General features: G+C 45.2%; 3 non-coding genes across 3 annotated transcripts; 1 reads left to right on the plus strand and 2 right to left on the minus strand.

Moving 5' to 3' along the window:
* Positions 1 to 38,141: 38,141 nt before the first annotated feature.
* On the minus strand, positions 38,142 to 38,215 carry trnat-ugu (transfer RNA threonine (anticodon UGU)). The gene has a single exon. It is a non-coding gene; the product is annotated as a tRNA-Thr (tRNA).
* Positions 38,216 to 44,754: 6,539 nt separating this feature from the next.
* Positions 44,755 to 44,836, minus strand: trnan-guu (transfer RNA asparagine (anticodon GUU)). The gene has a single exon. It is a non-coding gene; the product is annotated as a tRNA-Asn (tRNA).
* A 21,429-nt stretch (positions 44,837 to 66,265) lies between these two features.
* On the plus strand, positions 66,266 to 66,339 carry trnat-agu (transfer RNA threonine (anticodon AGU)). The gene has a single exon. It is a non-coding gene; the product is annotated as a tRNA-Thr (tRNA).
* The last annotated feature ends 5,750 nt before the right edge of the window (positions 66,340 to 72,089 follow it).

Raw genomic sequence — 72,089 nt, forward strand, 5'->3', positions numbered from 1 at the left:
TTCAATTTGTCTCACCACATAACTAGCAACATTTGCAGATATTTCACAGCTGTATGATTGGATGCTGCTAACGTTGTTACACTCAGTACACATGGTACCTTAATGTTGCAATAAATATTATAATATCTATTCAGGTAACTGTCATCCCACAGCTGCAAAATTTCACTGGTTCAACATTCTCATCAAATACTAAAGCATTCCACAAAGCAAGCCTCACAAATTCAACACCAGTTTCTCTTTTGGAGTCTCTCTGGTGTAATCTGATCTCTGATAGATTACTGGTGATCATCCTCCACATGAGCAGTCGTCCTAATCCCATGTGCCTGTCCTGTTCCCACCTCCCTTTCCTGTATACACAACAGAATTCCATACTGCTGACATATGCTGGTAAACACTTTCCTTGTTCTATGAAACTGTGATTACAGTGGAAATCCGCAAGAGAGGAATCTATTGTTGGCACCTTTAACTCTGCAGCCAGTGACCAGAAGAATTCTCACTCCTGAACGAGGACTGTTTCAATTTCCTTTTGGAAGATCACATCATCACATGAAGGAAGTGAAGTGTTTTTGTATCACAGTGACCACAGAGGAGTTTTAAAACAAACTATTAAATTATGAATTCATATTTTATTTTGAATGCTACATTGGAGGTTAATTTCACAGACAGTCCTGCAGTTTATGATTTGTGTGAAATCAGTGAGATTGTGAGTTGGGTCGACCCCTCCCTATCAGAGTCACCAGGACAAAGGGAGTGTTTAGTCATCGACATCTTGCTCAGTTCAGCATTTTGGTGGCTGGCTCTTGAACTCACACTGTCTCCTGACAGTGACAGGAGTAAACATGTCATCGCTGAGGATTTCAAGTGCTATTTAAAGATTAATCACCTTTTACTGTTCACTTACTGCTGGAGGTTTGAAGAGGACATTTGAAACACGTTGGGAGACTTTCTGGGAAACTTTGTCAAGACTTCACCAACACTCTGTCAGCATTTACTCTGGAAATACTCTGAGGATTTCACCTATAAAGAGTAAGTGCTGTGTTACTCCACCTTATTGGAAACTTTATAGGAATCAGCAGGAGAAAGGGAGCGTTTGGTCATTGACATCTTGCTCGGTCTGCAAGAGGAATGGGAGGAGGACACGAGGCCAGGCTGAGCAGCACCAGCTGCGGCAGGAGAGAAGGACAGGAGAGACAGGAGAGGGAGGTGGACTCCTTCTCCTCTGTAAGTACAGGACATTCCTCCTCCTTTGGACCTCCTCCATCAAGACCTCCACTACTGTATCTGTGAACCTGTGCCTTCGTTCCCTCAGTCCCTGAGTGATCCTGAAACATGCTGCTGTGTGTCAGACAGCACACTTCACACCTTCAGTGGAAATGTGTGTGTGGAATCCACTTATACTGCACCAAGAGCATTGCTTCGAATCAGCACTCGAGTGATGAACTGCAGCTTTCTGTTTTCATGCCTCCAGGCAATTTCAAATTATGGTCATCAGAATGTTGTGTGAAAACCAGATTTCAAACAGGCGAGTCTTATTATCACAGCACCCGTATCCCAAAATCACCAGCTGGAATTTCCTTCTGAAAACCGCCCACTTCTGGGAGCTGGTCTGGCAAGTGAAGTGGGACACGGTCCCTCAGCAAAACTCCACATCAGAAGTGACCACTGGGATTTCTGCCATGATTTCCCTCTCTGAGCCTCTGTAACTCTGATCATTTTGTGACAGTGCACCCACCAGAATCAAATGACTGGGGCGACGGGGGAGAAATGGCTAGATGTGAACACACAGTGGGCTGTTTCTGGATCACGGATTTACCAGGAGTTATGGCAATGATGATGAAACTGCAGTTTCTGAGCAGTCAAGGCTACGTTGTCAGAATGCCAGCTATGGAAGCAGTAACTGTTGTCACTGTAGAAGTGACCAGAGCTCTTCTACCCTCCTCCTAATGTCTGGTTGGCAGCTACATTGATCTCCCGGACGGCCAGTGCCCAGGGTCTTCCTCACCTTATGTGTTGCCTCCCTCATTGTGTTGTCGGTGTGAGTTCTGGACTCCTCCAATTGTCCCGTCATCTGCACCAGGAGAGAAGAGACTGTCTCCACAGCCTGTGTGTGAGACCAATGCTCATCAATCATTGATATTTACCAGCCGAGGCCTCGGAGATCTTGCTCTTGGAATCCTCAGCTGAGACCTCCTGCTTCTGTCACCCCCGGGGGAGAGACAGATTTCTCCTCAATGTTATCCCCAGTTCCTCCTGCTCACTGCTGCTCTGTGTCAGGAATACTGCCTCCCTGAATGGGTTTGAAGATTCACCAATAGTTACAATAACACAACAGAATATTTATTTAATTACAATACATACATTTACAAATGTGTAGGTCATGTTGAAAGAATGATCAGTTTGTTGTTCTGAAGAGGAGGAGGTGGAGGAGGATCGGGGTCTGTGTCTTTAGGTTTCATTCTGGTGGGGGACAGCAGCAGTTCATTACACAGCTCGTCCACCAGGTCAGCCACCGGGCGGGTCAGACACGTTCCAGCTGCTGCAGGAGTAAAGTTGAAAAGGTCACTGCGTGTTCTCGGAGCTGAAGAATAACTCACAATCCATGGTATAGGAATTGATCTTTCTCTGATCAATGGTTTTGTTTCTGAGAGTGAATCACAGCAGAGAGAATTCACAGCTAAATTTCAAACATCTATAAGTAGGGATTTGTGTGTCAATAGTGTGGAGACACTAAAGATCCCTTTGAATCAGACAATTATAGAGACGGAGCTGAATACATGGAAAGAAATGGAGGATGGGAACAGATGATGAACCTCTGCAAATTCAACAAGGGGGTTGTTCTGCTGCCAGAGCAATGGTGGAATATGCTGGTCCCAGTCTGCCTGGTATTGTGGAGCAGCTGGCTTCTCACATCCTTAATATCCAACACTGTCAGGCAGTCACTGTGACTGTCTTCCTTGGAGAACTGATAAAAGCTCCACAGGTTTCGAAGCATCTTAAACTAACTGCTGTGATAGGTATCTGAGGAAGTCCATGTAACTCCCATTGGGCTCCTCTAGATATCAATGAGGAAGCCTCAGCAGATCCAGTAAGTGGCAAGATCATCCACAGTGTTGACCTACAAGATCTGATGATCTCCTCACTCTTTCCATCCAAGTGCAACAATAAGTGAACCAGTTTGGAATGGACCTGTTGGTAGAAGAAAGATCTTCACCCTCAGATTCCACTTGGTCAAGTTTCCCAACACATTGGAACATTTCCACCAGTACTTTCTCACACCTTCCCTCAAAGAGTGACTGAATTCTGCTGAGGATTGTATCGACAAAGGGTGGATTAGTGTTTGCTCTCAACTGAATCATGTTCTTCGACAGGTATGACAGCACCTCAAGCGTTAGCATCTCTTTGTTCTGCTTATTCCTCAACAGGATAATGATTGAGTCCAGCACCCTCCAAAACCATCCAGCATCTCCAAAGGTCATGTTCTCCAGGCCCCTGACACACTGCAATGAGAGAAGCAAACAGCAAATACCTCAACAATCTGCTCACCAGAGTGATTGTGAGTGGTTGCGAAGAGGATGGAAGGACAGCAAGTGACAATATTAGCTTGCCCAGCGGAGACAGAAATTGATGAAACCTGGTGGTGTTTGGAGGATCCCCCAGCTCCAAAACTTGAACAGAGACAGGGAATGAGGCCACCGTTCCCTTTCTCACCCCCTTTATCATCTCCGACTTCGGAGCACCAAACCTACATGGTTCAAGTGGTGACTGAGGTAATTGCAGCAGCCCCGACAGTGTCTCTAGTTGAAATTAGCTAACTCAGCCAAGAGTGGGAATCAAACCTGAGATCCTCTGGTTCATATGGTTGAATGTCAGGTGAACAGCAGTGCCTTTACCACTAGACCATTGGGGAACTCGAGAAACTGTGTTTCTAAATTAAAACGTGCAATTTGTTTTCAGCAGCTTAAAAAACACAGATCTAGTATATTTTCACAATTCCCTGTCTGGTTTTTACACAAATGCACTGAGTTCCCATTGAGCCTTGAGGATAGAGTGTAATTAGTCGACAAAAGCAGACAGGTCAAATGGCTCCTGATTGGGACAATCCTATTAATGTCATTTGAGAATTATAATAACTTAAATCTCTGGGAAGGAGAGGAACTTATTACACTGGGTTTTAACAAATCTACAATATATGTGATTATGTTTGTAAACGGTTTCAAAGCAGCTGTTTACAGAAGTTAAAGGAACTCGGTTATGAATTATAGTCATCTTTTTGATGAGGCATTATTAGAGGTCATGCAAGATTAACGCTGGTGTTTTGTAGAACCACGGTTTCTCTGGCCTCAAAATTCCTCGCGTTCTACCACAATGTTGCTCATCAACACACTTAGCCTTTAGATCCTTAACTATTTACAACCATCTCCCACACCTGCAAAAAATTCTATTCCCTGTGCTTGAATGGATCAGATTGTCAGACGGCTCTAATCTTGATTACCTCATGTTTTTTCATGCTTGTAGAGAAAGGGAACACATTTACAAAAGGTCAGGGATGAGTTTAGTTTGACCTGTGGGTTCTGGATTTCTTCGGTAAGTTGTTTGGTCTGTTTAGTAGTGCAGTCTTCGGAAGACAAGCCTGCTTTTGCTGCAGAGCCTCTGCTGGAAGCACAGCAGCTCAGTGAAGTGCTTGAAGACTCAATATCATCTGTCAAGCTGCTGTCTTCTAGATCTGGGGAGTAAAAAACACAATCACATGAGTAAAAAGTTACTGTGCTGAGAATGTTTCAGGTTATTGAAGTGTTGTGGCTCAGTCTGGGTTCAACAAACTCCATAAGAGAAACAAGCAGTTTGCAAGAACCGGTTTCTCAATTGTATAAAAACCGTCATTCTTCAACTCAACCGAAAGCGAAACAAATGTTACATTCTGTTGAAAAAAATTATTCCCTTATTGCTCGGGCTGTCAACACAGGCCAAACCCATGCATACGAGGGAGTCAGTGTGACTGCATGGTGTCACAAGTGTTTCCACCCGGACCATTGAGGCCAGACTCCTTTTCTTAAAGATGGTCTTTTTGCATCTTCCCCATGCCCTGCACAATAATTCACTCCTCGCCAAGTGCACAAGTGACCTTACACACTACAAAGTAGCAGCACTAGAACAGAACCGTGTGGGGCACTGCTCCCCACTTTCATCCCCTCGGAGAAACTGCCCTTAACTCCTACTCTCTCCTCCCTCAGAACCAGTTTTTAATCCCATTTCATCCCATTCCCCTAATTCCAAAAGTGTTAATCTTCTCCAATGGTCTCCTCTCTACTAACTTTTCCAAGGCATTCCGAATGTCCCTGTACACACGGCCACCATTATCTGTCACTTCAAAGGAACTCTATTGGGTTTTGTCGAGCACGATTTTCCTTTATGAAACCAGTGTTTCTACTTCTAATAATTTTCTCACTTGGATATTTAGTAATTTTATCTTTAAAGATTCTAAACATTGACCTAGAAAATAAGAAATAGGAGCGGGTGTAGATTGTACGGACCCTCGAGCCTCTCCACCATCCAATAAGATCATGGTTGATCTTCTACCTCAATCCATTTCCCACCCTATCCCCATTTCCCTTGTTTCCATTCGTGTCCAACACTCTACCAATTTCAGTCTTGAACATACTCACTCAACTAACATCGATGTTAAATTAACTGGGCTGCAATTATTCCGCTTAGTTCTGTCACCCTTTTCGAAGATGGATATTACATTACCTCTGAATGAACATAATAAAAGTGTCAGTGCAAAGTTGAAACCCCTTCACACTGATCGAAAATGCAGTTTAAATACACCCAAAATGTAAGAGGGAACTTCAGGATTTTGACCACAAAGACTTAATAATGGATCCAGTTGATGTGAGGATTAGTGAAATAGATTCAGAAACACATTTGTGAATAAGATCTAGGGTTTTACAAAGAGGTGATGTAAAATACATACAGGTTTGACAAATCTATTTTGAAGATCTGTTAGCTGTACCTTGAGCTCGCAGTTCTGTGTCCTCACCATGCTTATCATAACCCTGTCACTGCATGAGAGGGAGTCTCATGTAGGTGAGTTATCTCTTTTCCATTGATTGTTTTGCCCATGCGAGACACTTCACTCAGACTACGAAGCAAACAGATAACCTATCCCCAGACATATAGCAATTTAGCCTTACAGGTTATAAACATTGGGATTCTGAGGAATGCCATCTGGCCTATTCAAGCTCATTGATGCAGAAAGAACTGCATCCCTCACTCCCACACTCTCCAACTGTTCCTTCAGGGTTGACAAGCTTTTTTATCTACACTGCCCTATCGGGAAGTCTTTTCCACATGGCGATCACTATTTGTGTACGGAACTTCCTGACATCAGTCCTAATTTTGCTTTCTACCAGTTGAACCTGTGTGTCTTAGTTTGCTAAAATAACTGGCACTAGCTTTCATGTCCTAGGCTGACACTCCAATTTCACTTTCACTGAGGAGCCTCCTGGTCTGTCGATGGAGAATATTACTGCTGGGCACTTACGGGTTCAAACCCACATCATGTTGTTTTGTTGCAGCATGAACTATTGCATTATATATAACTTTACAAATAGCATTTCAATTATTTTATCCAATCATTGTTTTTTTTTCTACTTTTTCTCCTCCTCTGGTTGTTGAGTCCTCACCGGGATTATGATCCATGGGTTCGGTCAGCTTTCCAGAACATTCTTCATGTGTGAGCTGAGAGAGCCATTGTTGACAGGCTACTTGACTGTGGAGCACATCACAAGTTGAGCTTAATCTCTCCCTTGCCTCAGGTCCATACCTGTGTAATCGACATCAAGTCACTGAATTGCTATTAGGAGGAGGAATCCTGGCTACGTTTTCCCATTCTTAAACTAAGGACACTGAGACTAAATGTGGTACGTCAGCTCAGCACAAATCTGGGCAAATCTACCTTGGGGTTTCCGAGTTTCCATCATTCCATTGCCACGCCACATACACCCATTAAACCTTTAGGGGAGGTGGAACAACAAACAGCGGCAAAGAATGTTGATCCAGTTTCTCCAGTTGAATGTGTCCAGTGCATTTCTTTCTTTGTTTTAAAGAACATTTTTTCCTCAAGCCCCAAGAGAGTGGGAAAAGGAACTGGATTGCTCTCTCACAACATTCTGTGCAGTTCAGTTCAGTCAAAACTCTGAATGGATGTGTTCTTTGAGATTTATGTCTTCTGGGAAAGCCATTCCTCCTCCCCCTGCCCTAAATGAAGAGGGAGCCCCTCTTATCTGTGCAGGGATAGGCACTGACATGTTGATGTTGCACCATGGACATTTGACAAAATTATTGACTCAGCCACGGACATGGGGGCAATTAATCTGTATATAAATTGTATCGCCAATCTGATGCCTTCAAAACACAGTCTGATTTAAAACATATTTTCTCCCTATAAATAAAGTAGCATACAAACATCAATGGAAAGCAGCAAAATGCATTAGCTAGCAAGCAAGCAACATAGTATGTAATGCCAATGCGAATTACTTTTATTGACAGAATAGAGCTAGCTACACCATGTCACGAGGCAGTAGATGGACCTTATCGATGACTTCTGTGGATTCACACTGTGTCAGGACTGCAAATTCATTCAATAAACCATGAAACCCAAGGAGATGATTGTTATTGTGGTTATTGAGGTGAAGCAATAGAAAAATCAGCAGGAAAATGGACCATTTCTCATACTACTGATGTTCTTGTGTTCTTGTGTCTGGACAGAGTAGATAGGGAGAAACTGTTCCCATTGCTGGAAGGATCTACAACCAGAGGACACCGATTTAAGATGATTGACTAAAGAATCAATGGCAACATGAGGAAAAACTATTTTAAGCAGCGAGTGGTTAGGATCTGGAAGGCACTGCCTGAGAGTGCGGCGGAGGCAGGTTCAATCGAGGCCTTCAAAAGAGAATTGGATAATTATCTGAGGAGAAAAATTTGCAGGGCAATGGAGAAAAGGCAGGGGATTGAGACGAGGTGAGTTGCTGTTGCAGAGAGCTAGCATTGACACGATGGGCTGAATGGCCTCCTTCTGTACTGTAACCAGTCACTGATTCTTTGAGTTTATCACCTTAAAGCCCTGTTACATTTGCTCTTCCTTTCATCCATGTTAAACGCGAACATTTTTGATTTCTTGTGTTAAATACTGCTTACATGCTTATTTGCACGAATCTATTATTTATTCAGGTTGAATTGTCTTATTCAAAAAAAATTATCTGTTTATGTATTTCTGTTTTATTTATTAATAACACCTAAGTACATTTATACACAATGATACACACAAATATATTCCAAAACCACGCACACAGACTCATATTTATTCATAATGAGCCCATTGATGCACCCTTGGCTCCATTAAAATAGTGGTTATATTTACTGCACTAGTAATCCAGAGGCCTGGACTAATAATCTGGTGACAGTGATTTCAAATCCCAGCAATAATCTGGTGACAGTGATTTCAAATCCCATCACTAATCTGGTGACAGTGATTTCAAATCCCAGCAATAATCTGCTGACAGTGATTTCAAATGAACAACTACAAGAAAAACTGCAAATCCACACGGGCTGCAGCTGTTCAGGAAGCCGGTTCAGCACCAGCATCTCAAGGGCAAGTCAGGATGGGCAGTAAATGGTGGCCTTGTAAACGATGTCCACATCCAATGAATGATTAATAAAACTCACCATTTACAGGAGCACAGTTTCAATCATAGATATGTATAATATCTTACAGATTAGAAACATAATGAAAATACATTTACAACTGACACCGTCATAACTTCAGCTCTCATTTTGTATATAAATGTGACACCCACATTCACACACTGACAGTTTATATTGTCACAAGGTACTATTTGCAGCTCTGGGAAAAGTCTACACACCAGACCTTTACAAAGCCAAATGCTGCAGTTGTAGAAAATGTGAAATTAGGATGGGAAATGTTCATCGAGTCATAGAATAGTGAACAAAGACCATTTGGCCCATCATGCCAGTGCTGTATCTTTGGCTGTGTTCTCCAATTAGTCCAACTGCTCTGCTTCTTCCTAAAAACATCTCAAGGTGATCCTCCCCTGTTCTGGCAATATATCCACGTTACATTCATTTTACAGAAACTTTGCACGTAAGTCAGCCAATGACCAGAAGAGGGCAGCATGAACCGCCATTGTAGCTGAACGTATTGGGCTGAATTTTACCAGTCTCTCGATGTCATGGGTCACGGCAGGAGGGGGCCATAAAATTCTGCGGGAAGAGGCCCGCCTCGACCCCCGACTTCGGGAAAGGCCCACCACATATTACCAGCAGTGGGGGGACCTCGGTGCAGCCTCCACCCACCCCCAGCCGCGTGGCAGTGGGACCAAGTGTGAGATTCTGAAACCAGTTTTCAGGCTTCAAAATATGTTCAATAGGGAAGAAGAACAGTCAGAAGTCGTGGTCTATTTTGGAACCAATGACATGAGTAAGAAAAGGGTTGAGATCCTACAATCAGAGTTTTAGGAGCTGGGAAGGAAGTTAAAGAGCAAGACCACAAAGGTTATAATATTTGGATTACTCCCATGTGTATTAGTGAGTATAGGAATAGTAGGATAATACAGGTTAATGCATGGCTGGAGAAATGGTGGATGAGGCAGGGCTACAGCTTCCAGGAACATTGTCGCCACGTCTGGTGTTGATGTGACCTGCACAAGATGGACAGGACAAATGTCCTCGCTGTCACTTTAACTAATGCTTTGTGAAAGGATTTATACTAATTTGGCTGGGGGAGGGGCATAAGGATGAAGCATTAAAGAATAGATACAAGGTGCACCGAGGACTGAGAGAAACAAACAGCATTAGAATAAAGAATAGTTCAGAAACACAAGCCTCAAACAAGAGACAAATGCAAGGCAGACTGAGATAGGTTTAGAGTGCATGTTTGTAAATACTTGCAGCATGGTAAATAGGATTGGTGAGCTGCAGGTACAAGCAGTCACATGGGATTGTGATCCAGTGGCAATAACGGAGACATGGATCAAACAAGGGGAGGAATGGGAACTTAATATTCCTCACTGCGATGTATTCAAGAAAGATAGAGAAGAAAAATAGGCAGAGGATTGTGTGGGTGCAGCTGTATTGATCAAAGATACTGTTACAGCACTAGGAAGAGAAAATGTACTTGAGGGTTGAAAGGTAGAATCTATTTGTTTAGAATAATGCATCAACAGAGGAGTTATTCCACTGCTCAGTGTATATCCAGGCCACTAAATAGTAGGAAGTGGATAGAGGAGCAAATTTGCAGGCAAATTGTCGAAAGATGCAAGAACCTCTGAGTAATGCTAATGGGGATTTCAATTATCCGAATACAGGCTGGGAAAATAACTGTGTGAAGGGCAAAGAGGGAGAAGAATTCCTGGAATGTGTGTAAGAGAACTTTCTGAATCAGTATATTTCCATCCAATGGGGAAGGAGATGGTACTGGACCTAGATTTGGAGAATGAAGTCAGGTGAATGAAGCATGTTTCAGTCGGAGAGGATTGTGTGCAAGAGTCATTAAAATATCATTCGTTTTCGAGTAGCTGTGAAAAAGGACTGTCTGTGTGGGTATAAGAACATAAGAAGTAGGAACAGCAGTAGGCCATTCAGCCCCTTGATCCTACTCCGCCATTCAATAAAATCATGGCTGATCTGATCGTGGTCTTAACTTCACTTTTCTGCCCCCTCATAACCCTTGGCTCCCTTGTCAATCAAAAATCTGTCTAACTCAGCCTTGAATATATTTATTGACCCAGCCTCCAAAACTCGCTGGGAAAGAGAATTCCAAATGCTAATGACCTTCTGAGAGAAGAAATTCCTCCTCATCACCATCTTCAATTGGAATCACCTTAATTTGAAACTGTGTGCCCTATTTCTACATTCCCCCATGAGAGGAAACATCCTCTCAGCATCTAACCTGTCAAGCCCCCTCAGGATCTGATATGTTTCAATAAGATCACCTCTCATTCTTCTAAACTCCAATGAGTACAGGCCCAACCTGCTCAACCTTTCCTCATAAGACAAACCCCTCATCCGAGGAATCAGCCTAGTGAAACTTTTCTGAACTTTTTCTCCTCCCAAAAATATGTTTTATTCATAAAAATCTGTAAAAAAAAATGCATGACAAAACAGTTCAAAACAGCACCAAGTTGACATTCCAGAGATGTAGAGGAAAGGATAGCGAAGATGATTCTCGACAGGGGCGAGAGTAACAGGGTAGTTGTTATGGGGGACTTTAACTTTCCAAATATTGACTGGAAATACTATAGTTCGAGTACTTTAGATGGGTCAGTTTTTGTCCAGTGTGTGCAGGAGGGTTTTCTGACACAGTATGCAGACAGGCCAACAAGGGGCGATGCCACATTGGATTTGGTACTGGGTAATGAACCCGGCCAGGTGTTAGATTTAGATGTAGGTGAGCACTTTGGTGATAGTGATCACAATTCGGTTAGGTTTACCTTAGCGATGGGCAGGGACAGGTATATTCCGCAGGGCAAGAATTATAGCTGGGGGAAAGGAAATTATGATGCGATTAGGCAAGATTTAGGATGCGTAGGATGGGGAAGGAAACTGCAGGGGATGGGAACAATCGAAATGTGGAACTTATTCAAGGAGCAGCTACTGCGTGTCCTTGATAAGTATGTACCTGTCAGGGAAGGAGGAAGTTGTCGAGCGAGGGAGCCGTGGTTCACTAAAGAAGTTGAAGCGCTTGTCAAAAGGAAGAAGAAGGCTTATGTTAGGATGAGACGTGAAGGCTCAGTTCGGGCGCTTGAGAGTTACAAGCTAGCCAGGAAGGATCTAAAGGGAGAGCAAGGAGAGGACACGAGAAGTCATTGGCGGATAGGATCAAGGAAAACCCTAAGGCTTTCTATAGGTATAGCAGGAATAAAAGAACGACTAGAGTTAGTTTAGAGATACAGCACTGAAACAGGCCCTTCAGCCCACCGAGTCTGTGCCGACCATCAACCGCCCATTTATACTAATCCTACACTAATCCCATATTCCTACCACATCCCCACCTGTCCCTATATTTTCCCTACCACCTACCTATACTCGGGGCAATTTCTAATGGCCAATTTACCTATCAACCTGCAAGTCTTTGGCATGTGGGAGGAAACCGGAGCACCCGAAGAAAACCCACGCAGACACAGGGAGAACTTGCAAACTCCACACAGGCTGTACCCGGAATTGAACCCGGATCGCTGAAGTTGTGAGGCTGCGGTGCTAACCACTGCGCCACTGTTCCGCCCTAGATTAGGGACAATCAAGGATAGTAGTGGGAAGTTGTGTGTGGAATCAGAGGAGATAGGGGAAGCGTTAAATGAATATATTTCGTCAGCATTTACTGGAGAGAAAGAAAATGTTGTCGAGGAGAATACTGAGATTCAGACGACTAGGCTAGATGGGATTGAGGTTCACAAGGAGGAGGTGTTAGCAATTTTGGAAAGTGTGAAAATAGATAAGTCCCCTGGGCCAGATGGGATTTATCCTAGGATTCTCTGGGAAGCTAGGGAGGAGATTGCAGAGCCTTTGTCCTTGATCTTTATGTCGTCATTGTCGACAGGAATAGTACTGGAAGACTGGAGGATAGCAAATGTTGTCCCCTTGTTCAAGAAGGGGAGTAGAGACAGCCCTGGTAATTATAGACCTGTGAGCCTTACTTCGGTTGTGGGTAAAATGTTGGAAAAGGTTAGAAGAGACAGGATTTATAATCATCTTGAAAAGAATAAGTTCATTAGCGATAGACAGCACGGTTTTGTGAAGGTTAGGTCGTGCCTCACAAACCTTATTGAGTTTTTCGAGAAGGTGACCAAACAGGTGGATGAGGGTAAAGCAGTGGATGTGGTGTATATGGATTTCAGTAAGGCGTTTGATAAGGTTCCCCACGGTAGGCTGTTGCAGAAAATATGGAAGTATGGGGTTGAAGGTGATTTAGAGCTTTGGATCAGAAATTGGCTAGCTGAAAGAAGACAGAGGGTGGTGGTTGATGGCAAATGTTCATCCTGGAGTTTAGTTACTAGTGGTGTACCGCAAGGATCTGTTTTGGGGCCACTGCTGTTTGTCATTTTTATAAATGACCTGGGAGAGGGTGCAGAAGGGTGGGTTAGTAACTTTGCGAGTGACACGAAGGTCGGTGGAGTTGTGGATAGTGCCGAAGGATGTTGTAGGGTACAGAGGGACATAGATAGGCTGCAGAGCTGGGCTGAGAGATGGCAAATGGAGTTTAATGTGGAAAAGTGTGAGGTGATTCACTTTGGAAGGAGTAACAGGAATGCAGAGTACTGGGCTAATGGGAAGATTCTTGGTAGTGTAGATGAACAGAGAGATCTTGGTGTCCAGGTACATAAATCCCTGAAAATTGCTACCCAGGTTAATAGGGCTGTTAAGAAGGCATATGGCGTGTTAGCTTTTATTAGTCTGGGGATCGGGTTTCGGAGCCACGAGGTCATGCTGCAGCTGTACAAAACTCTGGTGAGACCGCACCTGGAGTATTGCGTGCAGTTCTGGTCACCGCATTATGGGAAGAATGTGGAAGCTTTGGAAAGGGTGCAGAGGAGATTTACTAGGATGTTGCCTGGTATGGAGGGAAGGTCTTACGAGGAAAGGCTGAGGGACTTGAGGTTGTTTTCGTTGGAGAGAAGGAGGAGGAGAGGTGACTTAATAGAGACATATAAGATAATCAGAGGGTTAGATAGGGTGGATAGTGAGAGTCTTTTTCCTCGGATGGTGATGGCAAACACGAGGGGACATAGCTTTAAGTTGAGGGGTGATAGATATAGGACAGATGTTAGAGGTAGTTTCTTTACTCAGAGAGTAGTAGGGGCGTGGAACGCCCTGCCTGCAACAGTAGTAGACTCGCCAACTTTAAGGGCATTTAAGTGGTCATTGGATAGACATATGGATGAAAATGGAATAGTGTAGGTCAGATGGTTTCACAGGTCGGCGCAACATCGAGGGCCGAAGGGCCTGTACTGTGCTGTAATGTTCTAATTCTAATTCTAAACAAAAGGTGCAAAAGAAATCAGTTTTCTTCAAAGCAGGAGTGAGTTGCCACACAACCCTTCCATTCCTTTTTTCATGTCGTGTACATTTTACAGCAAACCCACATTTGGTGTATACAGCCCGAGGGGTTTCCCATGGGTCCAGCCCCTCAGTTCACTATGGTGGGGCGACTTTACACTGTGGTCTTTCCCCATTGAGCCTTTGTGACGGCAGCCCCAAGCTTGAGTGCATCCTTCAGCCTGTAGTCCTGGACCTTGGAATGTGCCAGTTTGCAACACTCGGTGGTGGACAACTCTTTGCGCTGGAAGACCAGCAAGTTTCGTACAGACCAAAGAGCGTCTTTCACCAAATTGATAGTCCTCCAGCAGCAGTTGATGTTTATCTCAGTGTGTGTCCCTGGGATCAGCCCACAGAGCACAGACTCCTGTGTTACAGAGCTGCTTGGGATGAACCTCGACAAATGCTTTTCCACACATGCTTTGCAAAGACACATTCTAGAAGGAGTCTCTTCACCACTGCAGCCACCTCAAGGGCAGCGTGTGGAGGGGGATAGACTCCGGGTGTGCAAGAGGGATCTGACGGGGAGGGCCCTTCTCACCAGCAGCCAAGCTACATCCTGGTGCTTGTTTGATAGTTCTGGTGATGAGGCATTCCGCCAAATGACTTTGACGGTCTGCTTGGGGAACCATCCGACCGGATCCACCATCTCCTTTTCCCATAGGGCCTTGAGGACATTCTGTGAAGACCACTGCCTGATGGATTGGTGGTCAAAGGTGTTTTCCCGCAGAAACATTCCCACATAGGATAGTTGGTGCGACACGGTCCAACTGGATGGAGCGTTCCACGGCAATGTGACCAGGCCCATCCTTCACAACAACGGGGACAGATAGAACCTCAGCACATAGTGACACTTGGAGTTTGCGTACTGGGGGTCTACACACAGCTTGATGCAGCCGCACAAGAAGGTGGTCATCAGGATGAGGGCGATGTTGGGTACATTCTTCCCGCCCTTATCCAGAGGTTAGAACATCGTGTCCCTCCGGACCTGGTCCATTTTAGACCTCCAGATAAAGCGGAAAATGGCTCGGGTGACCACCACAGCGCAGGAGTGGAGAATGGGCAACTTGCGCCACGTACAGCAACAACGTGAGCACCTCGCACCTGATGACCAGGTTCTTACCCACAATGGAGAGATTGTTGCTCCCACATGCTCAGTTTATGGTGGACCCTGGCTTCCCTGAACTTTTTTTTAATTTCCCAAATATACTTTATTCATAAAAATCTGCAAAAAATTACATGACAAAACAGTTCTAAACAGCACCAAGTCAAAAATTACAAATAATGCAAAGGAGGTCAGTTTCCTTCAATACAGGAGTGAGTTGCCTCACAACCCTTCCATTTCATTTTTCATGCCATGTACATTTTACAGCAAACGGAAATTTCCCAAAACAGTTCGAGGGGTTTTCCATGGAGCCAGCCCCTCAGTTCAGCTTGGTGGGGAGACCTTACACTGTGGTCTTTCCCCATTCAGCCTTTGCTGCAGCTGCCCCAAGCTTTAATGCGTCCCTCAGCACGTAGTGCTGGACCTTGGAATGTACCAGTCAGCAACATTCGGTCGTGGACAACTCTTTGCGCTGCAAGACCAGCAGGTTTCGGGCAGACCAAAGGGCGTCTTTCACCGAATGGATAGTCCTCCAGCAGCAGTTGATGTTTGTCTCGGTGTGCGTCCCTGGGAACAGCCCGCAGAGCACAGACTCCTGTGTTACGGAGCTGCTAGGGATGAACCTCAACAAAAACCACTTATTCTCTTCCACACCTGCTTTGCAAAGACACATTCCAGGAGGAGGTGGGCAATCATCTCTTCCCCACCACAGCCACCGCGGGGGGGAATTGCGCGGAGGGGACGAGACTTCGGGCATGCAGGAAGGATCTGACGGGGAGGGCCCTTCTCACCACCAGCCAAGCTACATCTTGGTGCTTGCTTGAAAGTTCTGGTGATGAGGCATTCCACCAAATGACTTTGGCGGTCTGCTCAGGGAACCATCCGACAGGATCCCCCGTCTCCTTTTCCCATAGGGCCTTGGGGACATTACGTGCAGACCACTGCCTGATGGATCGGCGGTCAAAGGTGTTTTCCCGCAGAAACTGCTCCACGAAGGATAGGCAGTACGGCACGGTCCAACTGTATGGAGCGTTCCGCGGCAATGTGACCAGGCCCATCCTTTGCAACACCGGGGACAGATAGAACCTCAGCACGTAGTGACACTTGGAGTTTGCGTACTGGAGATGTACACACAGCTTGATGCAGCCGCACACGAAGGTGGTCATCAGGATGAGGGCCACGTTGGGTACATTTTTCCCACCGTTGTCCAGAGATTTGAACATCATGTCCCTCCGGATCCGGTCCATTTTAGATCTCCAGATGAAGCAGAAAATGGCTCGGGTGACCGCCACAGCGCAGGAGTGGGGTATGGGCCAGACCTGCACCACATACAGCATCAAAGTGAGCACCTCGCACCTGATGACCAGGTTCTTACCCACAATGGAGAGAGATCGATGCCCCTCCCTTCCGAATCATATCCCCAGCACCTTCAGGTAGTCTGACCTGACGATGAAGGGGACAAAGGATCGGTCAGCCCAGTTCCCAAAGAACATGGCCTTGCTCTTGCCATGGTTAACTTCGGCTCCCGAGGCCAGTTCGAACTGGTCGCAGATGCTCATCAGTCTGCGCACGGACAGTGGATCCGAGCAGAAGACGGCGACGTCATCCATGTACAGGGAGGTTTTCACCTGAGTGCCTCCACTGCCTGGGATTGTCACCCCTCTTACGCTCGCATCCTTCCTAATCGACTCAGCAAAGGGTTCAATCCAGCAAACAAACAAGACCGGGGAGAGAGGACAGCCCTGTCTGACTCCAGATTTGATCGGGAAACTTTCCGATTCCCACCCGTTGATTGAGACTGCGCTACTGATGTTTGTGTAGAGCAGTTGGATCCAATTGCAGATTCCCTCCCCAAACCCCATTTTGGAAAGCACGTCCATCATGTCGGTGTGCGATATCCTGTCAAAAGCCTTCTCCTGGTCCAGGCTGATGAGGCAGGTGTCCACCCTCCTGTCCATACATAGGCGATCGTATCCCTGGGTAGTGCGAGACTATCAGAGATCTTCCTGTCGGGTACAGTACAGGTCTGATCAGGGTGAATCACCAACTCCAGAGCAGACTTGACTCGACTGGTGATGACTTTGGACAGAATCTTGTAATCAACATTAAGCAGTGAGATGGGCCGCCAATTTCTGATTTTTGCCCTCTCCCCCTTCCGCTTCTAAATGAGGGTGATGATGCCTTTCCTCATGGATTCTGACATGCTGCCGGCCAGGAGCATACTCTCGTATACTTCCAGCAGGTCCGGGCCGACCCAGTCCCACAGGGCCGAGTACAACTCAACCGGTAAGCCGTCGCTCCCGGGGGTTTTACTCGTCTCGAAGGACTCAACGGCCTTTGCCAGCTCGTCCAGAGTTAGCGGCTTGTCAAGTCTCTCCCTCCTGCTGTTATCTAAGACCTCTGTGATAGATGACAGGAAGGACTGGGAGGCTCTGCTGTCTGTGGGCTTCGCGTCATACAGCCCAGCATTAAAGTATTTGCTAATCCTTAGTATGTCGGACTGTGAAGCCGTGACTGAGCCATCCTCTTCCTTCAGGCTGCTGATAACAGAGCTCTCTGTGTGTACCTTTTGGAAGAAGTAATGCGAACACATCTCATCCTGCTCAATGGAGCGAAATCTGGACCGGAAGATGATCTTGGAGGCCTCCGTGGCAAAGAACGAGGCCTGCTGGCTCTTCACCTCTTGGAGGTCCTCCTTGACCTCGACCCCCATTGATTGCAGCCGGAGCAGATTTTGCATACTTTTCTGGAGTCGGGACATTTCCCTCTGTCTCTCTCTCGCCCTCTGAACACCTTTGTGGATGAAGAACCTCTTGATGTTCTCCTTGATCGCTTCCCACCACTGAACTGGAGACTCAAAGAGAGGTTTCACGGTCCTCCAACCTTTGTTATCCCTTTTGAGTTCCTCAACGTTCTCTGGGGTCAGCAGTGTAGCATTGAGCTTCTACCTCCCTCTGCCAACCCGCTGGACGTCCTGTAAGTGACAGTCGGCCAGTAAGAGGCAGTGGTCGGAGAAGAACACCGGCTTGACATCGGTGGATCTGACCGTGACAGCACGGGACACAAACAGGAAGTCAATCCTGGAACGGGCAGACCCGTTCGATCTTGACCATGTGTACCTGCGCTGCGCTCCGTCTGCAGGTTTGCTGAAGACGTCGTGCAGTTTGGCATCTTTAACTGTTTCTATTAGGAATCTGGACGTAGTGTCCAGTTTGCTGTCGTCACTGCCGGATCGTCCAGCCGCATTGATGATGCAGTTGAAGTCACCGCCTAGGATGACTGGCCTGGACGTCGCCAGCAGCAGTGGGAGCTGCTGGAAGACGGTCAGCCGCTCGCTGCGTTGTACCGGGGCGTACACGTTGATCAACCGGAGCGGAGCGTTGTTGTCCCTTACGTCTGCTACGAGGAGGCGACCGCCCACCACCTCCTTAACTTCGGAGATGGTGAAGTTACCTCCCCGCAGCAGAATACCCAGGCCGGAGGAACGGCAGTCATTACCCCCCGACCAGATCGATGGCCCATGGGACCACCATCGTGACCACTGCCTGTAGGTGCTGAGATGTGGTATTCCACACTCCTGCAGAAACAGGAGGTCGGCTTTGACCTTGGCAAGGTAATCCAAGGTTGAAACATATCGCTTAGTGGATTTAATGCTACTCACATTTATGGAAGCAATTCTTATACCCATTTTTAAAAAGTTGGTTGTTGCTTCCCATACCATTTGTCCTTGCTAGTCCCAGTCCTTCGGGATGTTCCTGCATACCCATAGTGTCCGCAAGCTGTTTCACATTCGTTGGGCTCAGAAACCCCTCCTGGTTTTTCATGCAGGGTTTGTTCCGCTGGGTTGACATCGAGGGGGGGGGGGGGGTCTTGTAGGCAGTAAGGATAGGGTTGTCCTCTGCTGTTCCCCTCTGTTCCTCCTCGAAAACATCACTGCTCCCTGCTTCCCGGAGCTGAGGTGCGCCAGACATGTCTTTGCTCTCAGTGTCCCGGAGCTGGGATGCGCTGGCCATGTTGTTAGGTGTGGCGCTTTGGGGTTGGGGCTCGCCAGGCCCATCACATCTTCCTGTGTCCGGGGGCTGGGGGGCGTTATCTTCCAGCTCCTTGGAGTTCTGCCGCTTCTTTTGAAGGGGCCGTCGTTCCAGCACTTCCTCATCCAGTGAAGAGGAGCTGTTGTAGTCTGTCTCAGAAGGTAGTCTCCTCTTGCCACTGGTTTGGGTGGTGACCTGTTCTTCTTTTGGAGGTCTTTTCTTTGTGGTTTTCCTTTGTACCACTTTCCACTGACCGGTTTGTCCATCTGCTGCCTCCTCGTCCATTGATTCTGTCTGTGGAGGAGGGGTTTCCGGATGCAGGGGAGGTGCTGGGTCGCTGGTTTCAGCTTCCTCCCCTTTGTTCTCCTTCTCAGGGAGAAGTTCCTCACTGCGGAGAAGGTTGCTTGTCTTCTTTCCAGCACCGGACGCCTTCGTCGAACCTTCTCCCGGCCTTTCCTTGGACCTTGCCGCCTGAGCATAAGTGAGGCAGCGTTTGGGGCAGGTTTTGTAGAGATGGCCTGCCGCACCGCACAAGTTGCAACACTTAGTCTGCTTACAGTCCTTGGTCTGATGGCCTTCCTCCTTGCAGTTCTTGCAAACAACCGTGCTGCAGTTAGCTGCCGCGTGACCAGATTTGCCACAGGTGCAGCAAAATCTGGGCTGCCCAGCGTAGACCAAGAAGCCTCGACTTCCCCCGATAGCGAAGCTGGAGGGAGGGTGGATCATGGTTCCACTGGCATCGACCTTCAAGGTCACCTTGACCTGCCGCTTGCTGGTCCAAATCTCAAAGGGGTTCTTGACATCAGTGCTGCTGCCGGCCACCTCGACGTACTTGGCGAGAAAGGTGAGTACATCCACCACAGGAACATGGGTGTTGTAGATGTGAATCGTCACCACCTGGTCACGTTGTGAAGAGTGCCTTCACTGTGAGGATCGACAACGGCGCCTGGTCCCCTTTCTCCTTGAACACCTTCAGGAACTTGATGCATCCTGCCACATTCTTGAACATCATGTCGAAATACCCACTGCTGGGGAAATCCTGCAGGCAGAAGATGTCCGAAGCTTGAAATCCACAGCAATTGATGAGGATTTTCTTGATGAAGAAGGTGCGATCGACCAGTGCATCTCCTTCCTTGTCCTTCACCACCACCCGAACGGTGTTCCGCACTCCCTGGCCTGAAGCGCGAAGATTGGTTATAGCCATTTTACTCAAAGCCTACCCAGGATCAAAAGCCAATGATCATGCTTTCTTCTCTTCCAAATAAGCACCGATAAGAACAGATACTACACTTGATCTTAGCCAAAAGACCCTTATTTGTGTTTAAAATACTAGTCTGGGACCCACTCTTCTCTCCCTCAAACTGAATGTAAAATACAATCATATTATGATTGCTACTACCTAGGGGCACCTGAACTATGAGGTCATTAATTAATCCTATCTCGTTGCACAATGCCAGGTCTAGTATAGCCTGCTCTCTGGTTGGCTCCAGAATGTATTGTTCCAAGAAGTTATCCCAAAAACATTCTATGTATTCCTCATCTAGGCAACCTCTGCCCATCTGAATTTTCCAGTCTACATGTAGATTAAAACCCCTCATAATTATCGCTGTACCTTTCTGACAAGCTGCCATTATTTCTTCCTTTATACCCCATCCTACAGTGTGGTTAATGTTAGGTGGCCTATACACTGCTCCCACAAGTGACTTCTTGCCTTCATGATTTCTCATCTCTACCCAAACTGCTTCTACATCCTGATCTCCTAAACTTAGGTCATCCCTCTCTATTGTGCTGATACCATCATTAATTAACAGAGCTACCCCATCACCTTTTCCAAGCTTCCTGTCCTTCCTAAATGTCATGTCACCTCCAATATTCACATCCCAATCTATGTCGCCCTGCAGCCATGTCTCTGCAATGACTATCAGATCGAGATCGTACTTATTTATGCTATTTGTGCTCTCAGTTCATTTGTTTGGTTTCGAATGCTCCATGCATTCAGATACAGAGCATTTAGTTTTGTCCTTTTATTATTTTTGTCACCTCTAGCCTTATCTGTTGATTTACTCTTTGATTTGTATGCTTTGTCTCTTCCTGTCTCGGTCTCTTTATCATTTCCCCTATTTATACCTTTCTCTCTTGCCTTGTCTCTCCTCCTTGATTCACCATATCTTCCCAAATTTGATCCCTTGCCCCCACTATTCAGTTTAAAACCGTCTCTACTTCCCGAGTTATGTGGCTCGCTAGAACACCGGCCCCAGCATGGTTCAGGTGCAGACTGTCCCAACGGTACAGCCACCTCTTTCCCCAGTACTGGTGCCAATGCCCCACGAACCAGAACCCACTACTACCACACCAGACTTTGAGCTGTGCATAAGTTTCTCCAATCTTATTTGTCCTATGCCAATTTGCACGTGGCTCAGGTAATAATCCAGAGATGATTAACTTTGAGGTTCTGCTTCTTAATTTGCTGCCTAGTTCCTCATACTGACGATGCAGAACCTCTATCCTTGTCCTGCCTATGTCGTTGGTACCGACATTTACCACGACAACTGGATCCTCCCCCTCCCATTGTATGTTTCACTCCAGCCCTGAGCAGATGTCCTTAATCCGAACACCAGCAGGCAACACGGCCGTCTGGACTCTTGCTCTTTGCTGCAGAGAACAGAGTCAATCCACCTTACTATACTGTCCCCTACCACCACTACATTCCTTTTTTCTCCCTCTTTGAGCCGCAAACACTTACTGCAGACGTGTTTGCCCTGGATCACACTGGCATCCAGGAACTCCCACATGCTGCAGCTGTGACACATCACCTGTCCTGTCATCCTTAACGTGTTCTAATTAACTACTTAATTATTTTATTCAATTATTTATTTTATTGTATATTTTATTAAGCTTACCACTAGCTTGTTTACTATTTTAAACGTTAGGACTAAAATGGAAATTAATCACTTACCAGATAGTCATCAAGCATGCAGCTTCTTCCAAATCAATGAACTATCTGCTTGCCTGTGATGTCACAGCTTAACAGATCCTCACCAAACAGCTCCTTCCACTGCACCGAAGCAAGAACCAAATCATGGAAACTCACCCCAGCGGCTCTCTGTTTCCCTGCTCTCACTCTCCATTGTGATGTCACTCCTGCCTTGCTCTGTCTCCAAGTCTGTGCTTTTGACGCACTTCTTATCTCTCTGTTCCGTCGTGCTCCTGTGTCTCTGGTCCAAAATTAGACTTTGATGAGAAACGAACCCACACCTTTGAACATTTCCTCTATCATTATTTATCAGGTCCAACACACTATCCATTGCACCACAGAGCCACATATGTTTTAAGAAACATCACCAGGGCCTTTGATCTTGTCAGCAGAGATGGTCTCTTCTTCTTTCCACAAGAACATGCACAGTTCCATCAGTTACAATGGAGCAACATCAGACACTTTCAAGATCAGCAGTGGGGTAAAGCAGGGCTGCTCGCTGGCGCCAACTCTCTTCGGAACAGAGGAACATAGGACTAGGCCATTCAGCCCGTCGAGCCTGCTCGACCATTCAATTTAATCATGGCTGATTATCTACCTCTATGCCCCTTTCCCCTGCTATCCCCATATCCCTTGATATCATAATTATCAAGATTTCTATCAATTTCTGTCTTGAACATGCTCAATGATTGAGCTGCCACAGCCTCTGGGGTACAGAATTCCAATGATTCACCACCATCTGAGTGAAGAAATTCAACCTTTTCTCAGTTTTAAACGGCCTACTCCTTATTCTGAGACGATGTCCCCTGGTTTTAGACTCACCAACCAGGGCAAACATCCTGTCTACATCCACACTATCACGCCCTGTAAGAATTTTGTCAGTTTCAATGAGATCACCTCTCATTCTTCGAAACTTTAAGGAATACAGGCCCAGTTTCCTCATCAGACAATCCCACCATCCCAGGGATTAGTCTGGTGACCCTCTGTTTCACTCCCTCTATGGCAAGTATATCCGTCCTTAGATGAGGAGACCAAACTGTACACAATACTCCAGTGCGGATTCAACAAGGCTCTATACAATTGCAGCAAGACATCTTTACTCCTGTACTCAAGACCCCTCGTGTGAAGGCCAACATACCATTTGCCTTCCCAATTGATTGCTGCACCTGCACAAGAGCTTTTAGTGTCTCAGGAACAAGGACACCCAGGTCCCTTTGGACATCAACACTTCCCAGCCTCTCACCATTTAAGAAATACTCTGTCTTTCTGTTTATTCTACCAAAGTGGATAACTTCACACTTATTCACATTATATTCCATGTTCTTGCCCATTCACTTAGCCTCTCCAGGTCCCCTGGAAGCCTCTCTGCATCCTCCTCACAACTCACACTTCACCGAGCTTTGTGTCATCTGCAAACTTGGAAATATTACATTTAATCCCCACATCCAAATCATTTATATAGGTTGTTAACAGCTGTGGCTCCAACATTGATCCTTGCAGTACCCCAATAGTAACAGCCTGCCATCCTGAGGAGGACCCGTTATTCCTGCTCTCTGTTTTCGGTCTGTTAACCAATTCTCAATCCATACCAGTATATTATCCCCAATCCTATGTGCTCTAATATTGTTTACTCACCTCCTGTGTGGGATCTTACCAAAGGAAAATGCAAATACCACACATCCACTGGTTCTCCTTTATCTGTTCTGCAGGTAAAATCCTCAAAAAACTCAACAGGTTTTTCAAACCTGTTTTCCTTTTCATAAATCTATGTTGACTCTGCCCAATCATATCATTATTTTCTAACTGTCTTGTTATCACATCCTTTATAATTGGTGTATTCTTCTCCATGGTGCCATTGTACGCTTTCAGTGACTCAGATGGGGGTGTTCACCTGCACATCAGAGCTGACGACAAGCTGTTCAACTTGGCAAGACTGTGCGGCAAGACCAAAGTGGGTAAATTCCTAGTCTGTGAGTTGCTGTTTGCTGATGATGCTGCGCTGACATCCCATAATGAAGTTCACTTACAGCAGCTTGTAGATAGCTTCTCCCTGGCCTGCAAGGAATTTGGACTGACGATCAGCCTCAGGAAGGTCAAAGTTATGGGCCAGGACGTAGAGACTCCACCTTCCATCAACATCGACAATCTCACTTTGGAGGTTGTCAACAGCTTCACATACCTTGGATCAACAATCACCAGCAATCTGTCCCTTGATACTGAAATCAGCACCAGGATTGTCAATGCTGCAGCTGTCATGTCAAAGTTGAGAAGATGAGTGTGAACCGACAGCAAACTGAACGATACAAAGCTCCACGTGTAACAGGCTTGTGATCTCAGCACCCTCCTTTATAGTAGAGAAGCATCAACAACTTATATAAGCCAAGGAAAGCAGCTGAACAGCTTCCACCTCCGCTGTCTCAGATGGATATTGGACATCTCCTGGCAGGAGAGAGTGCCGAATGCGGAAGTACACCAGCGTGCAGTGATCCGCAGCATGTTTGCCCTCTTGAGTCAGCGGTGACTCTGTTGACTGGGCCAAATGAATGACGGTCACATTGCCAAATACACGCTCCATGGTGAGCTTGCTATCAGCATGAAACAAACAGGTTAGGAAAAAAATTGAAGTCATTTGGGCGGCACAGTGGCACAGTGGTTTTCACCGCAGCCTCACAGTTCCAGGGACCCGCGTTCGATTCTGGGTACTGCCTGTGTGGAGTTTGCAAGTTCTCCCTGTGTCTACGTGGGTTTCCTCCGGGTGCTCTGGTTTCCTCCCACAAGCCAAAAGACTTGCAGGTTGATAGGTAAATTGGCCATTATAAATTGTCACTAGTATAGGTAGGTGGTAGGGAAATATAGGGACAGGTGGGGATGTTTGGTCGGAATATGGGATTAGTGTAAATGGGTGGTTGATGTTCGGCACAGACTCGGTGGGTTGAAGGGCCTGTTTCACTGCTGTATCCATAATCTAATCAAATTGGAGAGGTTTGAGTTAACTAAGGAGAGTGGGCATGGATTTATAAATGGGAGTTCATGCTTGACAATTCTAACTGCATTTTTTTATAAACTTTCTGAGAAAGTTGATGAAGGGAATGCAGTGGATGTTGTTTATTTGGATTTTACGAATGCATTTGAAAAAGTACCACTTGCAAATTCCACACAAGCAGTACTCAGAACTAAACCTGGGTCATTGGAGTTGTGAGATTGCAGTGCTCACCACTGTATCACCTTTAGAATGTGGATAGAATAAAAAGTGAGATTGGATGGACAGAAGCAGTCTGAAAAGATGGCTCAAACAAAAGGTGAAAACCCTGAAATGTTAATTCTTATTCTCTCTCCACAGATGCTGCCCGAGGTGCTGAGCATTTCCTGCACTTTCTGTTTTTATTTCAGCTTTGCAGGATGTTGCTTTGATCAGAAAAAAATGGATGATCGGTTGTGGGCGCCAGTGAAATTCCACAGGAGCAAATAAAAAGTTCACCAATCGTGGCTCGTTGGTCTCGGGGCATGATTCTCACTTTGGGTGCATAAATGATTAACATGCGAGAGGTCCTGGGTTCAAATCCCAGACGAGCCCTTCTCTGTTGCCATTTTTAGTTTAAGGTCATCGATTGGTTTCAGCCTTCCAGAAAGCGGAATCGATTTCCAAACTGAGCCTGCTTGAGGACCGGGGAACTGGATTCGAAGAGCTTGTCGACAAAATTGAAATGAACAAAATATACAGATTGTCAAGTGGGAATATAAGGTTGCAACAGTAACTAAAGGCCTGCTCGGGTCAGCAAATGTAACCCGACCCAAGCCTGACAGCACCACATCCGACCTGGTCCGAGTCCTTTCATTTTTTCCCGTGCCCGAACCGACCACCAGAATTTTCAGTTAAACTTGCTTCCGTTTTTCACTTTTTAAGCTTGTGCAGATAAGGCAACAAAAACTGTAACTGGACTTGAAAGGTTGTTTAAATGTACATAAAGATTAGAGCTGTGTACCGGAGGTGATGAGCTGAAGATTGTTACCATAGAAGTTAGTGATTGTTAGGTCACTGGTTAAAGAGAAAGTCATGGAGTTGTGCCCAGACAGGTTGCCTCACACTGTATTAATTTAAATATTGCCAGAAGGCTAGAAAATATCATTATACATTCCCTAGACTCCTGCTTTACAGGTTGTAATACGTTCTGCAAGTTTATCCAGAGAGCAGCTGAGATGCAGAGACCAGGAAGGTCTTGAGTGATTAATTATTATAAAATATACATTCTTATATTAAAGAGATTGTGCTCTACCTTCGATGGAATCGCTCACTGCAGACTAGTGCGGAGTGTTTCCCGCCTTAACGTCCTGGCTGTCACTGGATCTTGAGTCTAGGCCTCTGGATTACTGGTCCAGTAATCTTTGAAATTTCTCCCTTGATTTAATATTTTAATCTGGTAAGTCAGATTTTACAAAAAAAAAATTAACTTATTTAAGACTGCTTCGTATTTAGCAGTGTCAAATGAATAAAGACATTAAAATATATTCAACATTATATATCAACTATTAAGTACTAATGCCCAGCTTTGTATATAAAAAATGCCTCTTAATTTCATTAATTATCCATAAACACTGAGGCCACATTAAACTAAAAGCAGCGATTTATCAAGTCTGACACTTAATTAATTAAATATATTCCAAATTCAGAGCATAATTCATTGTCTTTCCCCTATAAATCTCTTAATTTGCATTACAAGCCTCCTTTACTTTACAATCTTTATTCAATACAATATGTTTTGAGGCAGGCACGAGACGTCTTGCCAACCCCTAACGGGATGCAGGCAATTCATTTGCAAACTGTGCACTTAAAGAAAAGGGTGAAGTTGCTATTAATGCAGATTGAAGCTGTTCAACTGCTTTTGTCACCAAGAATACAAAGCACGAAGGAAAACCAAGAGAGAAACCAAAACACAAAAAGGTTAAATTTGTGTCAATGAAAAATAGAACTCATTAAAAACATCTTATTACACAACAGTGCAGCAACTGATTACATTGTAAATATTTCATTAAGATTAAAATGGCAAAGACCTTCAACACCCCTAGAATCAGGAAAGGGCAAGAAAGAGCTAACCAGATAATTATGTGCCTGTGGCTGAGTTCTGCTACAATGTACACAAAAACTGTTTATTGATTAGTACACAGTAAGTTGAAATACCAAGCAGAGTAGGAAGTACACTTCAAAAGATCTGCAGTTTCCAGTGTTTCACTAACACAATTCGAACACAAGGCATTTAGAGTATTCGAGTGTGTCTGACCCAGCCCGGCCTGACCTGAGCCCGAATGCCGAACCCAAATGCCGAACCAGGAGGAGCGACCCAAACCCGACACATGTCATCAGGACCCGTCGGGTTAGGGTCAGGCAGGTAGCCATATTCAAGCATTAACTGAGACCTGGCTCCAAAAGCAACAAAATTGTGTTCTGGTCTGGAATGGAATTCTTCAATTGTTTCTGTTTGGCTTGGATTGACTCATCGATTTTCTTGTTTTTCACTTTGTCGATGACTTTGAATAATTGTGGATCCTTCTTCAGGGTGTCTTCTTTCACCAGGTAGTTCTGACCTCTGATGATGTTGATCGTAATCAGCTTCAATTTGCTGATAGTTTTGGAAGTGAGCAGATTTCCTTTGCTTGAGTTTACAACATGTAACTCAGTCTGACATGTGGATCCATGGGAGGATTTGAAAGCTGTCCTTGCATTGGAGCATACAGTTGCATCCATCCAAACAGAGGTAGAGTAGAAGTGACAGTTCAGTCTGTCAATCATGGGACGTTTAATCTCAGGGTTGTGAGTTTGAGTGCTATTTAGATTTTCCCTATTTTTCGGCTTCAGTAGCAGAGAGTACAAGGAGTGTTTGAAATGAAATTCAACAACAGTATGAGAAAGTCTCACTTTCATTCGGGGCTCTTAACTCTCTGCAGCATCTCGCTGTGAAAGACTGAACTTTATCTCATTTCTTTTTCAGCTGGGAGTCAGTGCAGCTCAGTGGGACTTCTGGCTGTCTCCCACCTCACAATTCATCAGTGCTGAGAAAGCAATGGGAAATATTACTCATGGCTGTTTAAGCAGAGGACACCGATTTAAGGTGATTGGGAAAAGAACCAAAGGCAACATGAGGAAAAACCTTTTTTTACGCAGCGAGTGGTTAAGATCTGATCTGTACTGCCTGAGAGTGTGACGGAGGACGGTTCAACCATAGCTTTCAAAAGGATATATGATAATTATCTGACGAGAAAAAAAAAATCAGGTTTTCATGGAATACATGAGGATGTGGCATGAGCTGAGTTGCTTGTGCAGAGAGGCAGCACAAGCACGAAGAGCTGAAACCTCCTTTTGTGCTGTAAGTATTCTGTGATCTATGATTCTATACAAAGTGAAACCAACACTCACATCTGAGAAACTGACAGGTACAGTGTAAACCCCACACTAACAAACCAGCAAATGCCAGGGACAGATTAAAACAACAGGCCTAGACAAGAAACTGACAGATACTGTGTGAAACCCAAAAATCATTTCGCAGGATTTGGCAGGTAATGTGTAAAAACCTCTCTTCCATATCCATACTGCAAGGTACAAAGAAAAGTAGGTACAAAACCAGGCTCATACATGGAAGACTGAGAGATAAAAAGCAAAACACAGACTCACCTACAAGAGACAGACCATTACAGAGAATAAAACACACTCACTTAGAGGAGGTGCAGATTAAAAGCACATGCATGTAACAGAAATTGATAGGGATAGAATCAAACCCTTTATCACACATGACACGAAAATTGGTGGTGTCGTAAATATTAGATTACAGGACGATATAGATCGTCTGAGGCATAGAATATAAGAGCAGGGCGTTATGATGGAGCTGTATAAAATGCTAGTTAGGCCACAGATGGAGTACTGTGTACTGTTCTGGGCACCACATGATAGGAAGGATGTGATTGCCCTGGAGAGGGTGCAGAGGAGATTCACCAGGATGTTGCCTGGACTGGGGAATTTCAGCTATGAAGAGAGACTGAAAAGGCGAGGGTTGTTTTCCTTAGAGCAGAGAAGGCTGAGGGGAGAGCTATACAGAATTATGAAGGGCATTGATAATTTAGATAGGAAGAAAGTATTTCCATTAGCAAAGGGGTTAATAACCAGGGGGCGTAGATTTAAGGTAAGGGGCAGGAGGCTTAGAGGGGATTTGAGGAAAAAATTTTACCCAGAGGGTGGTTGAAATCTGGAACACACTGCCTGAAGGGGTGGTAGAGGCAGGAACCCTCACAACATTTTAGAAGTATTTAGATGAGCACTTGAAATGCCATAGCATACAAGGCTACGGGCCAAGTGCTGGATAATGGGAAATGGAATAGTTAGGTGCTTGATGGCTGGCACAGACACGATGGGCCGAAGGGCCTGTTTCTGTGCTGTATAACTCTATGACTCTATATCAGAAACTGATAGATCTGGACAAAAGCTGATGCTCACATACAAGTTGTTGAAAGATAGGTGGTGAAACTCACATCGCAATAGCAGAAACAAACAGTCACAGATCAAAAATTGAAACATACAGAGTAAAAACCCACATTGTCACACCAGAAATTCACGGTTACGAAGAGAAGCTGACTCTCTCCTCCCAGGCACTGACAGGTACAAAAGAAAACACGCACGAACATTCCAGGAAATGAAAGGCTGCATTTGCTGACAATGCCACCACTAAGTGGTGCTGCATCAGCACATGTGCAAAAGCAGCCTGTTCAAATAAAACGTCCCAGTCAGCGACGTTCTGGCAGCTGCCAGGACTAAAGATGGCGCTGCTCAAATAATCACACAAAGGCAATGTAAAGCAAAACAAAGGCCATGTGTTTACATGGCAGCAGGGAATGGCCAGAGAGATCAGGCGGGGGAGAATGTTCGGAGAGAGCGGGGAGGAGGAGGAGAGCACACCCACCGCCACCAAGGTCTTCGGCCGCTCCCTCCCCACTTCCCCCACGCTCTCAACTTGCTTCCCCCACACTCTCTCCCCGCTTCCCCCACGCTCTCTACTTGCTTCCCACCCCTCTCCCCGCCCTCTCCCCTCACTTCCCCCGCTATGTCCCCCCACCCTCTCCAACCCCCACTTCCCCCGCCCTCTCCTTCTGTTAAGCTATTCCGTGACCTTGTCCTATCAATACCTTCTCCTTTGTTATCTCTTGCCCCACCCCCACTTTACTTGCTTAAAATCCTTTACATTTCTTATATCTGCCAGTTCTGAAGAAGGGTCACTGACCTGAAATGTTAACTCTGCTTCTCTCTCCACAGATGCTGCCAGACCTGCTCAGTTTTTCCAGCACTTTCTGTTTTTATCATCGATTTTCTTCTTTTTTACTTTGCTGATGTCTTTGAATAATTGTGGATCCTTCTTCAGGGTGTCTTCTTTCACCAGGTCGTTCTGACCTCTGATGATGTTGATCGCAATCAGCTTCAATTTGCTGATAGTTTTGGAACTGAGCAGATTTCCTTTGCTTGATTCTACAACATGGAACTCAGTCTGACATGTGGACCCATGAGAGGATTTAAAAGTAACTTGGATGATCCCTCGTGGATCCCTAGTGGAGGAGTATCTGATCCATGGGAACCCAGGTTCAATCCCGGGTTTCAGCAATTCTGCTTCCTTGTGCGTCCCTTGCCTTGGTTCTGATTTTCCAGTTGCACAATTTACTTTGAAATTATTTACCAAGCACCAGTGGATTGAATTTGAGAAACAACACAGAGTTATTTACAGCACAGAAGGTGGTCCTTTGGCCCATCATGTCCATGCTGGCTCTCCCTGGAGCAATCTAGTCAGTTCCACTCACCAGCTCGATCCCTTTCCTCCTGCAAGTTTCTTTCCTTCAAGTATCCATCCAATTTCCTTTTCAAATCATTGATTGTCTCTGCTTCCACCACACTCGTGGGCCAAGTCATTACCACCCACAACATAAAAAAGTTCCACCTCATCAAGGATGCGAAATATTTATATCTTCTATATTTAGCTTATTCTCTATTTCTATGAGAATAGACTGGCAGTCAACATGAAAAGGAACCCAAAAATCTTTGAGCAGCATGTAAATGATAAGTGGGTAGTAAGAGGTAGAGTGCGGCCGATTAGGGACAAAGAGGGTAATATATGCTTGGAAGTGCAGGGCAATGTTAATCTACTTAATGAGTACTTTGTATCAGTGATCACTAAGGAAGTGGAATTGGACAAAATATCAGTGGAAGTGAAGAGAGTAGAGGCAATGGAGAGGGTACAAATTGAGAGAGGGAGGTACTAAAAAGGCGGAGCAAAGCGGCACCGCAAAGTGCTTCGTGATAATATCCAGGGCATCACTAAACCAGCAATCCGCCGCCTGGCTCGCCGCGGCGGGGTCAAGCGGATCTCAGGTTTGATCTATGAGGAGACTCGCGGGGTGTTGAAGATTTTCCTGGAGAATGTGGTCAGGGATGCGGTCACCTACACTGAGCACGCCAAGCGCAAGACGGTCACTGCCATGGATGTGGTGTACGTTCTGAAACAGCAGGGCTGCACTCCACGGATTCGGCGGCTGAACAACTCGACCCTTTCCAGCAAACACACAACAAAGGCTCTTCTAAGAGCCACCCACCGCCTCACACAGAGAGAGCAGTGACCTGGAAACGGGAGCTGGGATAGGCTGTTCAGAACTGACTGGAATAAATCTGTGCTGCATTCGGGAATAAAACTGGAATCCCCGAATTTGACATTTCACTTGCAGCAAGGATGTGCAGTGGATTTGATTTTCTAAACGGGCTGTGTAAACAGTGCCTGAGGTTCCACAGTTAGTTATTTCCCCAGTCGACACATGCCCTCAGTGAAATGCCACACCTTCTTCTTTGGCCTCCTTGTCTCGAGAGACAATGGGTAAGCGCCTGGAGGTGGTCAGTGGTTTGTGGAGCTGTGCCTGGAGTGGCTAGAAAGACCAATTCGAGAGTGACAGACTCTTCCACAGGTGCTGCAGATAAAATTGGTTGTCAGGGCTGTTACGCAGTTGGCTCTCCCCTTGCGCTTCTGTCTTTTTTCCTGCCAACTGCTAAGTCTCTTCAACTCGCCGCACTATAGCCCCGCCTTTATGGCTGCCCGCCAGCTCTGGCGATCGCTGGCAACTGACTCCCATGACTTGTGATCAATGTCACAGAACTTCATGTCGCATTTGCAGACGTCTTTAAAGTGGAGACATGGATGGCCGGTGGGTCTGATACCAGTGGCGAGCTCGCTGTACAATGTGTCCTTGGGGATCCTGCCATCTTCCATGCGGCTCACATGGCCAAGCCATCTCAGGCGCCGCTGGCTCAGTCGGGCCTATAAGCTGGGGATGTTGGTCACCTCGAGGACTTCTGTGTTAGAGATACGGTCCTGCCACCTGATGCCAAGGATTCTCCGGAAGCAGCAAAAATGGAATGAATTGAGGCGTCGCTCTTGGCTGACATATGTTGTCCAGGCCTCGCTGCTGTCGAGCAAGATACTGAGGACACAGGCTTGATACACTCGGACTTTTGTGTTCTGTGTCAGTGTGCCATTTTCCCACACTCACTTGGCCAGTCTGGACATAGCAGTGGAAGTCTTTCCCATGCACTTGTTGATTTCTGCATCGAGAGACAGGTTACTGGTGATAGTTGAGCCTAGGTAGGTGAAGTCTTGAACCACTTCCAGAGTGTGGTTGCTGATATTAATGGATGGAGCATTTCTGACATCCTGTCCCACGATGTTCGTTTTCTTGAGGCTGATGGTTCGGCCACATTCGTTGCAGGCAGTCGCCAGCCTGTCGATGAGACTCTGCAGACACTCTTCAGTGTGAGATGTTAATGCAGCATTGTCAGCAAGGAGGAGTTCCCTGATGAGGACTTTCCGTACTTTGGTCTTCGCTCTTAGACAGGCAAGGTTGAACAACCTGCCACCTGATCATGTGTGGAGGAAAATTCCTTCTTCTGAAGACTTGAATGCATATGAGAGCAGCAGGGAAAAGATGATCCCAAACAGTGTGGGTGCGAACAGTTCCGGATCCAAAACGTTAACTCTGCTTCTCGTTCCACAGATGTTGCCAGACCTGCTGAGTGGTTCCAGCATTTCTTGTTTTTATTACATTGATTTAAATTGTCGACCTGGCAGAAAGTTTGAATTCGCAAAAGGCGCCAACTTCAGTGTCGGAAAGAAGTGATTACTGGAAAATCTATTTAAAGTTGTTCGTAAAATATTTTCCACCAACCTTTAAAAACCTTTGTTTATTCCGCTATTTTCGCCACAAATTCCTGGCGCTATTTTACGCACAGTTTTAACCTGTCATTTTTTTCCCATTTCTTATCTGTAACTGGCGGTAAAAGACTCCATTCAGCAATCCTTAAGGGACCAATAACTCGAACTTGGTGTGGAAAGGAATAAATTAGACTATTGGTAATTCCCTTCACACAGGGATCAGGGGGACAGTGAGAAGCCACTGAAATAGTTGCTTAAACATTTTAAATAGATCCTATTCTGTCCTGTTACTGACATGCTGGAATTAGACAGTAATCAGCCCTTTCACAGAGACTGTGGGTGGCTCTGAAAAGAGCCTTTGGGTTATTAGATGACATTTTGGCCGCTTTCCTTTTTCTGGAAGCTCTGAGCGCTGGTTTTCTTGGGCAGCAGCACGGCCTAGATATTAGGCAGCACCCCGCCCTGTGCGATGATCACTCCTCCCAGCAGCTTGTTGAGCTCCTCGTCGTTGCGGACGGCCAGCTGCAGGTGTCTGGGGATGATGCGGGTCTTCTTGTTGCCCCGGGCCGCGTTACCGGCCAGCTTGAGGATTTCAGCGGTCAGATACTCGAGCACAGCAGCCAGATAGACCGGGGCTCCCGCACCCACACGCTCAGCATAGTTACCCTTTCTCAGGAGCCTGTGAACACGGCCCACCGGGAACTGCAGTCCAGCCCGGGAGAGCGAGACTTGGCCTTGGACCGAGAGTTCCCGCTGGTCGTTCCTCTTCCAGACATTTCCACAATCTCACAAATACTTTCACAAAGAATGGATAACTACCTCAGCATTAAGCATCCACATGGGGTAGACAGGATGGTCAAGCAGTCTGAAATGGTGCATTCAGATCACAACGCTCTCTGGAGGGGTGGGTTTAAATCCCACTTCTGACAAGTTGTGCTTTGACATGACTACAGGCATTTGGGAGCAGTGGTGAAAAACACAGAGCATGAAAGAATGTTGACAAGCAAAATCAAAACGAATTCAAAGATATTTCTTCAATACATGGGAGTAAGAGGCAACAGAGGAAAAAGTAGGGCCCATCAAAGAACTAAAAAGTAACCTATGTGTCAGGGTTGAAGATGTTGGTATGTTTGTTAATGAATACTTTACTGTCTTCACAAATGAGGGGGTGATGCAGACATTATAATTAAGGAGAAGGAGTGTGAAGCATTGGACATGATAAACTGAGGGGGAGAAGAAGTATAAATGGGATGAGCATCCTTGAAAGTGGATAAATCATCAGGGCCGGATGAAATGTACCCCAGGCTGTTAAAAGAAGCCAGTGAGGAAATAGTGGAAGGTCTGACCATCAGTTTCCAATCCCTCACTGGATACAGGTGTGATGTCAGAGGATTGGAGGTCTCTGCAATAAAAGCAAAATTCTGCAGATGCTGCAAATCTGAAATAAAAACTATTAGTGCTGGAAATACACAGCAGGTCTGGCAGCATCTGTGGAGAGAGAAACAAAGTTAACATATCTGTTCTGATGAAAAGTCACTGACCTGAAATGTTAACTTTGCTTCTCTCTCCACAGATGCTACCAGATCTGCTGTGTATTTGCAGTACATTTTGTTTTTATTGCTAACATTGCACCATTGTTGAAAAAGGAAGCAAGACCGAATAATTAAAGGCCAGTCAGCCTAACCTCAATAGTGGGTGAATTATTGGAATTAATTCTGAGAGACAGGATAAACTGTCACTTAGAAAGGCTCAGATTAATCAAGTATCATCAGCATGGATTTGTTAAGGGAAGCTCCTGTCTGACTATCTTGAGTGAATTTTTTGAAGAAGTAACAATGAGGATTGTGAGGGTAGTGCAGTTGATGTGGCCTACATGGATTTTAGCAAGACTTTTGACAAGGTCCCACATGACAAACCGGTTAAAAAAAATAAAAGCACATGGGATCCAGGGGAATGTAGCAAGCTGGACATAAAATAGACTCGGTGGCAGGAAGCAAAAAGGAATTGGGTTTGGGTGTTTGTGCAACTCGAGGTCTGTTTCAAGTGGTGTTCCACAGGGCTCAGAACTAGGTTCCCTGCTTTTTGTGGTATAAATTAATGATTTGGACATGAATGTAGAGGGCATAATCAAGACGATTGCAGATGACATGAAAATTGTCCGTGTTGTTGATAGCGAGGAGGATAGCTGGACACTGCAGGAAGAAATCAATAGACTGGTCAGGTGGGGAGAATAGTGGCAAATGGAATTCAAATTGGACAAGTGTGAGGTGATGTATTTGGGAGGTCAAAAAAGGCAAAGGAATACACAATTAATGGGAGAACACTGAACGGTGTAGAGGAAGTGAGGGACGTTGGAGCGAATGTCCACAGATCCCTGAAGGTAGCAGGACAGGTCAAAAAGGTGGTTCAGCAGGTATATGGAATCCTTTCCTTTATTAGCTGAGGTATAGAATATAAGGGTGATCTGGGTGTCCTTGTCAATAAATCACTGAAAGCTAACATGCAGGTGCAGCAAGCAATTAGGAAAGCTAATAGTATGTTAGCCTTTATCGCAAGAGGATTTGAGTACGGGAGTCGTGAATTCTTGCTTCAATTGTACAGAAACTTGGTTAGACCGCACTTGGAATACAGTTTTGGTCTCCTTACCTTAGGAAGGATATTATTGCCATGGAGGGAGTTCAACGAAGGTTCATCAGACTTCTTCCAGGGATGGTGGGACTGTTGTATGAAGAAAGGTTGGAGAAACTGGGGCTGTATTCTCTAGAGTTTCAAAGAATGGGAGGTGATCTCATTGAAACCTACAAAATACTTAAACGACAGTCAGGGTAGATGCAGCTAAGATCCCTGGTTGGGGAGCCGAGAACCAAGGGAAGGAATTTCAAAATAAGGGAGTAGCCGCTTAGGACAGAGATGAGGAGAAATTTCTTGACTCAGAGGTTTGTGAATCTTTGGAATTCTCTACCCCAGAGGGCTGTGGAAGCTCAGTCATTGAGTATGTTTAAAGCAGAGATTGACAGATGTCTAAATACAAATGACATAAGGGAATATGAGGAAAGTGTGGGAAAAGGGCATTGAAGTGGACGATCAGCCATGATCATATTGAATGGTGGGGCAGGCTAATGGGCTGAATGGCCGACTCCTGCTCCTATGTTCCTATGTTCCTAACTCCACATGATCAGCGAGGCACAGCCTCAGGCCGACTTGGTGGGTGGTGCAAACAGATATTACTGCTTCTGATCTTCACCAGAACAGAGAGTGAGATGTAACATTGATCATCAATCAGACTGTGAGAGAATACAACAGAATAAAACACATGGAGAGACACTGTGGAATAACAAATAGATTTGATTGGAATGTTGAATTCTGATTGGAATGGATCAAACAGCAGATTAAATTGGGATTCTCATTGATCTGGGACAGAAAAGAGAAACTGATGGAAAGAAGGGAAGAAGAAAGAAAAGAAAGGATGGAACTGTTCACTTTTTTCAGTTTTTTCACTCACCCATCAAAGCTGGATAAAAAAAGTTGCAAATAACAGAGAATTTCACCAGAAAGGGAGATTAAGTGCTGTCGAAACCTTGGATCGAAGGATGCCCCAACAGATCATTTGTTTAACTGTCTCCTCACTGGGGGATTTCAAGCAGTGAGTAATATTATTCTCTACTTTTGTTAAATGAACCCAGAACTGTCACTTGGAGTTAATATCTGTGTTCCGACTCCTGAATTATAAAATTGTGACTTTATCAATATTTTCTGGACACATTTCCAGCTGAAAGAGCTAAGAACTCTTTTCTAATTTACACAATACTATATACACACTCTTCAAGCCTCCGAAGCTGGCATCCTTGGTGCTGCTCTCTCCTCTCCCAAACCTCATCTCATTTGACTGTTACATCATCACTCAGACAGTGGGAGGGGTTGATCCCACTGTCTTCAGCATTAACCCTTTACATCCTTATACTACACTGTCTGTCAGAAAAAAATGGAGAGAGGGAACTTCCTTCATTTATCGAAAAACCAGCTGCTCCCAGTTGAAAATCAACTCAAACCCATCAGCGAGAGAGAGAGACTGTCAGAGAACTTCCTGCATCCAGTCCTGACCCTGTCACACTCAGCAGATGCTCACCCAGACCCCACTCTCATCAACACTGAACATTGTTACCGAGACACTTCAAATACTGTTGAGAAAAGGCAAGAAAGGTCAAAGTTCACAGCTGTTTTGAATAGAACAAAGTTTGATATCTCCTCACCGTTTCTCGGTAACCACATGAGACAATGGTTTTCTTATTTGGTTCCTTTGATTTTTCTTGTTCCTGACTGAGAAATATTCCAAACCTCAGATCAACCCTCCCACTTGTGTCGTGTCCCAGTCTCAGTTACAAGCAACACATAATGACACACACACTTTGAAACAAACAACACGGTCACACTTTCCTTCAGTGAGATTAAAGTCGAGCTTTTTTTCCAGGTTGAATGCAACTGTGAACAAATTTGTATCAAAGAAGTTGTCTTTGAAATATCAGCACTGAATTTCCGTCCGAGGAGGAAGAGCCATTCCAAACTCACATCCTTCACAAAGGCTGTTTTCTCCTGTGAATGAAATTCATCATGAAATTTGAATTCTCAGCTAAAGTTCACAAGACACAGACATAAATGTTGATACGGAAACTTCTCAAGCATATTGCAAATATGAAGTAAAGCTCCGCTGGGAATCGAACCCAGGATCTCCTGTTTACAAGACAGGTGCTTTAACCAACTAAGCTACAGAGCCAGATCACAAGTGCTGTTGCAATTGAAATCTGAGGTGGTTACTATTTATTCTCATCCCACTTCTCCACAGGTCACAACAAAAATTTTAACTTTTCCCACTTACTGATACAGTCAATCATCTGCTCTATTTTTCCCAGAATAGAAGACACTTAATGAACAACAAAATTATCAGTTTCTTATAGAACAAGTTTTAACTAATCATGAAGTAAAGCATAAACACACAGGTGGAAATTTTAAAAGTTCCCTTTTTACCTTAACCAACATTTAAAGTCCCTTTCTTACCTCAGCTGAACACACGCACACACACATACTGAAAAAAAAGGGATTTTTCTATACAATTCAGGGCTCTGTTAAAGACAATAAAACACTTGGACTGATTACTTGCTCATTTCTGAAGAAAACAGCAGATGAGATATGTTGTTCCAAAATTGACATACAGTCTAATTTCCGAGTACATGTACACAGGTCACTCGGTTCTTTTAGAAGAGTTTATTTAGAGGCGGGGTTGAGAATTAATTTTAGCAGGCTTTCTTCAAAGACAGAATATGAGACGAATTGACACAGTGAACTCCTCAGAGTCTTTTCAAGATTTGCTGCAAAACAAGGCGGGTTGCGGTCTTCTCTCATTCCTTGACACTTCTTCTGGCTAACTTTATCAGCTGCTCACTCCAGAAGCTAAAACACAATGACTGCTACAAACAAAAGCTTGCGATTTTTCTGCCCTCTTTGGTGCGCGCTGCTGCTGCCGGGCTTGTCCAATTAAGAGGCACGACTGACTTCTCTGTCCACATTTCCCCGTTCCCAGGGCTTCTGTTCTACATTTAACTTGAGTCGTGACAACTTGTCAACATAGTTGTCAAATTAATACTTTCAGTGCCCTCTTGAAAAAGAACTGGTCTTACATTTATTCAGTTTGATTATAATTTCCTCAACAAAATAAAATTCACAAAAAAAAAATTCGAAGTCCCTTCCATAACATCATGTACTTTCCCTGAGCTACAGGTTATTGCAAGTCTCTCTGGCGGTGTTTTTTTCTGTTGATTTTGCACTCAGGTTCTTTCTGAATCCATGTGTTTGCAGTTCTTTGTGCGTGAGAGACATGGTGATATGCTTAAAGATTTCCCAACCAATTATTCATATCTCCGTCTTTCTCCGAACTTTGTACAAACACATTAATGTGGGAATCACACACACCAGGCCGTCAAACCTCTCCGCTAAACATTGAAAGGTGACAGTGTTTATTGTGACGGGGTTCCATTTATTCAGACACATCTGGTATAAAGGTAATAGTGATCAAGATGTGATTCACACATGTAATGTATTTGTATATTATGTTCATGAGGTAATGATGTAAATAAACACGTCCTTGCACTTCCCACACTTGGTGTACATTTTCTCTGCTGATGCCCCCTGAATATATCAGAGAAAATGGTGATGAGGATGAGATAAAAGTCCGAAAATATTGGCAGCAAACAGCAGCAGGGACTGCAGTGAACCAGGTCAGCCAGCTCCTGGTGAGCTACCTGCTCGGATGGTGGAGGTTTTGGGTGGATTGTGTGAAGCCTGGGCCACAGACTGTCTCCTCAGTTGAATGAGATGCCGCAGGGTCTTAGTGTGCATCCGATTCAAAGTGATATTTTGGGAAAATATGGGTACACCCAAGGGATACATGGCTCGGAACATATGAGAGGGCTCGAGAACCATTCAGTTCATATATTGAAAGAATTGAAATGTTTTTCAGAGCTAATAACATATTGGAATGTGAAGATGAAAATATAGAGGTCAAGACTCAGAATAAAGCAATTCTTGAGGGCAAGAAAGCAATTTTGCTAATGGAAATTAGCCTGGAAGTGTAGGACCAGCTAACAAAGCTTCCTGCTCCTATCAAGGCAAAAAATGTGCCATTCAAAACAATCATCACCAAGTTAGAGGAACATTTCAACCCTAAGCCACTAGAGATCACGGCAAGCTAAAAATTTGGAACCAGAAAGCAGAAAAGTAGTGAAACAGTTGGTGAGTACATTGTGGCACTGAAGAATTTATCACTGCATTGCAGCTTTGGCACATTCTTAGACGGTACATTATGAGACAGATTTGTGCTTATATTGGTGAATGAGAAAAGATACTAAACACACAGAATCCTACATTTGAGCTAGCGTGTCAGATTGCTCTTTCCATGGAGATAGCATCAAAGAATGCTCGGGAATTTCATCCTGTGCCAGTGATAGTAACACACTTCAGGGGAGCTTAAAAAAAAACTGGAAAATGGGCTTTCAAATGGCAGATAAAATTTACACAGAGAATTGTGAAGTGATACAATTTGGGAGGAAGAATAAGGAGAGGCCATATAAATGAAATGTTACAATTCTAAAGTGGGTGCAAGAACAAAGAGACAATGTACACCAATCTTAGAAGGTTTGAAAAGGCTGCTAAGAGAAAACAGGACACTTGGCTTTATTAATAGAGGCATAGAGTAAAAGTAAATAAGTTATGATAAACCTTTATAAAATACTGGGTCTGAATGGCCTACTCCTGTACCTCCACAGAAAGCTTCCATTCCAGGTTTACACACACTTGTCAGGATCATTCTCCATAGATCCCACCACTCCATGCAAGGATATCTCCCTCACGATCAGATCACAGGTCCTTAGTCCTACCACATCCAGTCATGAATGATGGTGGACAGATTAGATGAGGAGGCTCCAAAAACATCCCCATCCTCAATGATGTTGGAGCCAAAGCTGAAGCATTTCTAACAATCTTCTGTCAGAAATTGCTCAGTGGATGATTCATCTCGGCCTCCTGAGGTCCCCAGCATCACAGTTTCCAGTCTTCAGCCAATTCGATTCATTCCACATGATAGTAAGAAACAGATGAAGGCACTCGATACAGCAAAGACTATGGGCCCTAACAACATTCCGGCTCTAGTTCTGAAGACTTGTGCTCCAGAACTAGCTGCACTCTCAGCCAAGCTGTTCCAGTAGAGCTACAACACAGGCATCTACTCGACAATGTGGAAAATTGCCCAAGTGTGCCCTCTCCATAAAAAAAATCAGGACAAATGCAATCTGACCAATTACCACCCCATCAGTCTATTATCAATCAGCAGCAAAGTGATGGAAGATGTCATCAACAGTGCGATCAAGCACCACACACTTGGCAATAATCTGCTCATCGATCGGTTCTGCCAGGGTCTCTCGGATCCAAGCAAATACTAGCAGGTAGAGTATAATATGGGAAAATGTGAGGTTATCCACTTTGGTAGGAAGAATGGAAAAGCAAAATATTACTTAAATTGCAAGAGACTACAGAATGCTACGGTGTAGAAGGATCTGGGTGTCCTTGTACATGAATCACTAAAAGTTGGCATGCAGGTAGAGCAAATAATTAGGAAGGCAAATGGAATGTTACCTTTTATTTCAAGGGGAATGGAGGACAAAAGTAGAGAAGTCTTGCTGCAAATGTACAGGGGTGTTGGTGAAAACACACCGAGAGTACCGTGTACAGTTTTGGTTTCCTTATTTAAGGAGGGATTTCCTTGCAGTGGAGGCAGTTCAGAGAAGGTTCACTGGATTGATTCCTGTGATGAAGGGGTTGTCTTATGAGGAGAGTTGAGCAGGCTGGACCTGTACTCATTGGAACTGAGAAAAAATGATAGGTGATCGTATTGAAACATATAAGATTCTGAGGGGCCTTGACGGGGTAGATGCTGAGAGGATGTTTCCCCTCATGGTGGAATCTAGAACTCAGGGACACGGTTTCAGAATTAGGGGTTTTCCATTTAAGAAGGAAATGAGGCGGAATTTCTTCTCTCAGAGATTCATTAATCTTTGGAATTATCTAGCGCAGAGAGCAATGGAGGCTGGATCATTGAATGTCTTCAAGACTGAGTTCGACAGACTTTTATCAACCAGGAAGTCAAGGGTTATGGGGAGCAGAAAGAACGTGGGAGTGAGGCCATGATCAGGTCAGCCATGATCCTATTGAATGGCGGAGCAGGCTCGAGGGGCAAAATGGCCTACTCCTGCTACTATTTCTTCTGTTCTTATAACCTCGTTGCAGATTGGTTCAAACAGAGACGAATTTTAGATTAGATTTTTTTTTTTAGATTAGTGATACAGCACTGAAACAGGCCCTTCGGCCCACCGAGTCTGTGCCGAACATCAACCACCCATTTGTACTAATCCTACACTAATCCCATATTTCTACCAAACATCCCCAACTGTCTTTATATTTCCCTACCACCGAACTACACTGGTGACAATTTATAATGGCCAATTTACCTATCAACCTGCAAGTGTTTTGGCAGGAAACCGGAGCACCCGGAGAAAACCCACGCAGACACAGGGAGAACTTGCAAACTCCACACAGGCAGTACCCGGAATCGAACCCGGGTCTCTGGAGCTGTGAGGTTGCGGTGCTAACCACTGCGCCACTGTGCCGCCCCAGAATGAGTGGAATTCCAGAGGAGAGGTGAGAGTGATTGCCCTTGAGTGAGTGTGGCATCAAGGATCCCAGCAAAATTGAAGTCAATTGGAATCGGGGTAAAACTCTCCACTTGGTGGAGTCGTACCTCGCACAAAGCAAGATGGTTGTGGTTAGTGGAGGCCAATCATGTCAGCCCAGGACATTGCCTCAGGAGTTTCTCAGGGTAGTGTCCTAGGTCCAGACATCCTCAGCTGTTTCATTGTTGACTCAGAAGAGTCAGAAGCGGGAATGGTCCCTGCTGATTCACAATTCCTCAGATACTGAAGCAGTCTGTGCCCACAAGCAGCAAGACCGATACAACATTGAGGCTTCAGCTGATAAGTGACAAGCAACCTTCTGGCCACACAAGTGCCAAGCAGTGAACATCTCCAATGAGAGAAAATCAAACCATCCACCTTTTGATATTCAGCAGCATTACCATCGCTGAATCCCTCACCATAAACATCTTGGGGGTTACCATTGACCAGAAACTAAACTAGACCAGTCACATCTATGCTGCGGCCATAAGCGTCGGTCAGAGATTGGGAATTCTGCAGCAAGTATCTCACCTCCTGATACACCAAAACCTGTCCACTATCTACAAGGCACAAGTCAGGAGTGTGATGGAATACACCTCACTCAACAACACTCAAGAAGCTCAACACCATCCAGGACAAAGCATCCCACTTGATCAGAACCTAACCCACCACCTTAAACATTCACTTCCTCCACCCCAGTACACAGTGGCTGCAGTGTGTACCATCTCCATATGAACTGCAGTAACTTGCCAAGTATCCTTCAACAGCACCTTCCAAGCCCGTGACCACTACCACCTCGAAGGACAAGGGCAGCAGATGCATGGGAACTCACTATCTGCAGTTTCCCCTCCAAGTCACTCACCATCCTGACATGGAACTATAACCCCATTTCTTCGCTATTGTTGGGTCACAATCCTGGAACTCCCTCCCCAATAGCACTGTGGGTGTTCCTACACCATATGGACTGCAGTGGTTCCAGAAGGCAGCTCACCACTACATTCTCAAAGGCAATTAGGGATGGGTAATAAATGCTAGACTTATCAGCGATACTCGCGCCCAAGAATGAATAAAAACCAAATCACTCTCCAAAGATTCCCCACAATTCCGGCTTGGACATTTACTTCAGGAGCACAGAGCTTTATATAACTACAACATGAGTTCCAATCTTCAGATTCCATTAGCCTTTCACATTATTTTCTACCAGTCCACTAGCTTTTAGTGATTCAGCACTCGGGTCTCTGCTTCCCCAGTTTCTAACATCTCACCACTTATAAAAACACTCTGATCTATCTTTCGTAGGTCCTAGATGACCCCTCATTTTAAACTCCATCTGCCAAAGCATTGCTCACTCACTTAATCTATCAAGAAGATTTGAAAATAAATTTCTTGCCAAAGGATAATGTTCTGCTTCTGCTCCCTCGCCGTTTGCTTTTCCAGTTAGTCTTTCATTTGGTGTAAATCCAGAGAAAGTAAAGATGGAAGGAAGGGAGGGAGGGAAAAATCTTCCTCCTTTTCGTGATCCCAATTTGATCTTCATTCCAGTCCAATTTGGTGAAGAATTCCAATTGTCTGTCTCAATTTTAATAAAGTATAAACAATTCTGGAATCACCTTCTAGATATTTAGTTTAGAGATACAGCACTGAAACAGGCCCTTCGGCCCACCGAGTCTGTGCCGACCATCAACCACCCATTTATACTAATCCTACACCAATCCCATATTCCTACCACATCCCCACCTGTCCCTGCCACCTACCTATACTAGGGGCAATTTATAATGGCCAATTAACCTAACAACCTGCAAGTCTTTGGCATGTGGGAGGAAACCAGAGCACCCGGAGAAAACCCACGCAGACACAGGGAGAACTTGCAAACTCCACACAGGCAGTACTTGGAATTGAACCCAGGTCGCTGGAGCTGTGAGGCTGCGGTGCTAACCATGGCGCCGCCAAGATATTGACAAGAAGAGGTTTCCAGGCCGACTTAACACAAAATTTCCCCCCCTGGAAACAACAATGCACTCGACAGTTCATAAACTAACAAGGATGGGATTTGAACCCACACGCGCAAAGCACAATAGATTAACAATCCATCATGTTAACCTCTCCACCACCTTGTCAACTGTTTTGGTGTGATGGTCACCTTCAGCACAGATCCTGACTGTGCAGACAGATGTGCAATGATGGAAACGTAGCTTCTGTTCGTAAATGAAATTTCCATCACATCAGGTCATGGCCTGTTGGGAATGGAGCGGTGTGAAACATTCCAGACCATGTCCAACACGTTTCTACTCAGTGTGAAAACTCACCACGGAAAGACTGGAACATACAAACATTTGATCACACCATGATCAACATCACTCAGACACCTGAACCATTAGGTCAATGACGAAGTCATGATGACTTCTAATTTCTCATGAAATGACAACTGAACTGACTGGAAGAATTGCTTTAACTCCACATGATCAGAGAGACACAGCCTCAGCCGACTTGTCAGGTGGCGTAAACAGATATTACTGCTTCTGATCTTCACCAGAACAGAGAGTGAGATGTAACATTGATCATCAAACAGACTGTGAGAGAATACAACAGAATAAAACACATGGAGAGACACTGTGGAAAAACAAATAGATTTGACTGGAATGTTGAATTTTAATTGGAATGGATAAAACACCAGAAACAGCAGATTAAATTTGTATTCTCATCATTATATTGATCTGGGACAGAAAAGAGAAACTGATGGAAAGAAGGGAAGAAGGAAGAAAAGAAAGGATGGAACTGTTTACTTTTTTCAGTTTTTTCACTTGCCCATCAAAGCTGGATAAAAAAGTTGCAAATAACAGAGAATTTCACCAAAAAGGGAGATTAAATGCCACCGAAACCTTGGATTGAAGGGTGCCCCAACAGATCACCTGTTTAACTGTCTCCTCACTGGGGGATTTCAATCAGTGAGCAATATTATTCACTACTTTTTTTGTGAAATAAACCCAGAACTGTCACTTGGAATTAATATCTGTGTTCCGACTCCTGAATAATAAAATTGTGAGTTTCTCGATATTTTCGGGACACATTTCCTGCTGAAAGAACTAAGAACTCTTTTCTAATTTACACAATACTATATACACACTCATCAAGCCTCCTAAGCTAGCATCCTTGGTGCTGCTCTCTCTTCTCCCAAACCTCATCTCATGTGACTGTTACATCATCACTCTGACAGTGGGAGAGGTTGATCCCACTGTCTTCAGCATTAACCCTTTACATTCTTATGCTACACTGTCTGTCCAAAAAATGGTTAGAGAACTTCCTTCATTTATCGAAACACCAACAGCTGCCAGTTGTAAATCAACTCAAACCCATCAGAGAGAGAGAGAGAGAGACTGTCAGAGAACTTCCTGCATCCAGTCCTGACCCTGTCACACTCAGCAGCTGCTCACCCAGACCCCACCCTCATCAACACTGAATACTGTTACCGAGACCCTTCAAATAATGTTTATAAAAGGCGGAAACATTCAAAGTTCATCGCAGCTGGACTGAATAGAACAAAGTTTAATATCTTTTCACCGTCACTCAGTGACCACATGAGAGACAGTCCTTAAATCAGTAGCATAAATTATCAGCTGTAAGAATGTTTGTCATTGGGTTGAATAATTTCTGTGTGAGAAATATTCCAGCATCATAAATCAGGGGAACGTGCTGACTGAGCTGTGTCTTCATCTCTTCTGGTCAGTCGGACAGTTCACTCTTCATTCTGCTCTGATTCGCTTTCCCCAAGCGGATCTACAGATTCTCAAATAGTCACAGAATCGTACAGCATAGAAACAGGTCCTTCGGCCCACCGCATCCATGTCGACCATAATGCCTATCTATACTAATCCCACCTGCCTGCATTAATTCCATATCCCTCTCTGCCTTGCTCATTCAAGTACCTGTCCAGATGCCTCTAAATTGTCACTACTGTTCCTGCCTCCACCACCTCCTCAGGCAGCTCATTCCAGATACCCACGATTCTTTATGTGAAAAATTTACCCCTTTGATCCCCTTTAAACCTCCTCCCTCTCACCTTAAATCTATGCCCTCTAATTTTAGTCACCCCTCCCATGGGAAACAGACTCTGGCTATCTATGCTATCTATGCCTCTCATAATTTTATATACCTCTATCATGTCTCCTCTCAGCCTCCTTCGCTCCAGGGAAAACAGACCCAGCCTGTCCAATCTCTCTTGATAACTCATGCCCTCCAAACCAGGCAACATCCTTGTGAATCTTTTCTGCACCCTTTCTAGCTTAATCACATCTTTCCTGTAATGCGGCAGCCAGAACTGCACACAGTACTCCAAATATGGCCTAACCAACGTTATGTATAACTGTAACATGACGTCCTAACACTTGTACTCAATGCCTCGGCTGATGAAGGCAAGCATGCCATACGCCCCCTTCACCACCCTGTCTACCTGTGTTGCCACTTTCAGGGAACTATGTACTTGCACACCAAGGTCTCTCTGCTCAACAACACTCCCCAGAGCCCTGCCAGTCACTGTATATGTCCTGCCCTGGCTTAACTTCACAAAATGCATCACTTCACACTTGTCTGCATTAAATTCCATTTGCCAAGCACTTGTCCACTTTCCCAGTTGATCTATATCCTGTTGTAAGCTTAGACAACCTTGTTCACTGTCCACTATACCACCAATTTTGGTGTCTTCTGCAAACTTACTTATCATGCCCCTTACATTCACATCCAAGTCATTAATATATATGAAAAACAACAGGGGGTCCAGCACCGATCCCTGCGGCACACCACTGGTCACCGGCCTCCAATCTGAAAAACAACCGTCCACTACCACCCTCTGCCTCCTATCACCAAGCCAATTTTGCATCCAATTTGCGAGCTCATCCTGGATCCCATTTGTTCGAACCTTCTGGACCAGCCTACCAAGTGGGACCTTGTCAAAGGGCTTGCTAAAGTCCATGTAGACAACATCCATCGCCCTGCCCTCGTCAATCCTCTTGGTCACTTCCTTGAAAAACTCAATCAAATTCGTGAGACATGATTTCCCACGCACAAAGCCATGCTGACTATCGCTAATCAGACCATGCCTTTCCAGAAGCATATAAATTCTGTCTCTCAGAATCCCTTCCAATAACCTTCCCACCACTGATGTAAGACTCACCGGCCTGTAGTTTCCTAGCTTATCCCTTCTGCCCTTCTTAATAAAGGCACAACATTAGCTATCCTCCAGTCTTCCGGTACCTCACCCGTAGCTAATGATGACACAAAAATCTCTGCCAGGGCCCCAGCAATCTCCTCCCTTTCTTCCCATAGCATCCTAGGATACACCTGGTCAGGCCCTGGGGATTTATCCACCTTAATGCACTTCAAAACCTCCAACACCTCATCCTTTGTAATGTTGATATGCTCCAGGATATCAGTGTTCCTTCCCTTGAACTCACTAGCTTCCATGACCTTCTCCACGGTAAATACGGATAAGAAATATTCATTTAAGACCTCGCCCATTTCCCGTGGCTCCACACATAGATTGCCACACTGATCCTTAAGGGGACCTCCTCTCTCCCTAGCTACCCTTTTACTCTTAATATACTTATAGAATCTTTTAGGATTCTCCTTTATCTTATGTGCCAGGGAAATCCCATGGCCCCTTTTCGCCCTCCGAATTTCCTTCTTAAGTGTAGTCCTACATCCCCTATACTCGCTTGATCCCAGCTGCCTATACCTGACATATGCCTCCTTCTTTGTCCTGACCAGACCTCAATATCCCTCGTCAACCAAGGTTCCCTAAACTTGTCAGCTTGCCCTTCCATCTAACAGGAACATGCCCGCCCTGAACTCTTCCTATCTCATTTTAAAAGCCTCCCACTTACCTGCAAACAGCCTCTCTCATTCAACTTTTGAGAGTTCCTGTCTGATGCCATCGAAATTAGCCTTCCCCCAATTTAGGCCTTCAACCTGAGGACCAGTCCTATCCTTTTCCAGAACTATCTTGAAGCTAATAGAGTTATGGTCACTGGTCCCAAAGTGCTCCCCCACTGGCACATCAACCACCTGCCCATCCTCATTTCCTAAGGGGAGGTCGAGTGTAGCCCCTTCTCTAGTAGGACCATCCATATACTGCTTCAGACAACTATCCTGGACACATTTAACAAATTCTTCCCCATCTCATCCCTGAGCACTAAGGCAGTCCCAGTCAATGTTAGGGAAGCTAAAATCACCTACTATTACAACCCTATAATTCCTACACCTATCTGTGATTTCCCTACATATATGCTCCTCCACTTCCCTCTGACTATTGGGGGGCCTATCCTATAATCCCATCAAAGTGATCACCCTTTTCTTATTTCTAACTTCTACCCACAGGTCCTCGCTGGACATTCCCCCCCAGATATCCTCTCTAAGTACTGCTGTGATGTCCTCCCTAATCAATAGTGCAACTCTCCCTTCTCTCTTACCTCCACCTCTGTCACGCCGAAAGCTTCGGTACCCCGGAACATTGAGCTGCCAGTCCTGCCCATCCCTCAACCACGTTTCCGTAATAGCTACAATATCACAATCCCATGTACCAATCCATGCTCTGAGTTCATCTGCCTTACCTGTAAGGCTTCTTGCATTAAAGTAAATGCAGTTTAGCCTACCAGACCTTCCACGCTCCCTGTCCTGCCCCTGCCCTGCCTGCCTACTGGACTTGCTTGCTTTAACCTCTACATTTGCCTCAACCATCTCATCTGAGAGATTACTACTTTAGATCCCACCCCCTGCAAGACTAGTTTAAACCCTCCTGATCAGTACTAGCAAACCTCTCTGCAAGGATATTGGTCCCCCTCCAGTTCAGATGCAACCCATCCTTCTTGTCCAGGTCACCTCTGCACCAGAATAGATCCCAATGATCCAAGTAGCTGAAGCCCTCCCGCCTTCGCCAGTCTTCAGCAACGCATTCATTTGCCTTATCCTCCTATTCCTACCCTCACTATCACGTGGAATAATCCTGAGATTACAACCCTAGAGGTCCTGCTTTTTAACCTTCTGCCTAACTCCCTATATTCACTTTGCAGGACCTCATCTCTCTTCCTGCCTATGTCGTTAGTACCAATATGGACCACGAACTCTGGCTGCTCACCTTTCCCTTTCAGAATGTCCTGCAGCCGCTCCGAGACATCCTTGACCTTACAACCAGGGTGGCAACATACCATCCTGGAGTCTCGTTTGTGGCCACAGAAACGCCAATCTGCACCCATTACTATAGAATCCCCATCAGTATAGCTCTTGCAACACTTTTCCTCCGTGGTGCCACAAACTTGGCTGTTGCTGCTTTGCCCTGGGAGGTCATCCCCCCGCAACAGTATCCAAAGCGGTATATCTGTTTGAGAGGGGGATGGCCACAGGGGACTCCTGCACCATCTGCTACTCCGTCTGTTGGTCACCCATCTCTTTTCTGCCTGTGCAGCCATTACCTGCATTGTGACCACCTTACTAAACATGCTATCCACAACGTCCTCAGCATCACGGATGCTCCACAGTAAATCCACCTGCAGCTCCAGTTCCGTAATGCGGGTAGCCACTAGCTGCAGCTGGATACACTTCCTGCAGACATGGTCACCAGGGACACTGGAAGCATCCCTGATTTCCCTCAAAGCGCAGGAGGAGCATATCACGGGGCTGAGCTCTCCTGTCATGACTTACCCTTAGGTTAATTAGTTACTACCTTCATTAAAAAATACTAATTATACTAGGGTAATTGTTCCACCCACTACAATCTAAAGTCCTGAAAAAAAGAACACTTTAGTAGTACTCACCTTATCACCAGAGGTTTTTTTTCCAACAAAAAAAAACAACTTTCCCCTTATTTTTTAAGATATTCAAACAGCTGCTACTTACCAACCAATCGGCTTGCAGCTCTCCTCTGATGTCACTGTTTGCCTTTTTTGTTCAATATTCCGGCGCATTGGAAGAGGTTCGACTGCTCTCCGCTCCCGGAAGGTAAGAGACTGGGCCTCGATCCGAGGGGTCAATTTACAGGCTCCGCTCCCGGTGTTCCCCCCACAGGTCCGCTCTGCTCCTCGCCTCTCCACTCTTGGAAGGTAAGAGCAAATCTGGAGACTGGGTTTTCTTATATAGTTCCTTTCGATTTTTCTTGCTCCTGAATGATAATATATTTCAACCTTGGATCAACCTTGTCCCAGTCTCGGTTAAAAGTGACACATAACGGCACCAACACTCTGCAACATACAACATGGTCACACTCTGCTTCAGTGAGATTAATGCTGAAGCAGTTTCCATGTCGAATGCGATTGTGAACAAATTTCTTTCGAGGAAATTGTGGGTGATTGAGTATTTGCACTGAATTTCTGTGCAAGAAGCGACAGTTTCAAACAGCCATTCCCAAATCACTTCCTTCACAAAGACAAAAACTGTGCTGTCTTAACGTGTGACTCAACTTCACAGACAAATCTGAACTCGAAGTTCAGGAGAAGACAGAGAAGTGAATAATTGACAGTGTAATCTTTGAATCATAATTTTCTGTTTCTTCGCTGAAGTGAGGCTCAACCCGAAGACACGCGAGATTACGGAAATCTACAAATTTGGAATGAGAAAGCATAAAGTAGTGAAACAGTTGGTGAGTACATTGTGGCACTGAAGAATTTATCACTACATTGCAACTTTGACACATTCTTCGATCGTACATTATGAGACAGATTTGTGCTTATATTGGCGGATGAGAAAAGATACTAAACGCACAAAATCCCACATTTGAGCCAGCGTGTAAGATTGCTCTTGACATGGAGATAGCATCAAAGAATGCTCGGGAATTTCGTCCTATGCTAGTGACAGTAATACACTTCAGAGGAACTTAAACACACTGGTAAAATGGGCTTTCACACAACAGATAAAATTTTACACAGAGAAGTGTGAAGTGATACAGTTTGGGAGGAAGAATGAGACAATGTACACCAATCTTTTTTGATCAAGGTTTGAAAAGGTTGCTAAGAGCAAACAGGACACTTGGCTTTATTAATAGAGGCATAGAGTAAAAGCAAATAAGTTATGCTAAACCTTTATAAAACACTGGGGCTGAATGGCCTCTTCCTGTCCCTCCACAGAAAGCTTCCACTCCAGTCTCGGACACCCTTGTCAGGATCACTCTCCATACATCCCGCCACTCCACGCACGGATATCTCCCTCAGAATCAGATCACAGTTCCACAGTCCTGCCACATCCAGTCGTGAATGGTGGTGGATAATTAAATAACTAACCAGATGAGGAGGCTCCAAAAACATTCACATCCTCAATGATGGTGGTGCTGAGCACGTCAGTGCAAAAGATGAAGCTGAAGCATTTGCAACCATCTTCAGTCAGAAATATTAAGTGGATTTGATCTGTGCTAATTTCAGCTCCTCATGCTCGCTGGTGCCTTGGTTCTCTGGTGCTAATTTCAGAGTAAATCATGCAGCTTGACCATTGGAGCCAAAGAAAAAGACACAGGAGAGGTTGAAAGTGCCAAAACCTGGTATTGAACCAAGAACTGTTTAACTGTTAGTACAGCACGAACTCAACAAAGCTATTTCAACAATACACTAAAGCCACCATTCTGTCACTGCTTTGGAAGACAATATATACATTAAAGTGTTTGTAAAAAGTTACAGAACACAACATGTGAGTAATATTCCCCATTGTTTTCTCAGTACTGATGGATTGTGAAGCGGGAGACAGCCAGAAGTCCCACTGAGCAGCACTGACCCTGAGCTGTGAGTGAAATGAGATACAGTTCAATCTTTAGCAGAGAGATTCTGGAGAGAGGTAAGAGTCCTGAATCAAGGAGAGACTTTCTGACATAATAAAAGCCAAATACTGCAGATGCTGGAAATCTGAAATAAAAACAAAAAGTGCTCGAAATATTCAGTAGGTCTGGCAGCATCTGTGGAGAGAGAAACAGAGAAAACATTTCAGGTCTGTGACCTTTCATCAGAACAGACAAAGGTTAAAAAAGAATTAGGTTTTAAACAAGTGAAGGGGAGGGGTGTGTGGGAGTGAACAAAGGGGAAGTTGTTTGATAGGGCAGAGGGCAGGAGAGATTAAATAACAAAGCTGTCCTGGGACAAAGGCAAAGAGTGTGTTAATGCTTGTGGTTGCCTGACACCAGTCATGCTCTGAAGTTATTGAACTCAATGTTCAGTCCACAAGGCTGTAGAGTGCTGAATCGAAAGGTCAGGTTCTGCTCCTCGAGCTTGCGTTGATGTTCACTGGAACACTGGAACAGGCCAAAGACAGAAATGTTGACATGAGAACAGAGTGCAGTGTTGAAATGGCAAGCAACCAGAATCTCAGGGTCATGCTTTCGCACTGAGCAGAGGTGTTCCACCTAATCTGCGTTTGGTCTCCCCGGTTTAGAGGAGACCGCATTGTGAGCAGTGAATACAGTATACATAATTGAAAGAAGTACAAGTAAATCGCTGCTTCACCTGAAAAGAGTGTATCGGGCTTTGGATAATGAGCAGAGAGGAGGGAAAAGGGCAGGTATTATATCTCCTGCGATTGCATGGGAAGGTGCCTTGGGAAGGGGACGAGGGTTTTGGGGTAATGGAGGAGTGGACCAGGGTGGCGTGGAGGGAACAATCCCAGCAGAATGCTGACAGGGGAGGGGAGGATGCGTTTGGTGGTGGCATCACGCTGGAGGTGGCGGAAATGGTGGAGGATGATCCTTTGGATGTGGAGGCAGGTGGGGTGGAAAGTGAGGACAAGGGGAACCCTGTCGCAGTTCTGGGAGGGAGGAGAAGGCGGAGGGCAGAGGTTGAGGGTCCTGTCAACTACACTGGGAGGGGGCGGTGGGGGGGGGAGTTGAAATCTGATGATGTTGTTGAATTTGATTTCAAACACTCCTTGAACTCTCTGCCGATGAAGTCTGAAAAAGGGAAGAACAACCACACAACAAGGGTCTCAAATCCAAGACCCTGAGATTAAAAGTCTCATGCTCGACCAACTGAGCTAACAAGACCTGATACAGTACTTCTACTCTGTCTGTTATTGGACGGATGCAGCTGTTGGCTCCACCCCAAGGGCGGGAGTTTGTTCCACCAACCATGAAGCAGCTTCCCTTCAATTCCACAGATTATCAGGAAATCCACTTCCAGAAGCCCCAAAGTGTGATATATTCCTTTCACTCATCAATAATAAAACTGAAATCTTTTTACCTTCCAAATGCTGCCATCTATTTTGTCAGTATTTATTTCTCTCTCCTTTTTATTTAGTTCATGCATTCCTTAGGAATTTGTTTTCCAATTATTTCTGAGGGAAGAAATGAACAGATCTGGCAGCTCAAAACTGGGCATCCATGAGGCACTGTGGGCCATCAGCAGCAGCAGAATTGTATTTAAACACAATATGTTACCTCATAGCCTGACATATCCCTCACTCTACCATTACCATCAAGCCAAGGGAGCAATAGTGGTTCAATGAAGTGTGCAGGAGGGCATGTCAGGAACAGCACCAAGCAGACCTAAAAATGAGGTGTCAACCTGGTGAAGCTATAACACAGGATTACTTGCATGTCAAACAGTGGAAGCAGCATGCAATAGACAGAGCTGAGTGATCTCACAACCAACAGATCAGATCAAAGCAGTGCAGTCCTGCCACATCCAGACCTGAATGGTGGTGGATAATTAAACAATTAACAGGAGGTCAAGGCTCCACAAATATTCCCATCCTTAATGATAGGGGAGACCAGCATATCAGTGCAAAATACAAGGTTGAATCATTTGCAACCACCTTCAGCCAGAAGTGCCAAGTTGATGATCCATCTCGGCCTCCTCCTGAGGTTCCCAGCATCACAGATGCCAATCTTCAGCTAACCCAATTCACTCCACATGATATTTGGAGCTGTTCAAGAAGGCAGCTCACCACCACCTTCTCAAGGGCAATTAGGGATGGGCAATAAATGCTGGCCTGGCCAGCGTCGCCCATATCCCATGAATGAATAAAAAGAAAATCAAGAAATGGCTGAAGGCTCTGGATACTGACAACATCCCGGCTGTAGTGCTGAAGACTTATGCTCCAGAACTAGCCATGCCACCAGCCAAGCTGTTCCAGTACAGCTGCAACACTGGCATCTACCCGGCAATGTGGAATATTGCCCAGGTATGTTCTCTACACAAAAAGCAGGACAAATCCAACCCGGTCAATTACTGCCCCGTCAGCCTCCTCTTGATCATCAGTAAAGTGATGGAAGGTGTCGTTGACAGTGCTATCAAGCAGCACTTACACAGCAATAACCTGCTCTTCATTGCTCATTTTGGGTTCCGCCAGGGCCACTCAGTTCCTGACCTCATTGTGGCCTTGGCCCAAATATGGGCAGACGAGTTGAATTCAGGAGGTGAGGTGAGGTGACAGTGACTACTCTTGCCAAGGGCATCAAGGAGCCCTTGCAAAATTGAAGTCAATTTTAATCAGGGGAAAACTCTCCACTAGTTGGAGTCATACATCGCGCAAAGGAACATGGTGATGCTTGTTGGTGGCCAATCATCTCGGTCCCAGAACATCACTCAGGACTTCCTCAGGGTAGTGTCCTAGGCCCCAACCATCTTCAGCTGCTTCATCAATGACCTTCCCTCTGTAATAAGGTCAGAAGTGGGGATGTTCGCTGATGATTGCAAAATGTTCTGTCGCATTAACATCTCCTCAGATACTGAAGCAGTCCAAGTCCACATGTAGAAAGAGCTGGACAACGTTGGGATTGGGCTAACAAGTGGCAAGTAACATTCACGCCACAAAAATGCCAGGCAATGACCATTTCCAACAAGAGAGAATCTAACCATATCCCCTTGACATTCAATGACATTACCATTTCTGAATCCTTCACTATCAACATTCTGGGGGTTACCATTGAGCAGAAACTGAATTGGATCAGCCATATAAATAGCATAGCTACAAGAGCAGGTCAGAGGCTGGAAATTCTGCTGTGACTGACTCACCTCCTGTCCACCATCTACAAGGCACAAGTCAGGAGTGTGATGCAATACTCCCCACTTGCCTGGATGAGTGGAGCTCCAAAAACACCAAAGAAACTCAACACCGTCCAGGACAAAGCAGCTCGTTTGATCAGCACCTCATCCACGACTTGGAATATTAATTCCCTGCACCACCAGTGAACAGTGGCAGCAGTGTGTACCATCTACAAGATGCACTGCAGCAACTCACCAAGCCTCCTTCAACAACACCTTCCAAACGCCCGACCTTGAGAACCTGGATGGACATTGAATGAATGGGAACACCACCATCTGCAAGCTCCCCTCCAAGCTGCACACCATCTTGACTTGGAACTATATCACCGTTCCTTCACTGTCACTTGATCAAAATCCTGGAACTCCCTTCCCAACAGCACTGTTGTTTATAAAACACATGGACTGCAGTGGCTCAAATAAGCTGCTCACCACCACCTTCTCAAGGGCAATTCAGCATCGACAATAAAGGCTGCGTTTGCTGACAACACAACCACTAGGTGGCACAACTCGCTTTCTCCCCCTCCTTCGCACCGGCCGCTTCCACCCTCCACAGTCGCTCACTCCAGACCTCACTGCTCCCCCCTCTTCCCTGGACGATTGTCCCCCGATCGCGTCACCCCATTCTCTGGTCGCTTGCTCACTCCCCAGCCCCCCTCCCCTCCAGCCGCTAGCTCTATGCTGCGCTGCTTCCCTTCTCTCGGCCACTTGCTCCCACGTTTGTCCAGTCTCCACGCGCCGCCCGAAGAAGTAAGGTGGGCTGCAAAGTGTGACATAGGAGCGAGTAGTGAGTGGCCTAGAGGAGGGAAGTGGCACAGCCTAGAGCTAGCAGCTGGAGCGGGGATTGGGGGGTTGAGAGCGAGCAGCCAGAGAGCTCGGTGACACGAGCGGGGAACGATCGGCCAGGGGAGCATCGAGGTGTGGAGCGAGCGGCTGAGGGGAGGAAGCGTCGAGGCCTGGAGCGAGTTGCCGAGGGGGGAGAGCTCCAGCCTCAAAGTCTCCTATTCAGCCGCTTCCTCCAGCTGAGTGAGGGGCTGGATACCCGATGATGCTTTCGCGCACATGAGCGAAGATGGACCAGGCGCGGATATGCGATGACGTTGGCGCTGCACAATGACATCATCCTGCGCGTGTGCCACTTAATCCTGGCAAGATGTAGCTGTGCCTATGCACAGCTTGGCACAGTCCGATGATGTCAGCGGGCCGCTCCATTGACAGGAATCACATTGTGTCAGCAGTGCCCACATCCCATGAAAGAATAAAAAAGAGATTTACCACAATGGTAGCAGGGTGAGGGATTTCAGTTATGTGGAGAGATTGGAGAAGCTGGGGTTGTTCTCCTTGCAGCAGAGAAAATTCAGAAAAGATTTGACACCTTTGTTCAAAATCATGGAGTTTTTCAATACTTTAAATAAGGAGAAACTGTTTCCAGTGGTAAAAGGGTCAGTAAGCAGAGGACACAGATATCAGGTGATTGTCAAAAGAACCAGAGGTGACATGAAGAACCATTTTTTACACAGTAATGTGTTGTGATATAGAAAGAAGAGACTTGCATTTATATAGCACCTTTCCTGACCACTGGATATATCAAAGCACTTTGTGGACAATGAAATACTTTTGAAGTGTAATCACTGTTGTAATGTCAGAAATGCAGCAGCTAATACCCACAAACAGCAATGTGATAATGACCAACTGATCTGATTGAGAGGCAAATATTGATCACAACACCAGGGAGAATTGCTCTTCACTTGTTTGAAATTGCAGCATGGGATCTTTTACATTCACCCAAACATGCAGACCAGGTCTTGGTTTAACATCACACCTGAAAGGCAGCACCTTCAACACCCTCAGTGCTGCACTGGAGTGTCAGCTGTGAAATCTGAACCCAGAAGCTTGTGATTTCGAGGTGAGTGTGACCAACTGAGCCACAGCTTTTACCTGAGTCTCAATCCTTCTAACAACAGTTTCTCTCTATCGGGTCTGTCACAGCCCCTCATGATTGTGAACACCTCTATCAAATCTCCTCTCGAAGGAGAACAACCCCAGCTGCTCCAAACTAACCACATAACTGAAATCCTAACCACACATTGCAGAAAGCAATTTTTCCTCAAGTTCCTTCTGGTTTTGTGAGTCTCTTTAAATCTGTAACCTTCGGTTATTGACCGTTCAGCAGTTAGAAACAGTTCCTCAGTATTTACTCCACCTCAAACCTTCAAGGAAGCTCTGCAAAGTAACTGAAAATCAAGTTGTCAGAAGGGGGATTTAAACACATGCCTCCAGTGAAAGCTGCAACCAGAACAGAGAAGCTGAAACCGCTCAGTCACCTCAACTGTTCAGACCTTTTTGACCTCGTCATCACTTCTGCACTTTGAAAGGTTCACTCAGTTCAGGAACTTGTTCAATGTTGCTGGAATGCTCAGTGATTGGGTTATTAACTCCCCCGGGTTTTCCTGAGCTTGTTCTCGGTGTATGGGGATGTTTGTCCTGGGCTGTCGAATCTTGCATCCCGGTAATGGACATTAACCCACTGATTGAATCTGTATTCACTGCTTTCCGCTGGTGCTGTTTAATTGCAGAGTGTGGGGCTGGAATGTTGCTGCTTGTCTCGGCCTCACGCACTCTGGGAAAGAGTGAATAATTGATACGTCTGTTTCTGTATCTGAAATGTGACTTCGATCTGCTGTTATTAACCGAGGCAGCGCTGCAGAAGGATACGTTAATAATCTCTCACGAATCAACTGCAAACAGTCAGAATGTGTAACTTTGAGCAGCACTTTCTGCAATGTCAGGGCTGGAAAAGTGAGGGAGGGAGAGACACTGTCAGTATCTGAGTGTATACAGCACTGTACAGAGAAAGAGCCAATATACCGGGGCTGAGACACAGTGCATCTTTTCATATTTAATCACAATAATATCCGGAGTCAGCAACCTGAAGATTTAACTCATTGACACCCTGCTTTAGGGTAATCAAGAAAGAACAACACCCAGCTCTGTCAGTTAGTGTGCTTGTTTGTTAACCCACAATTAGTTGGTTCAAGCACATAAAAGGATCAGGCTTTATTAACTTAAACTCTTCTACATCTGCTGTATGACCCTTGCTGTTGATTCTTCAAAGATAAGGTTAATCAAGTCTTTCTTTGTGAAATCCATGCTGACTGTACTTTATTATATTTTCATTTTCATATGTATTTTCTACTTTTGGGGATTATAGTCTTTTTTATAGATTTTATTTTTATTTATTGCATTTATTGCCCATCCCTAATTCCCTGGAGAAGGTGGTGGTGAGCTGCCTTCTTGAACCGCTGCAGTCGATGTGGTGCTGTTCGGAAGGGAGATCCAGGATTTTGACCCAGCCACAGTGAAGGAACGGTGATATAGTTCCAATTCCAGGATGGTGTGTGGCTCAGAGGGGAACTTGCAGGTGGTGGTGTTCCCATGCATCTGCTGCCCTTGTCCTTCTAGGTGATAGAAGTTATGGGTTTGGAAGGTGCTGTGTAAGGAGGCTTGCTGCGTTGCTGCAGTGCATCTTGTGGATGGTGCACGCTGTGCGTTGGTGATAGAGAGAGTGAATATAGTGAATGAGGCGCCAATCAAGTGGGCTGCTTTGTCCTGGATGACGTTGAGCTTCTTAAGTGTTGTTGGAGCTGCACCTATCCAGGCAATGGAGAGTATTGCATCACACCCCTGACTTGTGCCTTGTAGATAGGGGACAGGCTTTGGGGAGTCAGGAGGTGAGTTACCTGCCGCAGGATTCCTAGTGTCTGACATGCTCTTGTAGCCATGATATTTATATGGCTACTGCAGTTCAGTTTCTGGTCAATGGTAACCCCCAGGATGTTCATAGTGGGGGATTCAGCAATCGTAATGCTGTTGAATGTCAAGGGGAGAGGGTTAGATTCTCTCTTGTTTGAGATGGTCATTGCCTGGCACTTGCGTGACTCGAATGTGAAAAATCCTTATTGTAGGGTATTGTATTGTACTGTACAGTGACTACACTTGGAAAGTCCTTCATTGGCTGTAAAAGGCTTTATAAATTTCTGTGGTCGTGAAATGTATGTGTTGCTTTTTCCATTGTTATCAGTGTCATTTTGATCAAAAGATAGGTTTCGTGAGCACAAGGTTTAAGTCAATGTTGATTCAAATAATGCAAAAGCATCTATATTCTTGCACTGTACTTAATAATCACCATCTTCCCATCCTGACAGAGTACAATGTTTTTGACCCTGAAATTGATTCCACAATCTCAGTCCTTCAAACAATTTCAGCCCAGTTCTGATGAAAGATCACAGATCTGAAACGTTAACTCTGTTTCTCTCTCCACAGATGCTGTCAGACCTGTTGAGTATTTCCAGCATTTTCAAGAGTCTCGATTTAATGAACAGGAAACTTGTTTCAGATCAGATTGGGAGACAGTGTGTAACCACTCCATTGTACTCATGTCTGAGATTCTGAGGACAGTTGGCTGTTCGTGGAAGACATTAATTAAATGTACCTAGCAACAGCTCAGACCAATTATTATTTTACATGGTGGTGTGATGGCCATCCAGGGGTTAAAAGTAGGGATCTTGTAAGGTTTCAGTGTGCAGGACCACTAGAAGATCTCAGGGGTAAAGGCTCAGATCATCAAGCAAGTTCTCCACCTGATGAGGGATCTAGACTGGACAAAGAGGACCGTGACACTCTGAGACCAAGCTCGACCAGTCCACACACCTGCTAGAGCTGTCGAGCTATATTCCCCAAGTTTGTTCAAGATAATTTTACTTCCAATTATTAAGTACTATTTTACTCTCAATAAAAGTTCTGGACTTATTAATCAAGTATCCTGTTGATTTAATTGGTTAAAGTCATGCCCAAAGAGATTGTCCACAATAGACTTTCCAGAACTGAAAGATAAGTCTGCAAGGATTGCTAATTTTACAGCCCTGTTTAAAAAGAGAGATAAACCCAGGAACTACAGACCAGTTAGTCAAATGTCAGTGGTGGGGAAACTTTTAGAGACAATTATCCAGGAGAAAATTAACTGGCACTTGGTAGAACATGGGCTAATAAATGACAGCCAGTACAGATTGGTTAACAGAAGATTGTGTATGAATTAATTAATGAATTAATTTCTTTGATGAAGTTTCACAGAGAGTTGACCAGGGTGGTGAGGTTGATGGTGTGTGTCTGCACTTCAAAATTGTGTTTGAAAAAGTACCATAAAATAGACTTGTTAACAAAATTTGAGCAGATGGGATTAAAGAGGCAGTGGCAGCGTGGATACAAAATTGGCTGAGAGACGGAAAGCATAAAGTAGGGTGAATGCTTGTTTTTCAGAATGGAGGGACTAATCCAGTAATGTCACTGTTGTTGCAGTGTGTGCAGTGTCTGACCCTGAGCTGTCCTAGGGAGGGGGCTGTTTGTGATTTTCCTGTGGGGTGCATTATCATCAGGGTATCTCTCTGAGCTGTCACAGGGATGGGGCAGTGTGTGATATCCTTATGCATGTCATGCAGGCCCACTGGCGTGTGGTTCCATCCTGATGCCAAGAAACAGAGCCCCATCTATGGGCAAAAAGTCTCACTTCCCTGTGGGTGTCTTGAGAGAGAAGAAGGCTGAGGGAGTAAACCTGGACAGTAAATCCGGAGTGGAGTCCCGTAGGCGGTTACCTGTTACTTATCAGGCAGTTTTCCAGCAACTCCTACAGCAGAGCTGGTACCAAACAGTATTGTTTTTTTCCTTTCCTTTGGACAATACTAGCAATGCTGAGAGGGGGTCCTGATGCTCAGGGTCTCCATACTATTTGCCCAGGCCTGTGTCCTGGAGAGGACACTCCAGCTTCATGGTTAAACATTAGCACAACATGGGAAGAAACAGTTACCGATTATAAGCTCTCACTCAATTGGTGTAGAGTATGAGCACCAGGGGTTACTTTTGACAGTGGGAGAGATCATCGCGTCTCAATGGATAACTACCACCTACTCCCAGCTGTGCAGCCCCCAGTCAGGTAGGTGCTGTCCTGCCACGACCTACTTGCTTTAATGGGTGCTTGCAGCTTAGAGAGATATCTCTCAACTGGCGGATTGATAATCTATGCACCAGGCAAGACAAACTCAACAAAGAAGACACCAGTGCTTTGCATCACAAGCTGGAATGTAAGGACCATGTGTCCTGGCCTTACTGACAACCTTCTGCAGGTTGATAGCACACACAAGACAGCTGTGATTGACAAGGAACTCACAAGGCTCAATGTGGACATTGCTGTGCTGCAAGGAACTAGACTCATTCAAAGTGGATCCCTCAAAGAGAAACACTACACCTTCTTCTGGCAGGGGAAAGCCCAAGAGGCAACTCGTGAGCATGGAGTGGGTTTCACAGTAAAAAAACACGCTACTTGCAATGAGTGAACCCCCCACAGTTGGCTCAGAGAGACTTCTTACCCTTCACTTGTCAACTAGCGCGGGCCCAGTTAATCTCATATGCATCCATGTCCCGACACTCACCTCCACCCCAGATGTCAAGGATCAATTCTATGAGACACTTGACACTGCCATCAGTAGAATTCCCAGCACCGAGGGACTGTATCTTCTCGGGGATTTCAACGCAAGCTTGGGTACTGACTACAGCTTGGCCAATGAGCATAGGGCACCAGGGGATTAGCAAGATGAACAAAAATGGACAGAGGTTTCTGGAGCTATGCTGTCACCATGGATTCTGTGTGATGAACAGCTATTTCCAGGTCAAGCTGTGCCACAAGGTGTCCTGGAGACGTCCGAGATCATGCCACTGGCACCAGCTAGACCTTATCATCACCAGACATACCACCCTCAGCAGTATCCTCATCACACACAGCTATCACAGTGCTGACTGTGACACTGATCACTCCCTGGTGTGCAACAAGGAAGCTTCACCCATCCAAGAAGAAAGGTCGTTCTCGGATCAACACTTGCCGAACCACTGATCCAGAAAAGACCCAGGAGTTCCTCAACATCCTCGATCAGGCTCTTTCAGAGAACACCCAAGGCCTCAGTGTGGTATCAAAGTGGAATCATCTGCACACCACCATGGTTTACTCTGCACTCGCTGTGTATGGGAAAAGAGATGGGAGGAATGCTGACTGGTTTGGGGCTTATTGGACTGAAATGGAGTCAGTTACTGCAACTAAGAACAGAGCCCTCATGAACTACAAACAAGTCCCCAGCAAACAAACTCTAGATGCTCTCAGAGCTGCCAGAAACAAGTCTCTGCAGACTGCTCGGCACTGCACCAATCAATACTGGTTAAAAATCTGCAACAGCATACAATCTGCCACTGAATCTGGGGGATGCTAGAGGGACATATGAAGGAATTCAACACACCAAGGTTCCTTAGACAGCACCTTCCATACCCGCAACCTCTACCAACGAGAAGGACAAGGGCAGCAAATTCATGGGAACACCACCACCTGCAAGTTCCCCTCCAAGCCACACACTATCGTGACTTGGAACTATATCGCCTTTCCTTCACTGTTGCTGGGCCAAAATCCTGGAATTCCCTCCCTAACAGCACTATGGGTGTACCTACCTCACACAGACTGCAGCGGTTCAAGAAGGCAGCTCACCACCACCTTCTCATGGGAAATGAGGGATGGGCAATAAATGCTGGCTTAGCCAGTGATGACCACATCACATGAATGAATAAAAAAAAATTATGAAAGCAATGGGAGCAGCAGTAACTAAATCAACACCTTTGAAGACAAAGACAGTGACAATCATCACTAAACCTAACAAGCAGATGGAAAGGTGAGTGGAGCATTACCTTGAACTATACATAACGGAGAAAATTGTCATTGAAGTAGCTCTCAGCACCATTCCAGACTTCAATGTCATGGAGGAGCTGGACAGTGACACCACCAGAGAGCTCAACAACGCCATTGACCGTCTTGCCAGTGGTAAAGCCCTGGGAAATGATGGTATTCCACCTGGAATCATCTAAAGTGGAAAAGCGGCTCTGCTGCAGCATCTCCATGAACTCCTGTGTCTCTGTTGGAAGGGGAGATCTGCGCCTCTAAACATGCGTGATGCAAACATTGTCACCTTGTACAAAAATAAGGGGGAATCGCAGTGACTGCAGCAATTACCGAGGCATCTCCTTGCTAAGTATTGTGGGGAAGGTCTTTGCTCGCATTGCTCTGACCAGATTGCAGACCCTGACATCACACATCTATCCTGAGTCTCAGTGCAGCTTCAGAGCTGGTAGATTGACAGCTGACATGGTTTTCTCACTTCAGCAGTTACAGGAGAAGTACTGTGAACAGTACAGACCACTCTACATTGTCTTTATAGACATCACCAAGGCCTTCGATCTTGTTAGCAGAGACAGACTCTTCAAACTGCTGTGGAAACTAGGCTGCCCTCCTGAACTCTTGGGCGTCATCTCTTCTTTCCACGAGAACATGCACAGTTCCGTCAGTTACAATGGAGCAACATCAGACACTTTCACGATCAGCAGTGGGGTAAAACAGGGCTGTGTCCTGGTGCAAACTCTCTTCGGAACGTAGGAGGAGGCAGTTTAACCTGTCGAGCCTGATCTGTCATTCAATTACATCCTTGATGATCATCTACCTCAACACCACTTTCCCGCGCTCTCCCCACATCCCTTGATGTCATGAGTATCAAGATTTCTATCAATTTCTGTCCTGAACATGCTCAATGATTGAACTTTCACAAACCCCTGAGGTAGAGAATTCCAAAGATTCACCAACCTGAGTGAAGAAATTCCACCCTATCTCAGTTTTAAATGGCCTTTTAAATGAAACTTTAAGGAATACAAGCCCAGTTTCCTCAGAAGACAATCCCACCATCCCAGGGATTAGTCTGGTGACCCTCCGTTGCACTCCCTCTGTGGCAAGTATATTCTTCCTGAGATAAGGAAACCAAAACTGTACACAATACTCCAGCACGATCTCACCAAGGCTCTATACAATTTCAGCAAGACATCTTTATTCCTGCACTCATGACCCCTCATGTTAAGGCCAACATACCATTTGCCTTCCTAATTGATTGCTGCACCTGCATGCGAGCTTTTAGTGTCTCATGAACAAGGACACACAGGTCCCTTTGGACATCAACACTTCCTAACCTCTCACCAGTTAAGAAATATTCTGTCTTTCTGTTTATTCTACCAAAGTGAATAACTTCACACTTATTCACATTATATTCCATCTGTCATTTCATTCACTTATCCTGTCCAAGTCCCCTGGAAACCTCCTTGTAACCTCCTCACAGCTCACATCCTTTACAATTGGCATATTCTTCTCCATGTTGCTATTTTAAACTTTCAGTGACTCAGATGGGGGTGTCCACCTGCATACCAGAGCTGATGACAAGCTGTTCATCTTGGCAAGACTGCGCACCAAGACCAAAATGAGTCAGTTCTTGGTCTGTGAGTTGCTGTTTGCTGATGACGCTGTGCTGACATCCCATAATGAAGTTCATTAACAGCAGCTTGTATATCGGTTCTCCCTGGCCTGCAAGGGGTTTGGACTGACGATCAGCATCAGGAAGATCAAAGTTATGGGCCAGGACGTAGAGACTCCACCTTCCATCAACATCGACAGCCTAACTTTGGAGGTTATCAACAGCTTCACAGACCTTCGATCAACAATCACCAGCAATCTGTCCCTTGATACTGAAATCAGCACCAGGATTGTCAATGCTGCAGCTGTCATGTCAAAGTTGAGAAGACGAGTGTGAACCGACAGCAAACTGATCGAAAATACAAAGCTCCACATGTACCAGGCTTGTGTTCTCAGCACCCTCCTTTATAGTAGAGAAGCATCAACAACTTATACAAGCCAAGAACAGCAGCTGAACAGCTTCCACCTCCGCTGTCTCAGATGGATATTGGGCATCTCCTGGCAGGACAGAGTGCCGAATGCAGAAGTACACCAGCGTGCAGGGATCTGCAGCATGTTTGCCCTCTTGAGTCAGCAGTGACTCTGTTGACTGGGTCATGTGTGCTGAATGGATGACGGTCGCATTGCCAAAGACACGCTCGATGGTGAGCTTGCTATCAGCACGAGACCAACAGGTCACCCACGTCTGTGATACAAGGACATCTGCAAAGCGAGATCTCAAGCTGACTGGGATTGGAGTCAATGCATGGGAAGTCCTTCCTGCTGACAGGAATTCCTGGAGAAAGGCATTCAGGAAGACCATGGGAAAAGCAGAGGACAAAAGAAATGACCAGATGGTGGGAAAGAGAGCTCAGAGGAAGGAAAAATTATCAGTCGACCTCGGGCCAATGATATTCATCTGTACCAGCTGCGGAAGGTATGGTCACTCACGAGTCATCCTCTGCAGCCACAACAAACGATGTTTAATACAGAAGTGACGTACACCCCGGGTGTAGCCCATCGTCTTCCGAGACGGACGGTTGCCTATTACAATTACAACTACAGCTACAACTACAAGAGCGAGTCAGAGGCTGGGAACACTGCCGTGACGAACTCAGCTCTTGACTCGCCAAAGCCTGCCCACCATCTACAAGGCCTTCCTCTGATTTCAATTACACGCACATTCGTGATCTGGCTCTGTAGCTTAGTTGGTTAAAGCACTTGTCTAGTAAATAAAAGATCCTGGGTTCAACTCCCGACAGAGCCTTATTTCACAGTAGTAACATACTTGAAAAGTTTCTTCATCAACATTGACATCTGTGTCTTGTGAACTTTAATTCAAAATACATGATGAATTTCAATCACACAAAAAAACAGCCTTTGTGAAGGATCTAAGTTTGAAATGGCTGTTCCTCCTTGTACAGAACTTCAGTGCTGATACATCAAAGGTAACTTCTTTGATATAAATTTGTTCACAGTTACATTCAACCTGGAAAACAGCTTGATATTAATCTCACTGAAGGAAAGTGTGAAAGTGTTTCAGAGTGTTTGTGTCATTATGTGTTGCTTTTAACCGAGACTGGGACATGACGCAAGTGGGAGGGTTTATCTGAGGTTTGGAATATTTGTCAGTCAGGAACAAGAAAAATCAAAGGAACCAAATAAGAAAACCTATGTCTCATGTGGTTACCGAGAAACGGTGAGAAGATATTAAACTTTGTTGTATTTAATACAACAGTGTGAACTTTGATCTTTGCGGCAGTATAAACAGTATTTGAAGGGTCTCAGTAAAAATGTTCAGTGTTGATGAGAGTGGGGTCTGGGTGAGCAACTGCTTAATGTGACAGGGTCAGGACTGGATGCAGGAAGTTCTCTGACAGTCTCTCTCTGATGGGTTGAGTTGATTTTCAACTGGCAGCTGTTGCTGTTTTGATAATTCAAGTTCCCTCCGCCGATTTTTTTGGACAGACAGTGCAGTATGAGGATGTAAAGGGTTAATGCTGAAGAGAAGTGGGATCAACCCCTCCCACAATCAGAGTGATGATGTAACAGTCACATGAGATGAGGTTTGGGAGAAGAGAGAGCAGCACCAAGGATGCTAGTTTTGGAGGCTTGATGAGTGTGTATATAGTATTGTGTAAATTAGAAAAGAGTTCTTAGTTCTTTCAGCAGGAAATGTGTCCAGAAAATATCGCGAAACTCACAATTTTATTATTCAGGAGTTGGAAGACAGGGATATTAACTCCAAGTGACAGTAGGGGTTTCATTTAACAAAAGAAGAGAATAATATTGCTCATTGATTGAAATCCCCCAGTGAGGAGACAGTTAAACAGGTGATCTGTTGGGGCATCCTTCGATCCAAGGTTTCGGCAGCATTTAATCTCCCTTTTTGGTGAAATTCTCTGTTTTTTGCATCGTTTTTTAATCCAGCTTTGATGGACCAGTGAAAAAACTGAAAAAAGTGAACAGATCCATCCTTTCTTTTCTTCCTTCTTCCCATCAGTTTCTCTTTTCTGTCCAAATTTAATCTGTTGTTTCTGGTGTTTTATTCATTCCAATCAAAATTCAACATTCCAATCAAATATATTTTTAATTCCACAGTGTCTCTCCATGTGTTTTATTCTGTTGTATTCTCTCACAGTCTGTTTGATGATCAATTTTACATCTCACTCTCTGTTCTGGTGAAGATCAGAAGCAATGTTATCTGTTTGCAACACCCGACAAGTCGGCATGAGGCTGTGTCTCATCGATCATGTGGAGTCAGGAACATAGGAGCAGGAGTCGGCCATTCAGCCCATCGAGCCTACCCCACCATTCAATATGATCATTGCTGATCATCCACTTCAATGCCCTTTTCCCCACACTTTCCTCATATTCCCTTATGTCATTTGTATTTAGAAATCTATCAATCTCTGCTTTAAACATACTCAATGACTGAGCTTCCACAGCCCTCTGGGGTAAAGAATTCCAAAGATTCACAACCCTCTGAGGAACAACATTTCTCCTCATCTCTGTCCTAAGTGGCTTGCCCCTTATTTTGAAATTGCGTCCCCTGGTTCTCGACTCCCCAACCAGGAGAAACATCTTAGCTGCATCTACCCTGACTGTCCTTTAAATATTTTGTAGGTTTCAATGAGATCACCTCTCATTCTTCAAAACTCTAGAGAATACAGCCCCAGTTTCCCCAATCTCTCTTCATAGGACAGTCCCACCATCCCAGGAACAAGTCTGATGAACCTTCTTTGCACTCCATCGATGGCAAAAATATCCTTCCTAAGGTAAGGGGACCAAAGCTGCACACAGTACTCCAAGTGCAGTCTAACCAGGGTTCTATACAATTGAAGCAAGAATTCACTACTCCTGTACTCAAATCCTCTTGCGATAAAGGCTAACATACTATTAGCCTTCCTAATTGCTTGCTGCACCTGCATGTTAGCTGTCAGTGACTTATTGACATGGATACCAGGTCACCCTTATATTCTATAACTCAGTTAATAAAGGAAAGGATTCCATATACCTGCTGAACCACCTTATTGACCTGCACTGCTACTTCAGGGATCTGTGGACATTCACTCCAACGTCCCTCACTTCCTCTACACCATTCAGTGTTCTCCCATTAATTGTGTATTCCTTTGCCTTTTTTGACGCCTGCTCTCGCTGTTCCCTGCTCCCCGAGTGAACTCTTGCTCCCTCTCCTGGGCTCTTTATGCTCCACTCTGCTCTCACTGTTTCCCGCTCTCTTAATGTATCAATACTTATTTGCCTTTTGTTTAATTTAAAATATGGATGAACTGTATTTTACAGTTGTAGGTTTTATTTGGTAGTCCTGTACAAGTTGTGGATTGGTATTCAATATTCAGCTCTGTGAAAACGATTGCGAATGAAAATATAACTTTCAATCTTATACATGGGCTGGTCTGCAAGCTCCAAGTCCTTCATTTTGTAGTAATGGAATTGATACTGTATCTTTCAGTCTTAATCTCTGTGGGATTTTTGAACTGGTATGTTATGCATAACTTGGTCTAACGTTCCGATGTACATTATTGGGATTCATAGGATCATAGGAAATAGGGGCATGAGGCCATTCAGCCCATCGAGCCTGCTCCAACATTCAAACAGATCGTGACTGATCATCTACCTCTACGCCATTTTTCCCTGCTATCTCCATATCCCTTGATCTTGTTAGTATTTAGAAATCTATCGATTTATGTCTTGAATATGTTCAATGATTGATCTTCCACAGCCCTCGGGGATAAAGAATTCCACAGATTTCTCACCCTCTGAGTAAAGAAATTCCTGCTCATCTCAGTCTCAAATGGCCTGCCCTTATTCTGAGACTGTGTCCCCTTGTTCTACACTCACTAGACAGAGGAAACATCCTATCCATATCTACCCTGTCACACCCTGTAAGAACTTTGTCTGTTTCAATGAGATCACCTCTCATTCTTCAAACCTCTAGAGAATTTAGGCCCAGTTTCTGCAGTCTCTCATCATAAGACAATCCCACCATCCTTGGGGATGAGACCGGTGAATCTCTGTTGCACTCCCTCTGTGACAAGTCTATCCTTCCTAAGATAAGGAAACCAAAATTGTACAGAATACTCCAGGTGCAGTCTCATCTAGACTTCATACATCTTTACTCATGTACTCAAATACGCTTTCAATGAAGCCAACATACCATTTGCCTTCCTAATTGATTGCTGCACCTGCATGCTAGCTTTTAGTGTCTCAGGAACAAGGACACCCAGGTGCCTTTGGACATCGACACTTCCCAGCCTCTCACCATTTAAGAAATACTCTGTCTTTCTGTTTATTCTACCAAAGTGGAGAACTTCACACTTATTCACATTATATTCCATCTGCCATGTTCTTGCCCATTCATTTAACCTGTCCAAATCTATTGAAGCCTCCTTCCTTGCATTCATTCTGTACCTTTCAATTCTGTAAATTTTAGTGATACAGCACTGAAACAGGCCCTTCGGCCCACCAAGTCGGTGCCGACCATCAACCACCCATTTTTACTAATCCTACACTAATTCCATATTCCAACCACATCCCCACCTGTCTCTATATTTCCCCTACCACCAACCTACACGAGAGGCAATTTATAATGGCCAATTAACCTATCAACCTGCAGGTCTTCGGCATGTGGGAAGAAACCGGAGCACCCGGAGGAAACCCACGCAGACACAGGGAGAACTTGCAAACTCCACACAGGCAGTACCCAGAATTGAACCCGGGTCGCTGGAGTTGTGAGGCTGCAGTGCTAACCACTGCGCCACTGTGCCGCTGTTCTATTTCAGATTTTATATTTATAATGTCACCATGGTGACAGAGTTTATTTAGATCTGATGGTGAGTTTGTTTTTGGACTGTGATTGATGTATCAACCTGTCAGCTGTACTGAATTGGAGTGAAATGGAAACAACTTCTGTCTCTCCTGCTGCTGTTTGACTGTTGGATTGAAAATGTGTCTCTCGACTTTGGGATCAGTGTCTGTCTGACGACTTCTTTTGTTTGTTCCAGTGGAACTGATGAGCTGGCAGTATCTCTGTGCTTTGGGAGTGATCCTGTACCGACTGTGTGTTGCAACGAGATCACTGCACTTTTCCTTGTGTCCGAGAATCACCACATCCATTCAGGTTCCTTCATGTATTTTCCTGCAGGAATGAAAGAACTGGTGAGGTAGAAGATACAAAAGCGATCAATGTAATCGTCCCAATAATAATCATTATGAACAATCACAAAATGAAAACCAGGAACACAAACAGTGTCAGTGTCTGACTGCACTGCAGTACTGCAGTATTCAGCTTCTGTTTACCAGGTGTTTGCAGTGGATTTACAACAAGTTTGTGACATTCAGAAACAACACAAGCCCTGCACTGCTCAATGACTGGGACTGTCCGACAGAGCAGTGACCTTTACACTATTTAAAATGTGCCTTTCACACTTCTCACCTGGTGTCTGCAATAAATGCTCTTTGTCTAACTGTCCAGATTGTTATTTTGCGGCTATTTTTCCGCCACTGTTCACGATCCAACAAACAGTGAGAGACTGGAACTAAAGCAGGAAAATTCCCTCTCCTTTGGGTGGTGAAATTGTCAGTGATTTTCAATAGTGATTTCTTCCCATTGTGTCTCCCTGAGCCTGTACAGACACTGTCCGAGAATGAACTCTCCCTTCCCCGTGTCCCCGGCTCACTCCATGTTCCGGGAGCAGCTCCTGCTCCACAGTGTCTGTTACAAACACTCCCCGACTCCCCCTCAACTTCCCACCACTCAATGCTAATCTCTGAGCACATCTGCGGACACGCTCCCAAAGCAGTGGCTGCTGGAAGCAGATGCTGTTTGTTCCCTTCCCCCGGGCCCGGGAAGTCTCCATTAGCAGCTGATTTAAAGCATCTTCCCCTGATTAAGTGAATGGCCTCACAGACTGAGTTGGGGAAAGGATGCGCATGCGCTCCACTCCTCATTGTGACGTCCCACTGGGGGCGGGGCTATGTCGCGCGTGCGCAGATCTTTGCAGCAATTCAGCATTCAAACATCAATGGGAACTTTCCCCATTTCACCCTCATCAAAGTCCCAAAGAAAGTGAAGAGGGGCTTGGACTGGAGGGAGGGAGGGGCGGGGTAGGGGGAACCGAGAACCCAGAAAGCTGCCCACTTGCCCCATTTAGATGCTCAATTTGCGGTCATTCCCTGCAGGGGGTTTGTTATTATTGAGCCCCTCCTGGTAAAACAATCCGATAGAAAGAGGGGAGAAAGGAGGGAGCCGGTGTGTTTGCTGGGACCTTGCAGAATTCATTTCAGCAGCAAAAGTCCCGGGTTATCTTAACCCGAGTGAAACACGCTGTCAGTGAGAGGAAAACCGAACGGCCCTTTTCATCTTTTCATTGGAAACAAAGTAGAGCCGGAAGTGCGGCGAGCAGAGCAGACACACAAGCTCAATGAGAGGAGAGCTCGGCCGTCCCTGAGTTTCAGCTCCCAGCTCTTACATTTCCTCATCCACACTGTCTTTAC

This window comes from Heterodontus francisci, unplaced genomic scaffold (assembly GCF_036365525.1).
Source record: "Heterodontus francisci isolate sHetFra1 unplaced genomic scaffold, sHetFra1.hap1 HAP1_SCAFFOLD_102, whole genome shotgun sequence".
Taxonomy (NCBI): domain Eukaryota; kingdom Metazoa; phylum Chordata; class Chondrichthyes; order Heterodontiformes; family Heterodontidae; genus Heterodontus; species Heterodontus francisci.